This window comes from Ovis aries, chromosome 26, assembly GCF_016772045.2.
Source record: "Ovis aries strain OAR_USU_Benz2616 breed Rambouillet chromosome 26, ARS-UI_Ramb_v3.0, whole genome shotgun sequence".
NCBI classification, from domain to species: Eukaryota; Metazoa; Chordata; class Mammalia; order Artiodactyla; family Bovidae; genus Ovis; species Ovis aries.
In genome coordinates, this window is record NC_056079.1 from 589,357 (window position 1) to 661,445 (window position 72,089).

At 46.4% G+C, this 72,089-nt stretch overlaps 1 protein-coding gene across 5 annotated transcripts; it reads right to left on the bottom strand.

The window, feature by feature from the left end:
* Positions 1 to 1,609: 1,609 nt before the first annotated feature.
* Positions 1,610 to 45,053, bottom strand: ERICH1 (glutamate rich 1). 5 transcript variants are annotated; one of them, XM_060406965.1, is made up of 8 exons: positions 44,984 to 45,053; positions 36,192 to 36,338; positions 24,748 to 24,882; positions 17,534 to 18,028; positions 14,969 to 15,163; positions 11,664 to 11,710; positions 3,756 to 3,840; positions 1,610 to 2,440 (listed from the first exon to the last, which is right to left on the bottom strand). In XM_060406965.1, exons 1-7 carry the CDS (start codon positions 45,003 to 45,005, stop codon positions 3,814 to 3,816), a joined length of 1,068 nt encoding a protein of 355 aa, XP_060262948.1. In that variant the 5' UTR covers positions 45,006 to 45,053; the 3' UTR covers positions 1,610 to 2,440; positions 3,756 to 3,813. The 5 variants fall into 5 exon arrangements, with proteins under 5 accessions (XP_060262948.1, XP_060262946.1, XP_060262950.1 ...); XM_060406963.1 differs by lacking the exon at positions 3,756 to 3,840 and having other exon boundaries at positions 11,581 to 11,710; XM_060406964.1 differs by lacking the exons at positions 1,610 to 2,440; positions 3,756 to 3,840 and adding an exon at positions 3,853 to 5,311 and having other exon boundaries at positions 11,581 to 11,710.
* Positions 45,054 to 72,089: the final 27,036 nt, after the last annotated feature.

Sequence of the window (72,089 nt, forward strand, 5' to 3'; positions counted from 1 at the left end):
GAGAGAATTCTCTCTGGCAAAATGAAAGGAGATGAATGATTCCATCTGAACATCCATGGGGCCTAGAAGGTGAAGGTGACCAAGGGCATCTGGTCTACCCTGGTGACTGAAGACATCTGGTCTATGTAGGACATGGATCTGACGGGCTGGCAGCAGCTAACCACACTAACAGCAGGTCCTTTGGAAGGAAGACCTAAGTGGTCACCTTAAGTGGCCTGTTAAGTGACCAGTGCAAGATCTGTGCCAGGTGCTATGGGCCAAGATGGTACCAGAAGGGTCACTGCCAGTGGCTGCATGCACGGACAAAGGACTTGAAGCCCCGTAACCAGTTGGTTTTAAATGAAGCAGAAGGGAGACAATCTTGGCAGCTTGACTCTACCAGGGGAAGCCTTCCAGACCCTGGTCTTTCCCAGGTCTCCTACTGGCCTCCGAGGAATTGCTGGCAGGTGGGCAGAGGCTCAGGGGGAGCTGGAGCTTGTGGGGGCCTCAGGGAGGTGAGAGTAGCCTCCACAGGCAGTCAACAAGAAAACTAGGACCTTGGTCCCATAGCCACAGGAACAGAATCCTGTGCACAGCCTCTAGGTCCCAAACCCAGGACACAGCTGGCCAAGCCTGGGCCTGCCCCATGGGCACTGGGATGCAATGAAAGATGCTGTTTTAGCCACTAAAATTGTGGTAGTCTGTCATGTGGAGTGGGTTTTGGGGACCCTGCAACTCCTCGAGTTGTGCAGTGTCTCCATGTGTGGTGGGGAAGCTCTGTGCACCCTTCATACTTTGGAGGGGACGCAAGTTTTCACCAGACTCTCTGAATGAGAAGACAAGCGCCACAGAAAAACTTGGCACTGACAGGAAAACCCAGAGCCGGCCAAGTGGGGATGAGTGAACCCAGGACAATTTCTTCTGAAAACACTGAGCCTCCGGGTCTGGGGGACAGTGGCGAGACTCGGCCACCTCTTCCACTCACTGAGGCTTTGGGGTTTAGGAAAGCCTGGGGGCTTGCCTGGCACACCCACCTTACTGTCAGCAAGCTGATGAACACTCCTCATATTCTTGAGAGCTTCCTCTGTCTGCATTAATTGGTATGGTTTACAGAAAACAAGTGGCACGGACTGAATAAGCATCCTGCATGATTGTAAAAGGTAAGTTGATCTAATTATCATCCAACTGCAATCACAGTGGGAGAATTAGATTATTGTATTTATGCTGACACAGAGACATGATTTATTTGTTTTCTAGACGAGGCATTTTTCTTCTTGAAATTAGGATGATCCACAAAACTGATTAACCCCAACTACCCTACCTGTTCAGTTACACCCTTGTTCCTCTGTACCTCTGGGGTGTGGTCAGAGAGACTTGTACTGGTTGATGGCCCGTCCTGGTTGGTGGCCTGGCCTGGTTGGTGACCTGTCCTGGTCTACCAGTGAGCTGATAGAAGGGTTTACAGGAATTCTGTGCTGATACCAGAAAGAATCAAGTAAAGGTCAAGTCCTATCTGCAAATAAGTTTTCCCTGGAATCCATCAACAGTGTGTCCACCTGCTGGACATGGAAAAGATGTAAATTGTGTATAACTAAAAGACGCAGATTGGAGGTGGAGAAATAACAGGAAATTATGAATCAGCCAATACTTTATTTTCATACCGGCAAATGTGTCATTAATTGGGAGGCATCTTAATAGAAGAATTACAACCTGGTGAATCAGAAAGCCAGGTGTCCTGCCCAAGGCAGTGGGATGTTCTGGAGAGGAGGCAGCAGGCTGACATCACCTGTCTGCCAGTGACCTCTCAACCCTGCGGTGAAGGGGACATGATTCCCCGGCCTCTGACCTCACCAATGTGACGTCTCAGGGAAAGAGGAAGAGGCAGTGGCAGCAGCTGAGTATGTCTCCATTGAGGGGTAAGTGAAGGCTGTTGTGGGTACAGACAGGAAGCTGCCACAGCTCCTACTTCGGGGTGTGGCTGTGTTCTTTTTCCATCTCCATGGGGAAAATGGATCATCATCCAGTCTCAAGGAGGCAGCCCCTGGGTACAGTAGGCCCATCCTGCTTGGTGGCCCATCCTGAATGATGGACCTCTCCTGGTTGGTGGCCTGTCCTGGTTGGTGGATTTGTCCTGGTCGGTGGACTTGTCCAGGCTAGTGACCCATCCTGGTCAGTGGACCTGACCTGGTCGGTCACCTCTCCTGGTTTATGGCCCTGTCCTGGTTGATGGCACATCCTGGTTGGGCCTGTCCTTGTCCAGGCCTGGTTTGCGGCTCCACTTGCCAACTTTTATTAAGCCTGGGGAGCTTCACAGAAACCAGTCTTAAGTTGACAGATCTCCAGAACCAGTAGGGCATCCTTGCTGATTCATCTGACTCTAGGAGGTTCCACTTAGTGGGACAGACACCTCTTAAGAACACAGTGAGGTGAGGGAGAAACGGAGCCCTGGAGAATGGTGCATCTATGGTGGAAGGAAAGAAATAAAATTATCTTTTCCACAGATGATTTGATCTTATATGTAGAAAACTCTAATGATTACATACACACACACACACACACACAACTGTTAAGAGCTAATACATGAATTCAACAAACTAGTGGGATACAAAATCAATATGAAAAGTCAGCTGCATTTCAAAAAATCAGTTGCATTTCTGTATACCAGCAATGAACAATCTGAAGAGAAAATAAAAACAATTCCATTTATGGGACCATATCTCAATATAATAATAGATATTTATAACAAACTCACAGCCAACATAACATTCAATGGTGAAAAGTTGAAAGCCCTGTCACTAAAATCTGGAACAAGACAAGGATGCCCACTCTTACTACCACTTCTATTCAACAGTGTTGAAGGTCCTCACCATAGCAATCAGACAAGAAAAAGGAAAAGTATATAAACTGGAACAGAAGAGGTAAAATTATCATTATATGCAGATGGCATGACACCACATAAGAAAACCCTAAAGACTCCACACAGAAACTACTAGAACTGATAATTTCAGCAAAACAGCAGGATGCAAGATCAACATATACAAATTGGTTGCATTTCTTTAGACTCACAATGAAATGTCAGAAAGGGCAAGTAAAACAAACAATTCCTTTTAAAATTGCATTTAAAAAATACTTGACAGAAAACAACAAAATTCTGTAAAGCAATTATCCTTCAATTTAAAAAATTAATTATTAAAAAACAACTTAGGAATAAACCTGACCAAGAAGGTGAAAGACTTATATGCTGAGAACTATACAACATTAATAAAGGAAATTGAAGATGATTCAAAGAAATGGAAAGATAACCCATATTCTTGGATTAGAAGAATTAATATTGCTAAAATGGCCATACTACCCAAAGCAATCTACAGATTGAATGTGATCGCTATCAAATTACCCATGACATATTTCACAGAACTAGAACAGATAATCCCAAAACTTATATGGAACCATAAAAGACTCAGAACTGCCAAAGCAATTCTGAGGAAAAAGAACAGAAAAGGAGGTATAACCCTCCTGGACTTCAGACAGTACTACAAAGCTGCTGCTGCTGCTGCTGCTAAGTCACTTCAGTCATGTCCGACTCTGTGCGACCCCATAGACGGCAGCCCACCAGGCTCCTCTGTCCATGGGATTTTCCAGGCAAGAGTACTGGAGTGGGGTGCCACTGCCTTCTCCAACTACAAAGCTACAGTAATCAAAACAGCATGGTACCAGAACAAAACAGATATATGGGTCAATGGAACAGAACAGACAGCCCAGAAATAAAATCCACATACCTATAGTCAATCTTCAGCAAAGGAGGCAAGAACATGTAATGGAGAAAAGACAGTCTCTTCAGTGTTGGGAAAGCTGGACATCCACATGTAAATAAATGAAGTTAAGGACACATCCTCATACAAAAATACACTCAAAATGTAAGACATGACACCACAAAATTCCATGGACAAAACATTCTGTGACATAACTTATACCATTCAGTCTCCCAAGACAATAGAAATAAAAGCAAAAATAAACAAATGGGACTCAATCAAACTTATAAGCTTTTGTACTGCAAAGAAACCATCAATAAAACAAAAAGATAGCCTATGGACTGGGAGAAGATATCTGCAAATGACGTGACTGACAAGGGCTTAATTTCCAAAATATATTATACAAACAGCTCATACAGCTCAATATTAAACAACCCAATCAAAAGATGGACAGAAAACCTAAATAGACATTTCTCCAAAGAAGACATACAAATGGCCAACAGGCATATGAAAAGATGTTCAACATCACTAATTATTAGAGCAAAGCAAATCAAAACTACAATAAGGTACCACCTTACACTGCTCAGAATGGACCTGATTAAAAAGTCGACAAATAATAACTACTGGAGAGGGAATGGAAAAAAGGGAACCCTCCTACATTGCTGGTTGGAATGTAAGCTGGTACAGCCACTATGGAGAACAGTATGGAGGTTCCTCAAAAAACTGGAGTTGCCATATGACCCAGTATAAAGAGCTCATAATTCAATGACAAAAAGCTAACAATCTAATTCACAAATGGGTAATAACTTCAAGCATGTCTCCAAGGAGGAGAACAGCTAATGAGTACATGGAATGTAAACTGAAACTACCACGAGATGCCTTTACACAACCACGAGGATGACTGTTACGAGAAAAGTGGAAAATAACAAGTATTGGTGGGGACGCAGAGAACTCAGCACTTCTGTTTGGCTGGTGGGGATGAAGATAGCACACCTCCTGTGGACCACAGCCTGGAAGTTCCTCAAAAGGTTAATGTAGAATTATCATCTGACCCAGCTAGTCCACTCCCAAGAGAACTGAAGAAAATGTCCACACACAATTTTGTACATAATGTTCACAGCAGCATTATTCATAAGAGGAAACAGGGGCAACAACCCAGCGTCCATGGACAGATGGTAGATAAACAGTGAGGAACATCGTTCAGCCTAAAACAAGGGAAGATAGTCATGATGACCTCATGATGCTATGAATGTACTTAATGCTACTAAATCACCTACTTCAAAATGGCATATTTATGTTACATATATTTTACCACAATAAAAAGTGTATATTTTTATAGACAGAGACAATGTTGTCCTATAGTACTGCATTGACTGGTGTTTTGAAAACTCAGCCTCACTGAAAACTGGTGATGGCTTCCACAACAAGAGGAAACAGGGGAACAGTCCTAAGATGGTGGAGGAATAGGACGGGGATTTGTCTCTCTCCTTTTCATTTCCTCTTTTATCCTCCTGGCCACCTCTATCTCCTTCCTCCCTCTCCTCTTCTCTGTATAACTCCATGACATCTCTGAGCGGTCCAGACTGTGGAGCACACATAAGGAAGTGATTACTGGCTAGCTTGCTCTCTCCTCTTTTGATCCCACCTCATCTCATTCCAGTCACCTCTAACTACCCCCTCCCTCTTCTCTTCTCCATGTAACTCAGTGAACCTCTCTGGTGTCCCTCAATGTGGAGAAACTTTTCATCTTTAACCTAGATGTTTTATCATTGGTGCTGTATAGATGGAGAAGTCTTGAGGCTACTGTAAAAATAAAACTGAAAACCAGAAGCAGGAGGCTTAAGTCCAAATCCTGAGAACATCAGAGAACTCCTGAATCCAGGGAACATTAATCGATAGGAACTCATCAAACACCTCCATACCTACACTGAAACCAAGCTCCACCCAAGGGCCAACAAGTTCCAGAGCAAGACACACCATGCAAATTCTCCAGCCACACAGGAACACACCCCTGAGCTTCAATATACAGGCAGCTCAAAGTTACTCCAAAACCACAGACATCTCATAACTCATTACTGCATACTTCATTGCACTCCAGAGAGAAGAAATCCAGCTCCACCCACCAGAACTCCTACACAAGCCTCCCTAACCAAGAAACCTTGACAAGCCACTGATACAACCCCACCCACAGCGAGGAAACTCCATAATAAAGAGAACTCCACAAACTACCAGAATACAGAAAGGCCACCCCAAAAGAAGCAATATAACGAAGATGAAGAGACAGAGGAATACCCAGCAGGTAAAGGAACAGGAGAAATGCCCACCAAACCAAACCAAAAGGAAGAGATAGGGAATTGACCTGATAAAGAATTCCAAATAATGATCGTGAAAATGATCCAAAATCTTGAAATCAAAATGGAATCACAGATAAATAGCCTGGAGAAGATGCAAGAGAGATTTAACAAGGACCTAGAAGAAATAAAAAAGAGTCAATATATAATGAATAATGCAATAAATGAGATCAGAAACACTCTGGAGGCAACAAATAGTAGAATATTGGAGGCAGAAGATAGGATTAGTGAAATACAAGATAGAATGGTAGAAATAAATGAGTCAGAGACGAAAAAAGAAAAACAAATTAAAAGAAATGAGGACAATCTCAGAGATCTCCAGGACAATATGAAATGCTCCAACATTCGAACTATAGGAGTCCCAGAAGACAACAAAAAAGACCATGAGAAAATCCTTGAGGAGATAATAGTTGAAAACTTCACTAAAATGGGGAAGGAAATAATCACCCACGTCCAAGAAACCCAGAGAGTTCCAAACAGGATAAACCCAAGGCGAAACACCCCAAGACACATATTAATCAAATTAACAGAGATCAAACACAAAGAACAAATATTAAAAGCAGCAAGGGAAAAACAACAAATAACACACAAGGGGATTCCCATAAGGGTAACTGCAGAATTTCAATAGAAACGCTTCAGGTCAGGAGGGAATAGCAAGACATACTTAAAGAGATGAAAGAAAATAACCTACAGCCAAGATTACTGTGCCCAGCAAGGATCTCATTCAAATATGAAGGAGAAATCAAAACTTTTACAGACAAGCAAAAGCTGAGAGAATTCAGCACCACCAAACCAGCTCTCCAACAAATGCTAAAGGATATTCTCTAGACAGAAAACACAAAAAGGGCGTATAAACCCAAACCCAAAACAATAAAATAAATGGCAACGGGATCATACTTATCAATAATTACCTTAAACGTAAATGGGTTGAATGCCCCAACCAAAAGGCAAAGACTGGCTGAATGGATACAAAAACAAGACCCCTATATATGCTGCCTACACGAGACCCACCTCAAAACAAGGGACACATACAGACTGAAAGTGAAGGGCTGGAAAAAGATATTCCACGCAAATAGAGACCAAAAGAAAGCAGGAGTAGCAATACTCATATCCAATAAAATAGACTTTAAAACAAAGGCTGTGAAAAGAGACAAAGAAGGCCACTACATAATGATCAAAGGATCAGTCCAAGAAGAAGACATAACAATTATAAATATATATGCACCCAACATAGGAGCACCACAATATGTAAGACAAATGCTAACAAGTATGAAAGGGGAAATTAACAATTAACACAACAATAGTGGGAGACTTTAATACCCCACTTACATCTATGGACAGATCAACTAAACAGAAAATTAACAAAGAAACGCAAACTTTAAATGATACAATAGACCAGTTAGACCTAATTGATATCTATAGGACATTTCACCCCAAAACAATGAATTTCACCTTTTTCTCAAGTGTTCACGGAACCTTCTCCAGGATAGATCACATCCTGGGCCATAAATCTAGCCTTGATAAATTCAAAAAAACTGAAATCATTCCAAGCATCTTTTCTGACCATAAGGCATTAAGATTAGATCTCAATTACAGGAGAAAAACTATTAAAAATTCCAACGTATGAAGGCTGAACAACACGCTTCTGAATAACCAACAAATCACAGAAGAAATCAAAAAGAAATAAAAATATGCATAGAAACGAATGAAAATGAAAACACAACAACCCAAAACCTGTGGGACACTATAAAAGCAGTGCTAAGAGAAAAGTTCATAACAATACAGGCATACCTCAAGAAATAAGAAAAAAGTCAAATAAATAACCTAACTCTACACCTAAAGCAACTAGAAAAGGAAGAAATGGTGAACCCCAGAGTTAGTAGAAGGAAAGAAATCTTAAAAATTAGGGCAGAAATAAATGCAAAAGAAACAAAAGAGACCATAGCAAAAAATCAACAAAGCCAAAAGCTGGTTCTTTGAAAGGATAAATAAAATTGACAAACCATTAGCCAGACTCATCAAGAAACAAAGGGAGAAAAATCAAATCAATAAAATTAGAAATGAAAATGGAGAGATCGCAACAGACAACACAGAAATACAAAGGATCATAAGAGACTACTATCAGCAATTATATGCCAATAAAATGGAAAACATGGAAGAAATGGACAAATTCTTAGAAAAGTACAACTTTCCAAAACTGAACCAGGAAGAAATAGAAAATCTTAACAGACCCATCACAAGCATGGAAATTGAAATTGTAATCAGAAATCTTCCAGGAAACAAAAGCCCAGGTCCAGACGCCTTCACAGCTGAATTCTACCAAAAATGTAGAGAAGAGCTAACACCTATCCTACTCAAACTCTTCCAGAAAATTGCAGAGGAAGGTAAACTCCCAAACTCATTCTATGAGGCCACCATCACCCTAATACCAAAACCTGACAAAGACGCCACAAAAAAAGAAAACTACAGGCCAATATCACCGATGAACACAGATGTAAAAATCCTCAACAAAATTCTAGCAATCAGAATCCAACAACACATTAAAAAGATCATACACCATGACCAAGTGGGCTTGCATCCCAGGGATGCAAGGATTCTTCAATATCCACAAATCAATCAGTGTAGTTCACCACATTAACAAATTGAAAAATAAAAGCCATATGATTATCTCAATAGATGCAGAGAAGGCCTTTGACAAAATTCAACATCCATTTATGATAAAAACTCTCCAGAAAGCAGGAATAGAAGGAACATAGCTCAACATAATAAAAGCTATATATGACAAACCCACAGCAAACATTATCCTCAATGGTGAAAAATTGAAAGCATTTCCCCTAAAGTCAGGAACAAGACAAAGGCGCCCACTTTCACCGCTACTATTCAACATAGTTCTGGAACTTTTGGCCACAGCAATCAGAGCAGAAAAAGAAATAAAAGGAATCTAGATTGGAAAAGAAGTAAAACTCTCACTGTTTGCAGATGATATGATCCTCTACATAGAAAACCCTAAAGACTCCACCAGAAAGTTACTAGAGCTAATCAATGAATATAGTAAACTTGCAGGATATAAAATCAACACACAGAAATACCTTGCATTCCTATACACCAATAATGAGAAAGTAGAAAAAGAAATTAAGGAAACAATTCCATTCACCATTGCAATGAAAAGAATAAAATACTTAGGAATATATCTTCCTAAAGAAACTAAAGAGCTGTATATAGAAAACTATAAAACACTGGTGAAAGAAATCAAAGAGGACACTAATAGATGGAGAAATATACCATGTTCATGGATCAGAAGACTCAATATAGTGAAAATGAGTATACTACCCAAAGCAATCTACAGATTCAATGCAATCCCTATCAAGCTACCAACGGTATTTTTCACAGGGCTAGAAGAAATAATCTCACAATTTGTATGGAAATACAAAAAACCTCGAATAGCCAAAGCAATCTTGAGAAAGAAGAATGGAACTGGAGGAATCAACCTGTCTGACTTCAGGCTCTACTACAAAGCCACAGTCATCAAGACAGTATGGTACTGGCACAAAGACAGAAATAAATAGATCAATGGAACAAAATAGAAAGCCCAGAGATAAATCCACACACCTATGGACACCTGATCTTCAACAAAGGAGGCAAGAATACACAAAGGAGTAAAGACAATCTCTTTAACAAGTGGTGCTGGGAAAACTGGTCAACCACTTGTAAAAGAATGAAACTAGATCACTTTCTAACACCATACACAAAAATAAACTCAAAATGGATTAAAGATCTAAACGTAAGACCAGAAACTATTAAACTCCTAGAGGAGAACATAGGGAAAACACTCTCTGACATAAATCACAGCAGGATCCTCTATGATCCACGTCCCAGAATACTGGAAATAAAAGCAAAAATAAACAAATGGGATCTAATTAAAATTAAAAGCTTCTGCACAACAAAGGAAACTATAAGCAAGGTGAAAAGACAGCCTTCTGAATGGGAGAAAATAATAGCAGATGAAGCAACTGACAAACAACTAATCTCAAAAATATACAAAGAACTTACGCAGCTCAATTCCAGAAAAATAAATGACCCAATCAAAAAATGGGCCAAAGAACTAAATAGACATTTCTCCAAAGAAGACATACAGATGGCTAACAAACACATGAAAAGATGCTCAACATCACTCATTATCAAAGAAATGCAAATCAAGACCACAGTAAGGTATCATTTCACACCAGTCAGAATGGCAGCGATCCAAAAGTCTACAAGCAATAGATGCTGGAGAGGGTGTGGAGAAAAGGGAACCCTCTTACACTGTTGCTGGGAATGCAAACTAGTACAGCCACTATGGAGAACAGTGTGGAGATTCCTTAAAAAACTGGAAACAGAACTGCCTTATGACCCAGCAATCCCACTGTTGGGCATACACACCAAGGAAACCAGAACTGAAAGAGACATGTGTACCCCAATGTTCATCACAGCACTGTTTATAATAGCCAGGACATGGAAACAACCTAGATGTCCATGAGCAGATGAATGGATAAGAAAGCTGTGGTACATATATACACAATGGAGTATTACTCAGCCATTAAAAAGAATACATTTGAATCAGTTCTAATGAGGTGGATGAAACTGGAGCCTTTTATACAGAGTCAAGTAAGCCAGAAAGAAAAACACCAATACAGTATACTAACACATATATATGGAATTTAGAAAGATGGTAATGATAACCCTGTATGCGAGACAGCAAAAGAGACATAGATGTTTAGAACGGACTTTTGGACTCTGTGGGAGAGGTAGAGGGTGGGATGATTTGGGAGAATGGCATTGAAACATGTATACGATCATGTAAGAAACAAATCACCAGTCTATGTTCGATACAGGATACAGGATGCTTGGGGCTGGTGCACAGGGATGATCCAGAGAGATGATATGGGGTGGGAGGTGGGAGGGGGTTCAGGATTGGGAACTCACGTACACCCGTGGCTGATTCATGTCAATGTATGGCAAAACCAATACAGTATTGTAAAGCAAAATAAAGTAAAAATAAAATTAAAAAAAAGAGGAAATAGGAAAAATAGGTTCTTGATATTATTCCCAAAGTAGAGAAGAGGAAAAAAGAGAAGAAAACAATAAATAAATTCAATTACTGTAGAATCAAGCTACTTAAAATGGACATTTTAATACCCAGACAACATTCTTAAACTGTCAGACACAAGTGATTTAAAACTTTATAAAAATATATATATATAGCTTCAAACTATACAGTTTACTCAGTTTAACAGAATTTCCATTTTAAATTTAAGACGTACAAAATTTCAAAGAAATTTTCAACTTTTTCCCAATTTATCACTTGAAGTCTCAGATTACATTTACCTATTATGTACAAACACATAAATAAATAATATGGCAGAAACGTCCTCAGAGTTCCCAGGGTCTGGGTTATAAAGAAAGCTTAGAAGAGAATTTCATCTCCTCTGTGTACAGGAAGTAAGTCTCAGATCATTTCATACCTGTCTTTTCTAGTTTCTTGTCAAATATTAGCTCTTTTGAAACAGATACACTGATTTCATTCATCGTTTTTCTCAGGAAGGATATGTGTGATCCAGTAATTAAAGAAAGCTGAGATTACTCGGGCATATTCTGAAAAGCAGAAAGACAACAGAATGAAAAATAAAACAAAAAGAAAAATTATAAATCATTATTTTGCAACTATTAGTTCTTAGGCCAAAAGTAAATCCTGAATTAATCAAATGAAACAGAACTTAGGAGTTGAAATGACACTAATAGCACACTTGTAAATCACACAAAAGTATAGGTCAGTCTGGAATGTTTGTATTTCACTTTACAACATCACACCCAATACTACATGCTTAAAACCTGAGCTTGAAAAAACTGCATACGAAGTGAAAGAGAAACATAAGTTTACACCAAAGGTGGACAAAGCAGCAGGAAGTTGGAAGCATACTTCTAAGTGAAATGAGCTGCGATGGATGGCACTCAGGTTTCAGGAACTGTCCCAGGAATGGCTGAGCAAAGTGCTGAGGGCACAGCCCCTCGTTTCAGGCCTTGCTCTTTGTAAAGACGCTCACGGCAGGGAATGCCAGGTCCAAGGCTCCAACCCCAAGGCTTAGACCTTGGTGCCCTCGGGACAGCTGATTGCTGCTGAGGCTGAGATGCATTTCTGAGAAGAGGCTGGGACTGTGGGCTGGGGTCCATCTCGTGCTCCACACAGAAGTGTGCCAAGATGCCTCCAAATGCATGGTCTGTCCTACCCCAGGCAAGCCCCCTGGCCCTCCAGCCTCACGCATGATGATGCCTAATATGGACACAGAGGACTCAGGAGGGTTCAGGGCGGGGATGCCTGCAGGGTCTTCATGATGTGCAGAGAACAATACAAACCCCACAGATGGTAACTGTATGTACATGCAGATGACAGAATGCAGTATGTCAGACCAATTGTAGAAACACGTGCACTGGCTATGGATATGCTGCCACACCCAGTTAATGAAACACCCACAAACTAGGAAAACTAACTGCTGAGGCAGCAGAGAGAAAGGGCCCGGTGTCTGCTATTGAAATGCTACTATTTCCAGGCTGATCCCATCGACAGGAGAGATGCAGCTACTGATTAAGCTTCATAAGCTAGTTGTATGAAAAAGAAAACAATTTCAGAATTCTAAAGCTGACTGAATTAGACAGAACCAATATTTGAAAATAAAGCTTCACTATTTGTAAGATTTTATTATATAAAGTAGCATGACATGGAAACACTTCTAATGCATATCCTACACAGACATACAAAAAAGGAATTTATTTTCACAGAGAAGTGCTTCAAACCTAAATTTTAGTTCCATCAATTGATTAAATAAGCACTTCCAGGCAAAACTTGTCCACTGATTTTCACTAAAGCCCCCAGCTCTCCCCCTGCTCCCCTGACGCATCTCAGCCATGCGCGGGGAGCACCTTCAGTGTGAGGAACTCAGCTGGACTATAAATCATTTGTTTTCATATCTTATACAAACACTCTATTAGTTTAACTTAATAAAATTGGCCTTTTGCAAAAACTTCCTTATGGAAGTAAAAATGCTAAAACACTGAATACAATGGGCCCAACAACCAGCAGGAAGGAAGAATGCAGACTTGGGGTCATGGGTTTGGGGTCCTGAGCGGCCAGGGCCCCCCCCCCCCGACTGGTGGGACCCCAGCTCTCAAGCACTCGGCCCATACCTCAGGACCTCCTTTTGGAGCTGCTCCCATAAGAAGTGCGCCTACTCCCTTCCTTGGCACATACACCCTTGAAGGCACCATCTTCACCCCCCAGCTCTCCACTTCACACTCCAGATCCCACCAGGACAAAGCCCCTGTCCCCCAGGCCCCACACTGCCCCGTGAAGGGGACTGGCAGCGGCTCGCCAGCGCATGAGCCCCACCCTGGACAAGGACAGGCACCTCCGGCCAGTCCCAGACCCTCTGACTGCCTCTCCTGCTCATGATGGGCTCAGGCCAAAGAGAGCTCTCACCCAGGGAGCAGGGAAACCCGAGTCCACCTTCACATCTGGCCCAAATCTGACCACGCTTGGGGATGGCCCTCTTGCTGGGAGCATGACCAAAGCCCCCGCTGCCCCCAACCCCTTCTCCAGTCTGAGCACAATGGCCCAAGAGGCCCTGCTCAGCGCAGCCACATGCCACGGGCCTCCCAGTGGCCCCATCTCCCAGGACGAGGGCCAACACACTCAGCACGCCCACCAGGGCCCGACATAACCAGGCCCCGGCTCCTCCCCGACCCTCTCCTGCTCATCCTGTGTCTCCTCCAGGGGCGTAGCTGTACAAAGCACACCTCGCTGACTTCCCCATCCCCACAAGAACACGACCCTGAAGGGCAGGGAGCTCCTCTGCTCTCTCCACTGAGGGCCTGCGGTGGGACCAGTGTCACAGGTGGGGCAGTTAAGGCCCCTTATGGATCAGCTCTGGATCAAAGTGGAGGCAGGTCCTCCTGAGGACCCAGACTCACAGGGTGTTGTCAACCGCCCACCCACCTGCTAATGGTATCAGTGACACACTGCCTTACCATTGGCTTTACTCTCAGCTCTACTGCCATTTCATGTGATGAGACGTGGCATGTAGCTTTCTCAACATGTCGGTCTGACTCCTCAGCTGTACTCAGGTTTCCGAGGAGGAAAGCCGTGCACTACACTCACTCGGAGACCACTGCCCTAAGGTGACCTGCAGGAGCTTCTGCCCACTCAGCTGGCTGTCTGTCCTATGCCTATCTGGGTCTGACAGGGGCTCTGCTCCACGCTGCTCCCAAACACAGTCCCGATCCTTTGATCCTCAGTGTCTGCAGACTCTGGCCCATTTCAAGCTGCGAACGTGAAGGCCCCACCCCATGGCGCTGTGAACACACAAGCACAGTCAGCCCCAGAGCCTGACACTTTGCATGGAACAGGTATCCAACAAAGGTTGAGGAAGAAACCAAAAGAGAAATCATCCAATGGTTCAACTCCCCCTTTTAACTTCAGGGGTTCAGGAAGGCAGACCAAGATACCTGGGGGACAGAAAATGGACCATCTTCACATCTAGCAGAGGAAAAAGAAAAGGGAAAAGAAATGAACTCTTCCACTTCCATTTACACCAGTAAAAATTCAGTCCTAAGAGTGGAGCTCACAAGTCTGGAAAAGTAGATTGCACATGCATGTCTGCATATATCAGGAGATATTTTTATAGCAAGAGAGATGCAAGGTGCATAACCCTCTGTGGGAACCGACTCCTGAAGCATATGTGCAGCCTTACATTTTCTGATACAGGACTGTTTCGGTGAAGAAAGTTTTTCAGAGCTGAGCCCGAGACAAGTTTCTAAAGCAGCACAATGAACCAAGGGCATAATGAACAGAGCACGTACCGAGTGGCATCCTGCAGTGTTCCAGGAACAAGTCCAGGGCACTCTTCAGTCTTTTGGTGTCGTGCAAAAGTAGCAGCGTTTTCATGTGATCCAGAATGAACACGTCTGAGGGGGACACACTGTGAGTTTCCAGTTGTTTAAATAGCTTGTTGGTGCTTTCCATAAAGACACCAGAATCGGAATCCTTGGAGACACCTAAACAAAGACAGGGTCACTGAGAATTGCATTTTTACTCTTGTAAACTGAAGATAAACTTTTACCTCTTAAAGAAAGCCTCAAACGTATATTTCTACCTAAGAGTGATGTGTTTGGGATACAAAAAGTCGCCATGAGGGACATTCAGAGCAGAACTCTGAAAAGAAAGCAACAAAATACAATTATTGAAGTGCAGTGGAAATGTGGTGTCTGTTAAGGCACTGACTCATAAAGCATCTGGATGTCCCGTGTCCTAGAAGTCACACACAGAGCACAGGGGACAGACACCACACCAAGCTCTCTGACGGCATCAGGAACTGCAGACAACAAAGCTGCTGGGCATCTGCGATGCTCTGGGGAAGCCCAGGAGGTGACCGTGGCTCTTCTGTTGCTCACAAGCCACAGCACCCTCCCCATCACATCGTGCTGAGGCTGTTTCTGCATTAGCCCCAGCTGGCACTCATAGAATGTCCAGAGCCTATGACTCTGTGGCCTTTGCCAACTCTGAAAAGCTCCTGGCTGCCACCTCTTCCCATCCCACTGCCCAGTCCCATGGCGAGCCTCCTTCTGACCTATGTGGTTGCTATGCCTAGAAGCTCCATTTGGTTATCCTAATAGGTTCAAATTTTCTCGTGAAAGTCTCTGATTTGTACCCTTGTCCACCTTCTCCCCACTTCTTGGACATCTCAGTCACAGCTGTTTTAGATCTGCCATCTGGTAACAGCAGCGTCTCTACTCCATGGACCCTTTCTACTACGCTGTTCCTCATGGTTTAGGTCATGCCATCCTGTCTCTTGCAGCACCTCGCACACTCCATCGAATGCAGAGAAAATCTCAGGAGCTCAGCTCATGGCATTCTCCTTGCCTCTGCTTGGCAGACAGGGAAGGAGCCATGGACAGAGCTGACAGCAGGGGGTTGCATGTATGGCCAGCAGAAGTCCAGCTGCACCTGAGCGTGTGGCCAGCATGCTGTGCAGGAGGGTCAGTTTAGCCCTGCCTGCTTGGTCCCCAAGACACCAAAGGCTGCCCTCCTCCCATCCCACAGTTCAGGGCTGAGCCACGACTTTAAAGGGGACCAGTGTGGCTCTGCTTCTGATCTTTGACCTTCCTTTGTCACAGAGCTGCCAACTCTGGGCCCTCCACCTTCCTTCCCAGACCTGAGCAGCCCCAGGGCTCTGCTAGACACCCTGCTCCCCAGGGTTGCACTGGCCCTTCCCCTGGACCCTCACTCGAGCCTGTCTGGATGGGCAAACACCTGAGGGGCAGAGGACAAACACCCGAGGGGTGGAAGGCAAGCACCTGGAGGGAGGAGGGCAGCAGGTGTCTGGCTCCCCTGGCCTGTGCTGCGCCTTCTCTGGGACCTGCCCTTGGCCTCCTCAGCAGCTCCCGAAACCCCAAGTTCACCTTACACATTAGACTCCTTGGCAGGAGGGTCGTCTGCCAGAAGCTACTCTCTCAGGCAGAGATCATCTACTGAAATCTCTCTGAATCCTATTTCTGTTCTGCAGTGTATCTGCCTCCTCCTCCTATTAGTGTCATGTGGATATCTGCTAAGGATGTTTTCAACTTATTGTCAATACAAAGTGTGGGTAAACAAGCAAAGAGAGAAAGGGTTAATCTTCTTGGTTAAAATGGATCCACTAAGCACAGTTTTTTTGCATCATTGTTTAAGTCCATTCTTTACCCCTCCAGTTATTATATAGTCAGCATTTCTCATCTCGTTTGTGCTACAGTCTGGACGCACTAAACCACTGGATTGCCAGAATCTACGAGGAACAGATCAGAACCAGGGGAGGTGAAAGGTAACTCAGCACTCTGCTCTTGTCTCCTGATCCTTAGGGCTGTCAGACTCTATCTAAAGGTAAGGAATCATCACCCATCAGAACCAACTCCAGAATAAATTTCATCTCCTAAATCAGTACAAATAGTGCTCAAGTATCCTGAACACAGGAAAATCTCAAATCACTGAGTCATACATTGGGGAGCAAATCAATGTGTACACTTCCTTCACGACTCTACCAGCTGATGAAAAAGAGCAAGAGTTCATCAGTCCAACCTGGATTTATATTCTCTGCAGACATACAGCTGAGAATACCAACATATTCAGAGAAATGAGGATGAGGAGACCACCTTCATCTGGACCCACACTGCTAATGGGCTGGCTATTAACCCTGGTAAGCCTCAAGCAGGGGGTGAGCTGAGATCTTTGCTGGGATGAATTTAAATATTTGCATTTTTGCCTCAAAACTAACAACTTATTTTGAATACTGAATATTTTAATGTATTTTGTATTTTAAACATTTTAAATTTGCTCATTTTTTCCAAGTGAGTGGATGCCATTATTCAACAGAACAACAGGAAAAAACATACCATCATAAAAATAAATTTCTTGTGTTGACTTCAAAAAGTTCAGGATACCATCTGCCTTTTCATTGGTACTTTTCACCTCTTCCTCCTCAGCGTCCGGGACTCCTCCCTCCTCAAGGGGCAGGACCTGCTCCTCCACAGCGCCCGCAGCCCCGCCCGCCGTGGCACCCCCAGCATTCTCTCCATCAGTCGCTCGCACATCCTCCTGCTCACTGCTGGTCTCTTCAGGCTGGTACATGAAGTGCACGCTAGAGGCTCCTGTTTGTGAGCCAGCTGCTTTCTTCCTTTGCATTTGCTGTTTCTTTTTGAGTTTCCTTTTTTTATTTTTGCTTATTGTGGGGCCATCTGTGTGCCATGGTTGCAATTTTTCTTGCAGAAGACTCTGCTGTTTTTCTGATTCTGCTGGTTTTACATGGGTGTTATTGGGATTTTTAAATTTTTTCTTTGATTTATGCTTTCTAATTCTTCTTCTCTTTGGCAGATCGTGAAGATCCTGATCTATAAAAACAAAAATTCAAATACAACAATTTTCTGTAAAGTGGAATCATAACAAACTCACTAGGCTAAATAAATTTTCCATTAGGATTTTGTAAATTTAGTAGAAAAGGAACTTAAGACATTTACTTCAGTGATTATTAATTTTATTCAAACCAAGTACACTATCAAAGATCCTGGGATTTATCATTAAGTAAATTAACAACCTACTTGTTCTTCCAAAACAGGTGTGTGTGTGTCTGTATTTATTCATTATTGCAGTCATGACATATGGTGATTTTAAGGATGTTTAAGAGCTGTTGCAATTTTATCCAGAGTAAAATTTCACTCCTAGTTTTGGGGAAAAAACCATGAATTCTTATGCTTTTTTAAGTGTGCTTTAGTACCTTCTAAAGAGTTACTTTTATGTGGGGATGAGAAGCAAAGTGATGACTGAACCGTCCCAGTCAGCGATGGGTCACACCTGAATGAAGGGGAGATCTAGGCTCTCAGAGAAGTTGAAGGTCTGGAGTAGATGTGTGGCAGCAAGGCCTGTGGGAGGACATGGGGCCTGAGAGGAATCACCCCCTGCCAGTGCTGCCCTGGCCATCCTATCTTGGCACCCTGGTGGCAGTGCATGCCCAGTGCACACTCAGCACACACCCACTCTGCTCCAGCAGACCAAGGACAGCCGTGCTGCCACCCATACTCAGAGGCTCTTACGGGTGATCCCTGGGCCCATCACAGGTCATGGTGAAACTTCTGAAACACTGTGTCACCCCATGGAATGAAAAGCCCTCTCCCACAAAGTCCCACTCTGGAGGCTTGATCTGCCACTGATGCCAGACGGAAGGTGCCGTGGGGTCGATGAGGGGCTCGAGAGTCAAGAGCCCACGGGTCACCCCTGTGGTCCCCGAGGCTATGGCCACCCTTGTTCTGGGCTCCACATCCATCTAGGCGCCCACACACCTCCCTGCCGCTCCCGGTGACATGGAGGCCCTGCCCTGCAGCCAGGAGTGGTCGCCACATCAGGCACTGCTGCTAGAGACAGGCAAAGAGTCCTCCCTGGCCCTGGTCCTTGATTTTCTCTTGATGTACGTGACAACTGAAGACCTGCTGCCGCCTGGAACTTTGCATGAAGCCCAAATCACTGCTCAGAAAGTCATGACATGAGAGTCATGTAGTCCCACACAAGCTGTATTTTCTCACTCTCCTCAATCACAGTGGATGACTAAGCACAGCACTTTCCTATTTCATTTGAAAGGTGATGTAACTGACATTAGGGACCTGCTTAGTGTAACAGGGCACAGCTGATTCATGAGAACTTCCGAATAGCTGGCCCTTGAGTTGGTCTTGTAAAATATTAATATTTGAAAAATGACAGTAGCTTATGAAAATTTTTTAATTCTCCAGGTTCAGTTAAAAAAGGGAAACATCAGATTTCTCTTCATTAGGGTCTATTCTTGCCTTTATTTATTTGGAAAATAATCACCTAAAGGATGCTCCATCATGTCACTGTAAAGCCATCTGGGGACCAGTGTGCAGTCACTTGGGGGCATCCTCTCTGTCTACTAAGAGTGGTATCCAGGGACTTGCTCTTATTTCTCCCCAGTATCTGCATTCTTCAGGCCCATCCAGCCGAGCCATTTGCCGACATTATCCTCCAGTCATTTCTCTCTCCAAGCAGTGAGAGCGCAACATGAATGCAACCCTGTGAAGACGGTGAGCCGTCAGCCTGCTACTCTGACTATAAAACAGGGATCCAAGGAGGAGGATGTGGCAAAAAAGGCTGTAAACTGTAAGCGTATCATACTTTTTTATATAACTGTGGGTGTGCACTTCTTAAGAGGAAAACTTAATACAATACTAAGACAGTGAAGATTCAGATGCTGGGGGTTAACTGTGGTTTCTGGGTGCTGTGATTGTAGGTTATTTCCTTCACTGTACTTTTCGGATTCCCAACTGTAAGACATTGAGCAGATACAGCTTTCATAATAAGGAAAATTGAATATTTTAAACTTAGTGAAATTATAACAACTGAAAACATATGGGATGCCACTAAATTCTGCTTAAAGGCAAATTTATGATCTTAAATATGTCAGGAAAGAAAAAAGGCTAAAAATCAATGATATAAGCAAGAAGCTGGAAAAACACAACTTACACCTGATGAAAGTAGAAGAAACAACAATAAGAGGCGCAGAAAAGAGAGGAAGAGGAAAGGAAAATCCAACAGAGAGGCAGCAGCCAGCACTGACACGGTGAAGAAAGACAAACAGCGCAAGACAGGACGGACTGGTAAACACAGTCTCGGTGAAGGCATGTGTTAACACCCTGCCTGTGGACTCTAAAGGACCGGGAAGATAACCCTGTGAACAGCTCTGTGCAGATACATCAGCGAGCAAGCCCACAGCCAGCTACAGGCCTAGGTGGAATCACCTAACGTCTGGGAAACATTTAACAAAGAAACAAATGCCACACACACACAAAACATTTCCAGAGAATAGCAACAGTGACAGTGACAGCGCTTTGTGAGGACAACACAGTGTTCATTTCAAAACCGGAGGAGGACTCCGCAGGAAGGGGAGCCTGCAGGCCAGCCCTCCCATAAACGTCAACACTAGAGAAACACGACTTCTAGACAAAGTATCAACTGATTGACTGCAGCCGCATGAAGGACTCAATCAGTGTTAACATCACTACATCAGGGAAACTGGTTGCAAACTAGAAACAGAGGGGAAATGCGAAATGTGACAGAGGGTGAGAAAAGCCCTCCCCCTGCCAGCTCTGAAGAATGCCCGGGCAGGGCAAGAGGGGAGCAGGAGGAATGTCAGAGGTGGAAGGAGGTGCTTCTGGGACGCCAGCCTGACGGCACCTCTGTGAGCCCAGAAAGCCCCAGGCCCTACAGACCCGCTGCGGGGGAGCATGCAAACACAGAGGCGGGACGCAAGCTCACACACCCAGCAACCAGGGTGGCAAGACGACACCCAGAACACCAAGTGCGGGGCCCCCACCTGGACAAGAACTGCAGCCCCAGAGCAGCAGGGTGCTTTGCTGCCCTGGGCCTCTCCGTGAGGGCTCCAGACAAGAATGAAACCTGCTAATAGCTCTTGAGTGTGACTGCTGGGCCCATGAGTGACTATGGTGTGTGCTGACTGCAGCCCTAGATCAGAGTCTACACTGAGAGCCCACCTAGGACTCTGTCTCACCTTTGCGTGCATGTGGTAAAAGTCAAACTTTCTCAGTCAAACAGAGTGCCTGCTCTGCTCCACACCTGGGAAGCTCTGGAAAGCATGCATCAAGATTTCTTCAGCCCAGACAGAGTCAATAAGATCTGAAAACTGATCTGCCTCAGAACTGCGGCCTAAATCTGTCAAAACACATTTAAAGGATGGTTGTTTAACTCACAGTGAATCCACATTAGAATTGTGCAGTGAGTTCATGCTTCCAAAAGCCACGAAGTTAATAACTATTTCAATTGGAGCTTGCTATTAGAATAATAATCATAATAGCCTCCCATAAAAATGACTTGATTTTAATGACTCTGCAGCTTGATCTGAACACAAAAACCATGTCAATACAGTCAAACCACTTGTAATTATGAACGAGGAAAGAGGACTGGTGCTTCCTTACTGGCTGTTTTTATAAATATTCAACTTGGTCATCAAATATTGACTGAAGACTCAACTCCAGCAGGCGCCAGTGCCTTAGGGAACTAAGAGCTGGCAGTTCTCACATTTGCACAAGCTTTGCAACAAACCCAGTCTGATTGGCACGGCGAGTGTGGGGTTTGCCAGTGCAGGATTATTGCCATCAGGTAGTCAAGGAAACAGGTTGGAGAAGCAAGGAAGGCCACACATACATTCAGCAGTGGGGCTGCAGACGCCAGGCCCTTCCCACATCCCCAGCCACCTGGCAAGTTGGGGTTCCAGCCCCCAAGAGTTGGAAGTGAGGCTGCGAGAGCAAAAAGTTGTAGAAATAATCACGTACTGGATGGAAGGCAAGAGCGGGGCACCTGCATTTCTGAGGTGGGTGTGTGTCGGGGGGCACCTGCATTTCTGAGGTGGGTGTGGGGTCAAGAAGGCTAAGAGAGGAAGCAGGGAAGGACCTTGTGAAGGAGAGGCCCCCATGCTGGGGTGACCAGGCGGAGGGCAGAGGGCCGTGGCACCTGATGCTGCCTGCTGGCTGCACAGGGGGCAGGTCAGAACAGGGTGACAGCAGTCGTGGCACGTCTCAGATGGACACAGGATGTGTTGTGAGGTCAGCAAATGAGACACCAACCACTGCAGAGCTGGGCCCCAGCAGGACTGACCAGCAAGAATAGGACTGGCAGGAGCAGACGGGAGCCCAGGGCGCAGGAACCCAGGGGCTGTTTCTGCAGGCAGGGTGAAGGTCATGGGAGGAGCCCACAGGAGCCCGGCGAGGAGCTCCGTGTCCACCAGAGCCCGCTGGCCCTCTACTGAGAGCCGCATGGCCCAGGAGCCACTCCTGTCACAAACAGCATAGCGGAGGCTGCTGAAAGTAAGAGAGGGGGGCGTTGAGAACCCTGAGCGGGAGAAACCACGCCACAGATGTCCGCAGAGGAATTAAAACCAAAGCAAGGGAGATTTCGTAGGAAATCTGGAAAAGGAAGACATCTCCAGAGGAAGATGCAAACAAGAGCCTAGGAAGGAGGAACCGGGAAACGGCCCAGACAGCAGGCGGTGGGAGAGTGTAGAAAAGACACCTGGAGGCACCTCACAGTCACTGAAACCACAGACCTGAAAACAGATACCAGGGTGCCAGCACCCAGCAGAGAGCAAAACTGTCGCACTGATGACAGTGTTCATATGCCAAGGGCTTATCAAGCACCAGGGAAAGTTCTAGATGTCTTTCAGTGTGGGAAAGGGGAGCCTAGTTATAAACAAGTTGCTTACATAAGACAGATTTCAGCTACTTAAAAAAAAATGATATATCTATATGCAATGAAATGGAAAAAAAAATCTCCATAACACACCAAGTGTGGAAAATGGTTTATAACGTAGGACGTATAATATGTACTTTTATAAAAGCTGCATGTGCACATACAACATGTACAGGGAGAATTTTGAAAAAATGTTTATTGAGATCTTGCCCAGGTGGTCTTAGGTAATGTTTTACTTCCTGTGTGTTTTCTATAATGCTCGACTTTTCTATAGTAAGCGTTTCTGTAGTCCAGAAAAACACTTTTCTTTAAAAAAAGGATTGGCGTAACAGAGAAGAAAAGGCCCTCTTTCCTAGAGGCTGGCCTGTTTTTCAGTTCATAAGAAAGCTGAGGTTCCTATTTCTGTGTAGAACATGTGCATGTAATGTCTCTCTGTAGAGGTCCCAGAACTTCACCTGCTGGCAGCGGCAGGCAGGGACTCCTCTTCTGCAGGATGAACAAAGGATCTTTGCAAAGCTGCTGAGGCACTGTTAGGACGGCAGGACATGAATGCCTACAGCGAAGGGATGTGCCTCTGGCTGCACAGGGTCTGACAAACCAGGGGTCTGGACAAGGCCTGAGGCGAGGAGGTGGCTGGCCTTGGGGGTCACCAGCAGGCCTGCCGCCTGTACCCGGGCTGAGCCAGGGGAGGCAGGACACCGCGGGCACATATGGGGCAACGACCTGCACTGACGCTTCCTCCTCAACTTCTTTGGAAGTAACTACTGAACTGACTTAACGGTGCTGTGCATTCAAATGGACACAAATGGTGGACACTGTCCCACTGGACTTTTCTTCTCTTCTGACTCCAGTCCTCACACTCTCTGCTTAAATTGCCAGCAACAAGACTGTGGAGCTTTTCATCTCCCAGAAGGACACCCCTCTAGCTTAGCAGTGCACCCGGAAGGCTCTCAGCTGGGGTGCCATGCACAGGCCCGCCTGGGGAGGCTCGGGGGTGGAGCTCGCTGTGGTAGCAGCTCCAGGGTAAGTCCGCACTTTGTTATTAAACACCCAAGGTACACAGCGAGTATGTCACCAAAGCGATTTATCTTTATAAGGACATAGCTTAATTTTCTAATGAAACAATCTATTTTTCCAATAATTATATTCCAAAAATTTTCAACAGGGCTTAAAAAGATAAATATATCACTCCTTAACTATCTCATTTTTGATTTTATGGTTTCTGATTCTTAGGAAGTCAGAAAGATCAATCTAGTAGAAAATCATATTTGCTTAATATGCAAATTAATTAAGGCGTATGGTATAGAGTTTGATAGTTTATTACTTGTTAAAAACCTTCTGGGGAAAATTTTATCTGAAAATTCCAAATTCCTCTTAAGTTTTAAAGCAATAAATTAAACAGAGAATTTTTAAGGCATGAATGTGACATGCAGCCTCCGTACCACCCCCAGTGCACCTCCTTCACTCATAAAACATCTGACAGCATTGTTCAGTTTTCTACCAGACATGCAACCTAAGTTATTTCCATGATTACAAAACTGATAACAATCTTGGAAATTTTGAAAAAAATTGGAAAGTAAAGAAAAAAAGTTCACTTAACAAGAGAAGCACTTTCAAGTTTAGACATATTAACGCCAGACTTCTCCTGATGTGTAATGTGCTAACAATGGGGCTGAGATCACACCCCAACCTGAGTCCCCTCCCAACCTGAGTTGGTGCTGTCACACATCTTCACAAGTGTCTGTAATGACTGCAGGCCACATGGCCATGTGACACTCACCCCCATTAAAGTTCACATGAGGTTGCGACCCTGGAAGTCCCTTAGGGCTGTCTGCTACCTTACCTCCTGTGTCCTCACTGTTGGAAGAGCTCTCTGAACTTGAGCAGCTCGGTGGCTCCAGCAGAGGGGGGACCCACCCCTTAGGAGGCAGGCCCACGGTATAGAGCCGCTGCATGGGCTGGACCCGAGTGTCACCACCTGCAGGAAGAGGCACAGACGGATGCTGTCAGATGTCCACGTGCCGAGCGGCTTCTCCAGCCAAACTCACTGAAGATGGGAAGCCACGGCCATAACTGCCGACTTTAGTAAGCCGAGCATTTGCCAGAACAGCCATTCAGCTATATAACCAGCCAGGAAAAAGGAACAAGCTATGATTATTTAAATTTACATTGTTACTTATTATATAAATTTCTGAGTTTTATGACATGATATAAAAACATAATTAATTCATGAACAAGAAGCAGAAAACAAAAAGACTCCACATAACACACCCTCGTTATCATAATATCAATCTCAACAGTGGTGCCTAACCTTTTGGAACTTTTTCTCTGTAAATGCTAACATGTATGTACTATGTGTCTGCACATACACCCACACAGACACACACTTAATAGGATCACACGATATGAGTTTGGGTGAACTCCAGGAGCTGGTGATGGGCAGGGAGGCCTGGCGTGCTGTGATTCATGGGGTCGCAAAGAGTCAGACATGACTGAGCGGCTGAACTGAACTGAACACATATTTAATCATTATACGTGTATATATTATAACATCTTTCAAAAGTGAATATGATAAAATATTAAGATGCATTTAACTCTACATGCTCTTAATGGCTACATGATGTTCTATGGTATTGGCAAATTTAACTGTAATTTAACCACTGTCTTAAATTTTGCATACAGAAATTGACTCTAAATTTTCACTATCAGAAGTGGCTGCCATGACCATCCAGGGTATATAAAACTTTGCACAGCTGACCTTATGGTTCCACTAAATAAACTCCTGGAAGTGGGCTGCTGGTCTGCATGGTCCAGAGCAGCATCAGTGCTGCTCCCCACACCTTCTCAGGGTAGGATCAGCACTTCCATCTCCATATTTTCACTCAAAATATGGCAAAGTAACCTTTACCTAACACAAGGGGATATCCCAATTACTCTTTCAAAGAAAAATGAATACTTTATTTTATAAATGACAATGACAAGGACTGAGAGAAATCACTAGTGCACATATAAAAGAATGTGTGGTTTCAAGACATTTAAATTGTAAACGCCTTGTAACACTGTGAAATGCTTCTGCCATCAGTGTATTTCACTTTTATGAAGCTACGGTGCAAGAATGTAGTTCTTACGTTAGGCTTATCTGCCCGGTTGATTAACGACTGAGTCGTTCCCGCTGGGATCGAGGGGAGAGAAGAGACATGCTTCCAGGCAGACTGTCCCCTGTTGGGCAACATCAACGCTTGATCATTTTTCTTAGAGTATTTTTGGAAGCTTTTAATTGGCTAAATTTTTCTCAATAAGAAAATCAAACAGAACTTGGAAACGTTATTGCTCACCAAATTATCAGGATAAATATGGGCAGTGCCAAGGAAGGGAGGCAGGAGGTGACTCCTGTCATGAAGGATACAGATGCTGGACACGGAGGGCAGAACTCTTTGTGAGGCTCCTGCTCTGACCATGCGCTGCCCTGAGGCCAGGCCTGTGGGCGGTGGCTGGGAATCTGCTCGTGTGTAAGTTACGGTGGCTCAGAGCAGAGCACAACATCCAGGCCTGGCTTCTCTCGCCTCTTCTGGTAGCAGATGCTTACTGTCAGGATGGTGGTCAGGGTCATGTTCACCACTGAGTGCTCAGGGGACAGCAGGGCCAAGGTATCCCCTCGCCCCTACACTAGGCTACAGGATGAGGCTCAGGAATCTGGTAGGGGCAAGTTAGCACCCCGTTGCTGCTCACAGAGGCCAGTGCCTTCCCAGAAACACTGGTGTGGCCGAAAGGTTTCAGAAGAGGCGACTTCAAAGGCACTCTTCTCCGTGGCTGACTGGCTTTGATCGAGGTTCACCATTCTTACCAGATCAGGCTCTGGGTCTGATATGCAGGATACCCACTCGAGTGTGCTTTCATTCCTAACCTCTGACTCCCCTCTGCACTGTGCTTGTCCACACGGGCCCCCTCTACCACCAGCACACATGTGCCCTCTGCCAGGACACCACCATCAGACTGCCCCTGGCTTGGCTGATGCCTTCAAAGCTGGTGTGCTTGTGTTGCCGGGCTCAGGGCACAATGACAATGTTTTTTATAACTCTTGTGGGATTATTTGGCTCTTTAAAATATATGCAGATATAATTGGCAAGTTAAAAACAATAATAAAAGCAATAACAAAAAAAATAGAGTCCAATATGCACTCTTGAGTGACAGAAATTCACCAAAACCCACACACAGGTAGTTGTGGCCATTTACAGATCATGTCCTTTTCTTTAAGCAACAGTTAGAACTGGACATGGAACAACAGACTAGTTCCAAGTAGGAAAAAGAGTACGTCAAGGCTGTATATTGTCACCCTGCTTATTTAACTTATATGCAGAGTACATCATGAGAAACGCTGGGCTGGATGAAGCACAAGCTGGAATCAAGATTGCCAGGAGAAATATCAATAATACCAGATATGCAGATGACACCACCCTTATGGCAGAAAGTGAAGAATAAGTAAACAGCCTCTTGATAAAAGTGAAAGAGGAGAGTGAAAAAGCTGGCATAAAGCTCAACATTCAGAAAACTAAGATCATGGCATCCAGTCCCATCCTTTCATGGGAAATAGATGGAGAAACAGTGGAAACAGTGGCAGACTATTTCTTTGGGCTCCTGCAGATGGTGATTGCAGCCATGAAATTAAAAGACGCTTACTCTTGGAGGAAAAGTTATGACCAACCTAGATAGCATATTAAAAAGCAGAGACATTACTTTGCCAACAAAGGTCCATCTAGTCAAGGCTATGGTTTTTCCAGTAGTCATGTATGGATGGGAGAGTTGGACTATAAAGCAAGCTGAGCACCGAAGAATTGATGCTTTTGAACTGTGGTATTGGAGAAGATTCCTGAGAGTCCCTTGGACTGCAAGGAGATCAAACCAGTCCATCCTAAAAGAGATCAATCCTGAGTGTTCACTGGAAGGACAGATGTTGAAGCTGAAACTCCAATACTTTGGCTACCTGATGTGAAGTGCTGACTCATTTAAAAAGACCCTGATGCTGGGTAAGACTGAAGGCGGGAGGAGAAGGGGACGACAGAGGATGAGATGGTTGGATGGCATCACTGACTCAATGGGCATGAGTTTGGGTAAACCCCGGGAGTTGGTGATGGACAGGGAGGCTTGGCGTGCTGCACTCCATGGGGTCACAAAGAGTAGGTCACGCCTGAGCGACTGAACTGAACTGAACCAAAAGTGAACAAATAATTATCAGAATCACCATGCTGTGTCTTTTAACAGTACAGGGAACATTTTCTCAATCTCACCCAAGGGCTGACTGACAAAGGCCCTTTCCTCATTAGGCTGATTCTTCCAACACTAAAGAGACCTTGGCACATCTACACCTCTGATTATCAGCAAGCTGCCGCCTCCACAGGCATCAAGCCTTCAAGGGAATTCTCAAATGTCCTTTTATTTGACCTGCACACAATTTTTGTCTATTTGATTGTGATTTTGTTGTTTTGTCTTCAGTCAAGTTTTCTCTTTTTCTAGCTGCAAATACAGTGTTTTTCCTTCAGAATTCCCAAGACATAGTGCTTCAAAAAAATATACCGTTCTTTCATAATTAAAAAATACTCAAGAAATTAGTATAGAGAGAACTTCAACATGACAAAAAGAAAGCATGAAAAGCACATGGTTGATGTCACACTCCACTGAGAAGGCCTGAATGCTCCCCCTAAGACCAGGAAAGATGAGAATTCACACTCATGCCACTTTGCTTCAACATTACACTCAAAGTTCCAAACAAGGCAATAGTTAAGAAAGAAAAGGCATCCAACCTGAATAGGGAAAAGTGAAATATCCCTGCTCACAGAGGATAAGATCTTATATACAGAAAATCCTGAAAACTCCACACACACACAAACTGTTAGTGTTAATAAGGTCAATATAAAAAAATCTGTGTTTCTATATTTAAGAAACCATTACCTAATCCAAGGTCAAAGGGTTTATTAGTATTTACATACACTAGATAATCCAAAAAGAAAACAATTCCATTTATAAGAGTATCAAAAAGAATAAAATACTTTGGGACAAACTTTTTTTAAGGTCACAAAGACTTGGACACAACTGAGAATGCATGGACATACCAAGCATGGATGTACCTGTCTTATAATGAAAACTACAAAGCATTGTCTAAAGAAGTTAAAAATGACAGAAATGGGAAGCTAGACTAAATTCATGATTTGAACAACTTAATATTGGTAAGAGAGCATTAATCTCCAGAATCATCTGCAAATTCAACACAAAATTGTATCAAAATTCCAACTGCTTTTTTCCCCCAGAAATGGACAAGCTGATCCTAAAATTCATACATAACTGTGAGGGACACTGGATAGCTAAAACAATCTTGAAAATTAATGAAGTCAGAAGACTCTTACTCCAATTTCAAAACTTATGATAAATCTACAGTGATTAAAACAGTGTCATACTGGCACAAGGACAGACACAGAGACCAGTGGAATAGAATTGAAAGCCTAGAAATAAACCCAAACAACTATGGCTAACTGATTTTTTTTCTTCTTTTAATTTGGCCTCATGAGGTCTTAGTTGAAGTCCACGGGATCTTTGTTGGGGCATTCAAACTCTTAGATGTGACATGTGGGGTCTAGTTCCCTGACCAGGAATTGAACCCAGGCCTACTGCATTGAGCATAGAGTCTTTGGCTAACTAATTTTTGACAAGAGTGCCAAGTGGGGAAAAAAGAGTCTCTCCAACAAGTGGTGCTGGTATGACTGAACATCCACAGACAAGGGAATGAATCTGGACCCTTACCTTACAACATATATAAACATCAACTCAAAATAGATAAAGGACTTGACTGTAAAAGCTAAAACCATAAAACTCATAGAAGAAAACTTAGATGTAAAGCTTGTGACCTTGGATTTGGTTTCTTAAATATGACACCAAAACCACAGGCAACAGAAGAAATAGGTACGATGGACTTAATCAAGACTAAAATATTCTATACTTCAAAAGACACCATCGAGGAAGTACAAAGCTAATCCATGGAGCAGGAGAAAATATATGTAAGCCATGTAACTGATAAAGCTCCAGTGTCCACATTATAACTAACTTGTACAACTCAACAACAAAAAGAAAAACAATCCAACTGAAAAGTGGGCCTAGGATTTATACTCACATTTCTCTACAAAAGATACACAAATGTCCAACACGCATCATCAGGGAAATGGGAATCAATGAGGTGCAACCTCACCTACTAAGATGGTTATCAAGAAAACAGAAAACAGCAAGTGTTGGCAAGGTTGTGGAGAAACTGGAACCCTCCTACATGGCAGGTGGGGTGAAGAATGACACACTGCTGTGGAAAACAGCTTGCCAGTTCCTCAGACTAGTAAACACAGGATTACCATGTGACCCAGCAATTTCACTCCTAGTTTTACACCCAAGAGAACTGAAAACACATGTCCACACAAATACTTGTGCAGAGATGTTCATTGTTTATTGATAAAAGCCTAAAAGTAGAAAAAATGCAAATATCTATCAACTGATGAACAGATAAACAAAATGTTACATATCCACAGAATGGAACATTACTCAGCAAGAAAAAGAAATGAAGCAGTCATACTCCTTACATCATAGATGAGCATGTAAAACTGCTCACCTATGTTGGATGTGACTGGTGATGGAAGCAAGGTCCGATGCTGTAAAGAGCAATATTGCATAGGAACCTGGAATGTTAGGTCCATGAATCAAGGCAAATTGGAAGTGGTCAAACAGGAGATGGCAAGAGTGAACGTCGACATTTTAGGAATCAGCAAACTAAAATGGACTGGAATGGATGAATTTAACTCAGACGACCATTATATTTGCTACTGTGGGCAAGAATCCCGTAGAAGAAACGGAGTAGCCACCATAGTCAACAAAAAGAGTCCGAAATGCAGTTCTTGGATGGAATCTCAAAAATGACAGAATGATCTCTGTTCGTTTCCAAGGCAAACCATTCAGTATCACAATAATTCAAGTCTATGCTCCAACCAGTAATGCTGAAGAAACTGAAGTTGAATGGTTCTATGAAGACCTACAGGACCTGTAAGAACGAACACCCAAAAAAGATGTCCTTATCATCATAGGGCACTGGAATGCAAACGTAGGAAGTCAAGAAACCCTGGAGTAACAGGCAAATTTGGTCTTGGAGTACAGAGTGAAGCAGGGCAAAGGCTAATAGAGTTTTGACAAGAGAACACACTGGTCATAACAAACACCCTCTTCCAACAACACAAGAGAAGATTCTACACATGGACATCACCAGATGGTCAACATCGAAATCAGACTGATTATATTCTTTGCAGCCAAAGATGGAGAAGTTCTACGCAGTCAGCAAAAACAAGACCAGGAGCTGACTGTGGCTCAGATCATGAACTCCTTATTGCCAAATTCAGACTTAAATTGAAGAAAGTAGGGAAAACCACCAGACCATTCAGGTATGACCTAAATTAAATCCCTAACGATTACAGAGTGGAAGTGAGAAATAGATTTAAGGGACTAGATCTGATAGAGTACCTGATGAACTATGGACGGAGGTTTCTGACACTGTACAGGAGACAGGGAGCAAGACCATCTTCAAGGAAAAGAAATGCAGAAAAGCAAAACAGCCTTACAAATAACTGTGAAAAGAAGAGAAGCAAAAAGCAAAGGAGAAAAGGAAAGATATACCCACTTGAATGCAGAGTTCCAAAGAATCTCAAGGAGAGATAAGAAAGCCTTCCTCAGTGATCAATGCAAAGAAATACAAGAAAATAATAGAATGGGAAAGACTAGAGATCTCTTCAAGACAATTGGAGATACCAAGGGAACTTTTCATGCAAAGATGGGCTCGATAAAGGACAGAAATGGTATGTATGGACCTAACAGAAGCAGAAGATATTAAGAGGTGGCAAGAATACACAGAAGAACTGTACAAAAAAGATCATCATGACCCAGATAATCATGATGGAGTGATCACTCATCTAGAGCCAGACATCCTGGAATGTGAAGTCAAGTGGGCCTTAGAAAGCATCACTATGAACAAAGCTAGTGGAGGTGATGGAATTCCAGTGGAGCTATTTCAAATCCTAAAAGATGATGCTGTGAAAGTGCTGCACTCAATATGCCAGCAAATTTGGAAAACTCAGCAGTGGTCACAGGACTGGAAAAAAGTCAGTTTTCATTCCAATCCCAAAGAAAGGCAATGCCAAAGAATGCTCAAACTACCGCACAATTGCACTCATCTCACATGCTAGTAAAATAATGCTCAAAATTCTCCAAGCCAGGCTTCAACAATACCTGAACCGTGAACTTCCAGATGTTCAAGCTGGTTGTAGAAAAGGCAGAGGAACCAGAGATCAAATTGCCAACTTCTGCTGGATCGTCGAAAAAGCAAGAGAGTTCCAGAAAAACATCTATTTCTGCTTTATTGACTATGCCAAAGCCTTTGACTGTGTGGATCACAATAAACTGTGGAAAATTCTGAAAGAGATGGGAATACCAGACCACCTGACCTGCCTCTTGAGAAACCTGTAAGCAAGTCAGGAAGCAACAGTTAGAACTGGACATCGAACAACAGACTGGTTCCAAATAGGAAAAGGAGAACGTCAAGGCTGTATATTGTCACCCTGCTTATTTAACTTATACGCAGAGTACATCATGAGAAATGCTGGTCTGGATGAGGCAGAAGCTGGAATCAAGATTGTCAGGAGAAATATCAATAACCTCAGATATGCAGATGATACCTCCCTTATGGCAGAAAGTGAAGAGGAACTAAACAGCCTCTTGATGAAAGTGAAAGAGGAGAGTAAAAAAGTTGGCTTAAAGCTCAACATTCAGAAAACTAATATCATGGCATCCAGTCCCATCACTTCATGGCAAATAGGTGCGGTAACAGGTAACAGTGTCAGACTTTATTTTTTCCAGCTCCAAAATCACTGCAGATGGTGACTGCAGCCATGAAACTAAAAGACGCTTACTCCTTGGAAGGAAAGTTATGACCAACGTAGACAGAGTATTAAAAAGCAGAGACGTTACTTTGCCAATACAGGTCCATCTAGTCAAGGCTACAGTTTTCCCAGTAGTCATGTATGGATATGAGAGTTGGACTATAAAGAAAGCTGAGCACCGAAGAATTGATGCTTTTGAACTGTGGTATTGGAGAAGACTCTTGAGAGTCCCTTGGACTGCAAGGAGATCCAACCAGTCCATCCTAAAGGAAATCAGTCCTGAATATTCACTGGATGGACTGATGTTGAAGCTGAAACTCCAATACTTTGGCCACCTGATGTGAAGTGCTGACTCATTTGAAAAGACCCTGATGCTGGGAAAGACTGAAGGTGGGAGGAGAAGGGGATGACAAAGGAATAGATTTTTGGATGATATCACCGACTCAATGGACATGAGTTTGAGTAAACTCCAGGAATTGGTGATTAACAGGGAGGCCTGGTGTGCTGCAGTCCATGGGGTCACAAAGAGTCAGAGATGACTGAGAGACTGAACTGAACTGACAGAAGTCAGACACAAAAGGTCACCTATTATGCAATTCCAGTCATAAAATGTCCAGAATACACAAATCTGAAGAGACAGAATGTAGGGAGGTCTCTTCTATACATCTGATACTCAATTCCTGCTCTACAAATAGGTTCATCAACACCATTTTTCTAAATTCCATATATGTGTGTTAATACATGATACTTGTTTTTCTTTTCCTGACTTTCTTCACTCTGTATAACAGGCTGTGTTTATTCACCACAATAGAACTGACTAAAATTCATTCTTTTTTATGGCTAAGTAATATCCTATTGTACATATGTACCACAACTTTCTCTCTTCATCTGTAGATGGATATCTAGGTTGCTTCCACATCCTGGCTATTGTAAATCATGCTGCAATGAACAGTAGGGTACATGTGTCCTTTACAACTGTGGCTTTTGGGGGAAGGAGAGAGTGGGACAAATGGAGAATGTAGCATCAGCACTATATACACTATTATGTATAAAAAAGATAGCTGATGAGAAGTTACTATACAACATAGGGAGCCCAGCCTGGGATGGGTGGAGGGGAGAGAGGCTCATGAGGGAGGCAAAAGTGAAAAGTGAAAGTCAATGTCACAATCCTGTCCAACTCTTTGCAACTCCATGGACTATACAGCCCATGGAATTCTCCAGGCAAGAATAACTGAGGTGGGAGGGTAATGTATGTATAATTATGGCTGATTCTAACTGTTGTACAGCAGAAATCAACTCAACATTGTAAAGCAATTGTCCTCCAATTATGAAATAAATTAAAGACACAAAAAAGTAGGGAGGCGTGAGTGGGGATAACTGTAATGGATATGGGTTTCTTTTGGGGTGATAAGAATGTTCTGGAGTTACTGGTATGCTTACATAACATAGTAAGTATACTAACAATCACTGAATTGTACATTTTGAAATGGTTATGGTAAACTTTAGATTAAATGAATTTTATCTTTTAAAAAATATGTTGCTGCTGTACACTGCATGGAGTTTGAGGAAGGCAAATAAGTTAGGCTCCTTTGCATCTGTAACAAAAATGAAAACTCCCAGAAATGCCTCCTCTACTCATTGCCTGAAGCCGTGAGGAAGGGTGGGGGATCCTACCCACCAGACTCTGCCCTCATCCCCCAATCCAAGGATCGTTGCGGCCAGAGGGCACTATGTAAGGGGAAGAAAGGCAGGGTATACAGAAACAGAGGGACCAGATGCCCCTCCAGGACCTGATGAGACCATCCTAGCCACACTGCATTCTTCTCACTGCTCCCCCGCCCTCTCCCACCCAAGTTTAGGCCATGGTAGGTGACCAGTGTACCCTGTGCGGGGTACACAGAGGCTATGACTCAGATACAGGGTCTGCGGTCTGAGAAGCACACAGACGGGCAGACACCAAGACCACGGCTGAATCCCACCTGCAGCGCCCTCGCATCTCTCCCGGCCTCGGCACCATGCTGGCCATGCAACCTCTCCCCGGACCCTGTCCTAGCCTCCAGCGGCACCACACTGGCTCACATGGGCCTTCATATTGAACAACGACTGCCTGCTGGAATGACGTGATCCAACCTGGAGCTTCTAAGGAAAGACACTGCCCAAATTATTGCACTAATGAATGTGTCTGTCTGTGTCCTCAGTTGTGTCTGACTCTTTGTGACCCTGTGGACTGTAGCCCGCCAGGCTCCTCTGTCCATGGGTTTCTCCAGGCAAGAATACTGGAGTGGGTTGCCATTTCCTCCCCTAGGGAATCTTGCCAACCCAGAGACTGAACCTGCATCTCCTGCATTGGCAGGTGGATTCTTTACCACTGAGCCACCTGGAAAGCTCATTAGTGAATAATCACTGTTAAAACCATCAGGTTAGAAGAGGAAAGAAAACTCAAATAAACCCTAAATACAAATTAAAGAAAAAAAAAAACAAACAAAAAACTAAGAACATCAGCTCAGTCACATTTGGACAGATAACCAGGAATGCAGAGGGACGCCCAAGCCAGCTGCACAGCACATCTCCCCCAGGGCGCCTGCCCTTCTAAGCTACGTTGCATTCCCACAAAACCAAGCGTGTGTCTTGCAGGTGGAACAGGTGTCAGGGTAGTTTTCTGGGCGGCACCACAGGTGGGCCTTGTTCATTCTCTCCCGATTCTGGGGGCTGGCTGTCCAAGATGGAGGTGTCACAAGACTGGTTCCTGAGGCCTCCTGCCTTGGCATGTGGATGGCCATCTTCTCCCATGCCCTCATATGGTCGTCTTGCTGTACGTGTCTGGGTCCTGATCTCTTCCTATCTCACCAGTCGCCCTAGATTAGGACACACCCTAAAGGTCTCATTTCACTCCATCTCCAAACATGGTCAACATCCTGAGGTTCTGTGGTCAGGACATCAACACATAAATTGTAGAGGGTACGGTTCAGCCCAGGACAGGACTGTCTTTGAAAGGGAAAAACACAGTAAACGCAGCCACTATGCTTGACTGTGACTCCAGGGCTGAGAAGCTGAGAGTCCCTCCTATACCTCTGGCTCTCTGGCAGGACAGTGGCAGGAACACTGTGGGCAGTGGTCCTGGGGCAGCAGGGCCCAGTCACTGTACCCAGAAACAGCATGGAGTTGAACCCAACACCAGTGATGAACCTGACCCTGTCTCCAGCTGGGGGCACTTCTTCCCTCACAAGTGAAGTAAGAATCCCCAAAAAGTCTGAGCAGAATGACCCCGTTGCCCCCGTGGTAGTGCCACAGTGGCCTGAGGCCAGCATTCGCTTTCCAGGGAAATAGCACTCACCTGTCTCAGGAGGGACACTCTGGCCCTTCTCTCTCTCAGGAGCCACTTTCTCAGATGGGTTTCTGGAGGCTGGAGTCACAGGCGCCTTCTTTTCTTGGCCGTGTGAAACCTCAGGGTAAAGTTTCTTCAGTACTTTTCCAACAAACACTATAGAGGCAATCAATTTACAAAAGAAAGGAAAGTACTACTGATTGAAGTTTTATTTAAATTGCAAATGAATTTTATATAAAATAAGATGTATCATGACATCACCATCTCAGGGATAAGTAAGTACCCCTCCACAGGACACAATGAGAGTGGTGCCTACAAGACCCCCAGCACTGTCCCCATGAGGGTTACCCCCAGCACTGTCCATCACAGCACCCCCACTACTGACCCAATCACAGGACCCCCAGCGCTGTAGGCATCAGGGGACCCTCAGAAGTGTCCACATCACAGGACCTCCATAGCATTGTCCATCAGAGGCCCCCCAGCACTGTCCTTGTACTAGCTACCCCCACAGGTGTGAGCACAGGTGGGGAGGGTGAGGCTGGGAACTGGTGGGGCACGTGGGTTCACAGTTCTGTTCTTCCTCCACCTCGTCGCTGGTTGATTTTACACACAGAGCAGACTGTGAGCTGTTTTCAGACCCTGGTTTGTGGTCCTGGGCTGCAGAGCAGCCTGGGAGAGGCTGGGTCCATGCCAGTTCATAGCAGACAGGCTGGGCAGCCCCAGGGTCCCCTCTGGGGCCCCCACAGGGACAGCATAGTTGGCATAGCACCCACAAAGATGCAGATTCTTCACTTGGCTTATCTCAGGGCACTCTCTGCCCTGACTGGAGGGGAAGCGCTGCCACAGTGAATAAACATTTCTGTCCTGATTTAAGTGTGAACACGAGCAGGGACAATCTCAAAAGAGCAGCCAAGAAAGATGAGGGGAAAGGTTAATCCAGTGCATCTGTTTTGAAGTGAAAGTTGCTCAGTCGTGGTAGACTCTTTGTGACTCCATGGACTATAGCCCGCCAGGCTCTTCAGTCCAAGGAATTCTCCAGGCAAAAATACTGGAGTGGGTAGCCATTCCCTTTTCCAGGGGATCTGGGTCAAATCCAGGTCTCCTGCATTGCAGGTGGATTCTCTACTGTCTGAGCCATCAGGTAATCTGTTTTAACCTCGTTAAATTTAGAAACAAATCAACAGAGAGAAAGAGAAAACTGCTCTAGTGACCAAGCACCATGGGGCAGAAACCAAGAGCAGGACTCTGGAGACAGGCTTGAGGTATTCAGACGACAAAGTAGGGGACAGACATTAGGGCCATTGAGGAGGTGGTGATGTGAGGAGGGAGAAGTGAGAGGTCAAGTGTGATGGGGTCGCTGAGCCCCCTGTGGGTCATGGAGGGCAGGCTGCTGTCCCCCAGAGGGAGCACAAGCCTAATGGCATAGACCGCTCTTCCTTTCATCCTGTGTGCAGATAGCCCTCACTGCAGAAGTAAGCCCCTCCAATTGATGCTAGTTGGAAAACACACAATTTGGGTCTAAATACACAACAGGCCTCCTGAGAAAGCTACTCAAGCCCAGGTGGTGCTTGGCCAGGTGCCTGGGGGAGCATGGGGTCCTGGTGTCACCTACCTGCCCACCCCCCGGGAACCCCTGCAGGAAGAAGCCAGTCCTTGTGGGGATGCCCTCATTTCCCCAGCCACGCGGAGGCCCTGCCTCCCAGTTCTGCCAGGTTGGGCAGCACAGGCCTGTGAGCACGTTCCCCAGGCCACTGAGGACGGCCAGGGCAGCACCTGGGTCACAGGAAGGTGGTCTGTTCCATTAGACCAGCACTCCAAGACCTGTCCAAAGGGCAGGTTCCAAGTTTCCAATAGAAACTGAATGGTCACGTGCATTTCCTTAAATAGCAGAGGGGAAAAACTTCTACTCCAGAAGACCGGATGCAATTTCTGGGGGAACCAAAAGCAGTTGACAAAACCCTAACCAGTTATCCTGCTCTAAAGTGAACTTGGGGACACTTGGAGCCCAAGAGCCACCTGGGCTGGCAGCAGCTGATGCAGGCAATCCGCTGAGGTCACGGCTGAGCTCCGCACACACGTGTGTGTGAACACATGACTACACCACAGGAAAACCAGACATGGGTCATCACCAAGCAGCGCATGCATCCACTGCAGAGTACCACACAGCCTAAAGGAACCAAAATACACAGCAATCCCAGGGAGAAACCGGCACGGTCACCAGGAAACACTGAGATGAACCAGTCACCTGACAATTTTGCTTCCACTGGTGCCCTGACACAGTGGCAAGGGCATGGCACATAGCAGGCCAGCCATGGGCGGACAGGCTGTGTGGCTGTGGCACTGTCCCTGAATTCAGCGTGTCACCTACACACACTGTATCTATGGCCTAACTGGCGGCCTGTCTGCAAAGCGGGTCTTGAGGCCCTCTGGTCTCCACTCACTGCCTTTCGGTGTCCCTGCATGGCCCTGGGGTGTTGGGGTGGACCCAGGCCTGCAGGAGGTTCAGGATATGTGGTCCTTCCTCAGGGAAAAGACTCAGCCCAGAGTTGAGGCTGGGAGCTCCAGGGCTAAGGTCCTGGGACCAGGCTCTGGGTCTCTGACTTGGGTGGGGTCTGGGTGCTTCAGGCTTGCCTCACACCTGGCTCTGGAAGCTGATAAATATACATGTCTCATACGGGCTTCACAGGCAGCTCAAAGGCAAAGAACCTACCTGCCAATGCAGGAGACAAGGGTTCAATCCTTTGGTTAGGAAGATCCCCTGGAGGAGGAAATAGCACCCTGCTCCAGTATTCCTGCCTGAGAAATCCCATAGACAGAGGAGCCTGGTGGGCTACAGTCCATGGGGTTGCAAACAGTCAGACATGACTTAGCGACAAAACAACAACAACACATGTCTAAATACTTTCAGCTGTCACAATTTAAAGCATAGTCTTTTAAAAAATAATATGATTTTAATTTTCCAAAATCAACTTTAAAACAGCCATGCATAACAAACAAAACTAAAGTAATACTTTCTACCAGCTAATACTGCTGGAGGATTCCAGTGAATTTCGCTTCTTATTCACAACACAGAGAATAAGACCACTCAATGCACGAACGTTGTCCTCTAAAGAAAACAAGCTGTCAGCAAGGACCTGCCCCCACCCCCAGCCCCCATCAGCTCATCTGCTTTTCAAACAGAGGATGGGGTCACTCCAGTGCAGTCACAGAAGGAGCTCATAGTTTAAACAGAAATCACTAGCTATTAATATTTTATACCAAAAGAAATATAGAGCCACTGGACTCTAACTTCTTGGAGCCTCTAGGGCTATGAGGAGATGGGTGCATGTGAACTGCCTACCAGTTTACTACAGATAGGGACTTGTGGCCACAGCTATGTAGGGATTCAAGTCAAAAGCAGAACAGAAATGAAAGGTTTCTTTTTTCAGGGTACTGGCATGCAGTAAAGCATCATTTTTAAAAAGCATCTGTCACCTTTGGTTTGTTGAAATGCACCTTGTGACTGTGCGTATCAGTGCTTGTGTGTGTTGCCTACTGCAAATGTAGCCCTAAAAATCAATTTAGAGGTTAAAAGTCTCTTTTCTGCTTAATTTACACTGTGCTCAAAAACAAACAAAAAAGAGCTGGGTGGTCAGGTTATGGAAGGCAGCTCTGTGTCACCACAGGGACCCAGTGACCTGCCTGCTCCTCCCCTCCTCACACCTCATCCTCTTGCTGTGCCCCTACCCCTCTCCCAGCAGCAGGAGCAGGTTCTAACTTGAAACTCTGGTGTCTGTCAAAAAATAATCAGTAGAACATAAGAAAGAAGAACGGACATAGATGCCCACAAGAGATGACTATAATCACTATGCAGATGGGCGCCTGGAGTTGGGACACAAGAGACACAGCAAAAGGTCACCATGGAGAAAACCATCTCGTCTGAAGTTAATATGGTGGAATACCAAACAGAGAGATCAAGTCTCTGTGTCACAGGGGAATCAAGCCATTTTGATATGATTTTCAGAGAGGACCATCATCCACACTTGCTGTTTCAGGCTAAAGACATAAGACAAAGAAAAATAAATCTTCAGTCAAGTCTTCCTTGGAAATTAGATACCTGGGAAGAACTGTGAATACATGTACCTCAAAAGGAAATAGATGGCTTGATTGCTGGTGGTAAACTATTCAATTCTGACCTCTTCTTTCACACAGCTATATGTTTAGAATCTAATAGCTGGGGGTAAAAAAAGGCAGGGGTTTGCTGCATGTTTAACAGAAGTGTTAGTGGCAGTATTTCAAGTTATTAGGCCTCCTTTGTGGTGGTCTTAGGAAGGAGGGTTTAACAGGTCCCTGCCTAAGGGACTTGGTTCCCAGCGCTCCTCCCAGAGGGGAAAGCCTCCTCATCAGGGGATCTGGGTGAACATATTTTCTATTAGAAAAGGCTCTCATAAAAACAAAAACAACAGAAATAGAACTTTTTCTTCCATAATGTTCCACTCTGAAAAAGAGACAAAGGAAAATGAAAACTGCATTTAAAGACAAAAACCCTCTTGAACTTTGAGGCCAGTAAGTTACCCCATCAACATCAAAAATATTTTCCTTTTCCTTAAAAAAGTTCACTTTGATGGTAAAGTAACACACATTTCCCTCAACATCTATGTTCACATCTACGTTCATACTTCATTTAACATGGATGTAAAACTACACATTTCTTTTTATTGTATTTATACTAGAGAGCTTTCTGGTAATAGAAATGATATTGATTCATTTGTGATTCTCTTGCCATATCATCCCTATGAACCACTGTCTCTCAGAAAAGCACAATTCTCAGAGGACAAAAAAACATGTGTAGAGCTAATCTGGAGACATGAGGAAAAAAATTAGCCAAAAAACTGTATTTTCAAGGGTGGATGTTAAATGGAAAGCAATAAAACTGATGAGGCCACATATTTATGGAAATTACACAAAAATAAAGAAGACCCTAAGTATTAACAAATAACTTTAAAAATGTGATTTCTAGATATTTCATTATGAAAGAAAGCTACCAGAACAGGTTTATGACATACCTTTAAAAAGTGATTATCTAAATGGAGAAGTGATTATCTAGAACTTAAAATGAGAGTTGTCAGGCTTTCTGAAATCATATATAAACGAATAACTACTTCTGAAAATAAGATCAGAAATGGAATTTCATTGAAAGTTTCCCAGTGGCCAGTTTGATGACAGCCTCCCAACTATAGCCTGGCTTGATAGAGAACATCTCCCAAAACAAACACACACCAAGAAAATCATAAAGAGAAAGGAAGAGTTCCCCAACCTCAGTAAACAGTGACGCAGATGATTCCCTTTTCCACCTGATATCTGTATAGCTTAAGAGACACTTTAAATTTTCTTAAGTTTAAGGTATTTCTTGGAATCTTAAACAGTATTTTCAATTTCCTATTTTCAGTAAAGAGTATATTTATCTGCCAACCTCTCTATAGCTTTTTCCACCACAATATTCAATACAGGTTTTTTGTCCTGTAATATGAAAAGGCTGCCTAGGAATAAAAGAGTACATAGATAATAGTACTGTATTAATTCACAAGAAAGAGAAGCTCAATATATATGCAAATTCAATGAATGATAGTTTCTTAATGAGTTTCATCATAGAATTATAAATGGAAAACCAATTAGCTAAGATTAAGCAAGAGTTGGCAAGCTTTCTGAAATATTAATTAAGAGGAAACTAGTTCTCAAAATAAGACTATAAATAGTATTCAAATGGAACATAACTGGAATCCTATGCCATGACCAATCTGAGGTGGCCTCCCCATCTAAGCAGTAGACTCTAAACACTCAGTTTCTTACAAAACTTTAACACTTAAAAATATTTCAAACTCTGTCCAAAATTGTTCCTCACAGTTTTTTAGCAGCAATTACTATTCCATTAGCCATTCTGAAACATTTTAAGTGCATGTAAGGCTGTGATCATTTTGTGCGGAGAGCAAACACTGCTCTTGTTTTGTCACCAAGACAAAACAAGAATTCGAGGATGGGGCAAGGGATACCCGGATGCAAGGATGCAAGGGATCCGGCAGGGCAGGCTGAGGGGACACTTGAAGGCAACTCACAAAGTTGCCTCATCCCAGTTGAAGATAGAGAACCCGTTCCTTCTACTCCAGTACTGTTACTGAGGTGCAGTGTTCTCCTACAGAGGAAGCAGACTGGGAATGCTATCTACTTTTCTCCATATTCTGCCTTACAGAGAAATTAGTTACCTTATTTTATGCAAATATTAACTATAGTTGCCACTGGGCTTTTCCTTTCAAAGGGCAAAAACACATCTGTTTTAATGGAGAGAAGGAAAGAAAATAATCATGGCCTGAACTAATCCAAGTAAAATGAGAAGCATATCCAAAACCTTCACCTTTACTTGAAGCCACACAACTCCTAGAAGAAAACATAGGGAGAAAGTTCTTTGACAACAGGAGTCTTAGTGAATTTTTTTTTTTTTGATTTGACACCAAAAGCAAAGACAACAACAGTAAAAACAAAAGAAACTATAAAGCTTCTGCAAAACAAAACCACCAACAAATGAAAAGGTAACCTACTGAAGGGGAGAAAATATTTTCACACTATAAATCTGATAGGGGCTAATATCTAAAATATATAAAGAACCATACAATTCAGTAGCAAAAAGGCCCCAAATAATCTGAGTAAAAAATGGGCAAAGAAACTGAGCAGACATTTCTCCAAAGAATACATACAGGTGGTCAACAGGTACACAGAAAAGATGCTCAAGATCACTAATCATCAGGGAAATTGAAATCAAAACACAATTAGATATCACCTCATACCTGTCAGAATGGCCATCATCAAAGAAGACAGGAAATAACAAATGTTGGTGAGGATGTGAAGGAAAGGAAACCCTTGTGCACTGCTTGTGGGAATGAAAATTGGTGCATCCACAATGGAAAAGAGTCTGGAGGATCCTCACAAAATTAAAAATTAAACTATGATATGATAGGCAATTCCACTTTTGGATCTGGGTATTTATCCAAAGAAAATGAAAACATTAACTTGAAAATTCAGACACGTGTACCTCAATGTTCACTGAAGCTATTCACAATAGCCAAGATATGGAAACAACATAAGTGTCCATGGATGGATGAATGAATAAGATGTGGAATACTATTCAGCCCTAAAGAAGGAAAGTGCCATTGCCAATAACACAGATAATCCTGAGGGCATTACGCTAAGTGGAATAAGCCAAAGAAAGACAAATACTGCAAGATCTCACTATTTGCTGAATCTTTAAAAAAAAAAAAAAAAAAAGAAAGGAGCTCACAGATACAGAGAACAGACTGATGGTTACCAGAGGTGATTGAGGGATGGAACAAATTGGTAAAGATGGTCAAAAGGTACAAGCTTCCAATCATAAGTAAATAAGTCCTGGGATGTAGCAGTACAGCATGGTGATTACTGCTAACACTACTGTGCTGCATATTTCCTAAGACAGAAAGTAGGTCCTAAAAGTACTTATCACAAGGGATTTTGTAACTATATGAGGTGATGGATGTTATCTTACTGGGTGATGGCTTTGTAATATATAGCCCATCATGTCACTATGGTGTACCCCTAAAACCCATACAGTGCTGTGTATTGATCATATCTGAATAAAACTGAGGAAAACATAATCTTCCCTTTTTTCTCATTTTAATGTTGATGATTAGGTAATGAGAAGTTCGCTGGGCTTTCCACAAGGTGTCTGAAGTTCGCTGGGCTTTCCATGAGGTGTCTGAAGTTCCCTGTATCTCTGACATTCATTCTAAAGCATGTGCCAGGTTAGCCAATTGAACGCATCCATTCTGCCTTTGAGTGTTGGCTGCTCTGTCCTGTCTGACTCTTTGGGACTCCATCGAGGACTGTAGCCCATCAAGGTCCTCTGTTCATGGAACTCTCTAGGCAAGAATACTGGAGTGGGTTGCCATTCCCTTCTCCAGAGAATCTTCCTGACACAGCGGTCAAACCCCCCTCTCCTGCATCGCAGGTGAGTTCTTCACAGTCTGAGCCACTAGCAAAGTCCCATTCTGCCTTTGGTGCTGGTTAGAAATATGCCATCACTTAATAAACACTAGTTATGTCCCCAGAAATTCAGGGTCCCTGCACTTAAATGGTTTGAGAGTCTGAATGTGGGGTTTTGGGCAGGTCTTCACACCCGTCCCGCATAGTCCCAGGTCCCAGACTCCTACAGCCGCCGTCCCTCACAGTCCCGTATCCTCACAGTTCGCGTCCCCGCAGTCCCGAGGCCTCGGACTCCGAGTTCCTCACAGTCCCGGGTGCCCCGAGCCCCCGTTCCCAAAGCCCCGGATCCTCAGAGCCTCGGTCCTCACACTCCCGAGGCCTCACAGCCCCCGTCCCTCACAGACCCCCTCCCCGCCTCTCAAAGCTTTGTGTTCCTCACAGCCCCCATCCCCACAGACCTTGTCCTCAGAGCCCCCATCCTCACAGTCTCGGGTCCCGGCCCCCAGACCAACCCCCACACCCCGCGCCATAACCCCCATCTCTCACAGTCCCGGGTACCTCAGAGCCCCAGTCCTCACGGCCATTGTCCCTCACAGCTCCCATCCCCACAGTCCCGGGTCCCGACCCCCACAGCAACCCCCACGCCCCACGCCATAGCCCCCATCTGTGAGGACAGACTCCCTCGTCCCTCACAGTCCCCGTCCCCACAGCCTCGGGTCCCCACAGTCCCGAGGCCTCAGACTCCCCATTCCCCACAGCCCCGAGTCCCCTTTCCCCAAAGCCACCGGTCCCCCGACACACCCGGTCCCGCCTACCGTGCCTTCGCAGCGCGGCCATGCCAGCCTCACGCCCCCGGGGACCCCAGCCCAGGCAGGAGCCAACTCTGCTGCACTTCCGGCCTCCGCCTCTGTAGACCCGCCCACAACAGCAGGCTTGCCCAATCAGGATCCGGAGCCTCTGCCCTCTGGACGCCAATCAGTCGCGCACCGGCTGCGGATTGGCTCTGACGCGCTCCGGCACGGCCCAGTACTCCGAGCATGCTCGGAGGGAAGGGCGTGAACCCGGCAAAGCTGACAGGGACCGTGGGGGAATCTGCTGGAGGGGATGAGGTGTTATGGGCTCATCAGAAGAGCGTCACTGGAAGGGGGTGGGTACGTCAGCGGGAGGTGGATGGGGTGTCAGCAAGAGGGGAGTCAGGGACTGGGTCATTGGGAGGAGGTCAGCGAGGGGCGGGATTGTGCTCCTGGGTGACCGACCGCCTGCAGTGTCACTCTGGGTCCCAGCGCTGCACAGGGATGCGGGCAGTAGGAAGGGTCCGCTGAGCGCCCACTGGGCCAGGGCCCTGAGGTGCGAAAGAAACTGGGACTAAAGGCAGAAAGGAAACCGGGAAGAAGGGAACCCGAGGGCCGCCCACTGACCCCGGATCCCTGTGGCGCTGATCTCTTCTGTCCACTGTTAAGATTTGTGCTTTGCGCTCCCGTCCAACCATCTCACCTACTCCGGGACCTTGGTTTATAGTTTACTCCTCTTCCTTGAGTCCGTTTCTTGGAGAACATTATTTCCTGAGAGCTTGTCTGTGTGGAGCTCTGCTGTGGAAGCTGGGGTTCCTCCTTAGAAGCAGGGAAGGGGTTTCAGACTGGGTAGAAGAGGGTCAGGAAGGCCTCCTCGAATGTAATTTGGGAGAGCAAAACTCGCGATGTCCAGGCAAAGGACACTCAGCAGAAGCCCAGCCCTGGAGCAGCAGGCACCGGTGCGACAGGAGCCCAGGGAGGAGGGACGGTGACAGTGCCCTCAGACAGGAAAGCAGGCAGTGCTGGGCAAGGTCGTGTAGGTGCAGGGGATTAGGGGGAGGATATGCTGGTTTGCAGCAGAGGAGTGAAACTATCTGACACCCACTTTGAAGAAGCTGGCCGAGCCACTGAGCTGAGAGCAGACTGAAGAAAGCAGGGGCACCTCGAGTCCACAGCAGTGAGAAGGCCATCGGTAGCTAACGCCAGGGTGGTGGCTGCGGGAAGAGGTGGTTGGATCTGGATTCGTGTGAAGACAGGGCAAGAGAGGTTTTCTGACTGACTGAGAGTGGCTGTGGCAGGAGAGGTATGGCCTGGCTCCAGGTTTTGGTCTAGAAACTGGGAGGCTGGAGTGGTTCCCAGGAGTTGAGAAACCTCCTGGGGGTGGGGGGCAGTCACTGTTGGGTGGCATGCAGTTTGGGGTGCTCCTTGGATGTGTGAATGTGGGCATGGATCAGGCAGTTGAGTGATTTTCGAGGAAACAGAAAGGACCTGGATGGGATAGGCAGCTGGGCCAGTCGGCTGCAGGTGCATTTAAAGCCTTAAGGGGGAGTGTAGACAGAGAAGTAGTTCAAGTACAGCTTTGAGGGGTTCTAACTCCTGCAAGGTAGGGAGATGAGGAGGGAGTGGGCAGGGGGTAGGGAAGGACAGTGAACTGTCCTGAAGCCAAGCCATGTCATCACTGGTCGGAAGTGATAATGAGGACCCATCACAGACAACTGTACTCATCTAGTGAAAGTTCTCAGTGACCTTGATTACAGTCATTTTGTTGAAGTGGCAGAGGCAGAAGCTTGCTGGGAATTCAGTAGAGAGAATTAACTGCAGGAGAGAAACGCAAGATACTGGATGCAGACCTCTCTATTGGACCCAGGATGGGGCAGCAGCTGGAGGGTCCGTAAAGACAGAACACACGTACAGGCATATAATTGACAGAGAGTTGTTTAGAAAATACACTCGCCGTACACACCAAATTTATGTGCTGAAAGGTCTGATTAAGTTGAGACTGAAGATGAATAATGGAATACAAATGACACAATTTAAAAATGGGCCAAAGACCTTAACAGACCTCTCACCAAAGACAGACAGATGATAAGTAAGCATATTGAAGGTTGTTGTTCAGTCCCTAAGTTGTGTCCGACTCTTTGCGACCCCACGGACTGCAGCACGCCAGGCTTCCCTGTCCTTCACTATCTTCTGAAGTTTACTCAAACTCATGTCCAATAAGTCAGTGATGCTATCTAACCATCTCATCCTCTGTTGCCCCCTTCTTTTGCCTTCAATCTTTCCCAGCATCAAGGTCTTTCCCAATGAGTTGGCTCTTTGCATCAGGTGGCCAAAGTATTGCTCCACATTATATATGTCATCACAGGTTGCAATTTAAAACAATGAGACACCACTACTCATCCAAGAGAATGCCCAGATCCAGACACTGACAACATAAAGGGGGTGGAGCAGCAGGAACTCTCATCATTGTTGGTGGTGCAGCCACTTTGGAAGACAGCTTGGGGGTTTCTTACAAAATGAAACATACTCTTATGATCCATCAATCTCATTCCCTGGTATTTTCCCAGATGAGATGGCAACTTATGTGCACAGAAAACCCTGCACACAGATATTTATAGCAGCTTTATCTATAATTGCCATACTTAGAAGCAACCAAGGTGTCCTTCAGCAGGTGAATGGATAAATAAACTGAGGTGCATCCAGACAATGGTATATTATTCAGCTAGAAAGAAATGAGCTATCAAAAGACATGAAAAGACATGGAGGAAACTTAAATGCATATCACTAAGTGAAAGAAGCCAATCTGAGAAGGCTACAGATTGTATATGATTCTAACTCTATGATGTTTTGGAAGACACTAAACTATGGAGAGAGTAAAAGGATCAGTGGTTGCAAGGGATTGGGTTGGGAGGGAAGACACAGAGAGGACTTTTAGGGCAGTGAAACTACTCTCTGATATTATAATGGTGGAAACATTATTATTCATTTGTCTAAACCCACAGAATATACAACCCCAAGAATGAAGCCCAGTGTAAACTAGGACTCTGGGTGATAGTGACATGTCAACATAGGTTCATTAGTTGTAATAAATGGACCATGTAGTGGGGATGTTGATAGCAGGGGAGGATGTGCACATGTAGCAGAAGAGGGCATATAGGAAATCTCTGTACCTTTCCCTCAATCTTTCTGTGAACCTAAAACTACTCTAAAAAAATTAAGTCTATTTAACAATAGATGGTGTACGAGAGAGGGAATGTCCAGAATACTGTCCTTGATTAGGTCTCATCATGACCTTGTTCTCTACCTCAGCTTCCCAGCAGTGTCAAGCAGCTCTGGTCTTTCTAACCATACACCAAGATCTTCCCAGAAACCATCTCTCTTCCTCCAGCCCTGTTCCTTTCATCTCTTTTACACCCAAACTTCTCAAAAGAGTTGACCACAAAGTCAGTCCCCACCTCCATCAAAGGTCAGTCTCAACCTTCAGTTGACTCTGCTGCCCAGCTGTGTCTCCATCCCCCGCCACTGTAACTGCTCTTGCTGAAGTCATAGAACCTCACATTCCATAGCTAGCCCACACTTGGCAGTGTCCACGTACCATTCAGTGGTCTCCCAGAAGCACCACCCACCGACCCAGCTGCAGAGACCTGGGATTCATTGGCATCCTCTCCTCTTTGTCTCTCCCCCATGACCCACTGAAAAAATCACAGCAAGTGTGTCCTTCCTACATCATTTCTTACTTACATTGCCTGGTTCATGTCTTCATCATCTCTCACTATGGTTTATCCAGGCATTTTTAAACTGATCTCCACAATCCCACTTTTGTTTCCTCACTCCCACCCCACTTCCATCTCTTCTCCTCATAGCAGTTAAAATACCCGTTTAAAAATCTCATTGTGCTTCAAACGTCAGTGGATGTAACCCATCACATTGACAAACTAAAAGAAAAATCATATGGTCATATTAATAGCTACAGAAAAAGCATTTGACAAAATCCAGTAAAAATCGCAAATTCATGATAAAACTGTCACCAAACTAGGAAGAGAAGGGAACTTCTTCAACATGATAAAGAACACCTGCAGAAAACCTATAGCTAACATCATACTGGAATGGTTCTGGAGAAGACTCTTGGGAGTCCATTGGACTGCAAGGAAATCAGACCAGACAATCCTAAAGAGAATCAACACTGAATATTCATCGGAAGGACTGATGTTGGAGTTGAAACTCTAAGACTTTGGTCACCTGATGTGAATAGTCCAATCACTGGAAAAGACACTGATGCTGGGAAAGATTGACAGCAAAAGGAGAAGGGGGCAGCAGAGGATGAGATGGCTAGAGAGCACCACCAACTCAGCGGGCATGAATTTGAACAAACTCTGGGAGACAGGGGATGACAGAGGAGCCTGGCATGATGCAGTCCATGGGTTCACAAAGAGTCAGAGATGACTCAGCAACTGAAAAACAACAACAACATCATACTTAATGGTGAAAAACTAGATGCCACCCTGCCACCAACAGGGACAAGGCAAGGATACCCTTCTCACCTCTTTTCAACATTGTACTGGAGGTCCTAGGTAATGCAATAAGACATGAAAAGGAAAGAAAAGGTATATAAATTGATAAGGGAGAAATACAACTTTGTCCACAGATGACATGATTCCCCATGCAGAACATCTTATTTCCCTGCTAAAAATCCTACATCAAATTTCACCTTATATAAGATACAACTCAGAGTCCTTTAAGTGTCCTTTGAACACCCCTGACTTGTTCTCCAGATGCACTCATATTTTCTCTCTTGCTCCCTCTGACTGTTCTTCCCCTAGGTCGTCACACCTGCTCTTCCTCCTATCTGAAAGAATTTCCCTGCCCTGCTCTCTTCTTACCTGAATTCTATTCCTTCTTCAGGGCTCTGGTAGAAGTGGCTTTCTGACTGCATGCTGGTTCTTCTGCAGAGACCCTTGCACTCACCTGTAGGCACTTTAAACCCTACAGGTCTTTCTCTGAAGCTGTGAGACTTACTCAGTCAAGGAACCTGGGGTGGGGGGAGCAACAGGCAATTATTGGCAGATGGAAATCAGATGGAAAAATATCCAGCCTCAACTGAAGGCAGGCACTTCTGAGGGGCATTCCATGTGGTGCCTTTGGGGATCCCCAGCCAGATTGAGATCCCACTCGCCACAGGGATGGCCAGCTTGATAACACATCCTATTAACATTCCTTTGCTCCTTGTCTCACTCTTCCTGCTTCCTTTCTCATTTCCTGCATCACCCTCCCAAATGACCTACCTGCACCCAAAGCCACATCCCACAACCTGCTTGTGAGAGAACCCAGAGGAAGATAAAGCCTTAATGAAGATTTCCACAAAAGGTTCTCCTCTCATCTTAGAGCTGCGTGATTGCCATTTATACATTGAATAGCACCCTCTACTTTCCTTTAGAAAAGTAATTATAATTTGTGATTGTATGTTACTGTGTTATTTTAAAAAAGTGATTGGAAGCTCCAGGGGCCAGAGAAGGCTTCTCTGTTGTGCTCACATATGGATGGACATGTTGAGCACTCAGCACACTCTAATTTTTGTTTTTGCTCTTGCATGAATGAATAAATGAATTTTTTAAAGATGAAAGGATGAAGGACCTACTTATAGAGAGGGAGTTCAATATTCTGTGATAACCTATATGAAAAAGAATAAATACATGTATATGTATAACTAAATCACTTTGCTGTACACTTGAAACAAGATTGTGAATCAACTATACTCCAATATAAAATTAATTCACTTAAAAAAGATGAAAGGATGAGGACAAATATGGATAGGAGGGAACTAAAGGGAAAGTACATTTTAAAGTAAAAAATTGATCTAGGATTTAGATTTGTGGTTGAGGTTTGAGACATACAATTCATTGGTTTTGACAGAGAAAAGAAGTTGGAAGATAAAAACTAACGAGAAACATGACTGTGGGCAGGTTTTCTTAGTTCATCTTGTATCCACTCCCTCAGCATTTGGAACTCTGCTGTGAAGATAAGCTTCAGTTGATTAAGAGGAGTGGTCAATTATATGAAGAAATATTATGGAGACAGTGCTCTTATTTAAAGACCTTGAAATTTTCATAAAAGATTGGTTAGTCTTATCCCAAATAATTTTGGTAGCCTGATTCTCTATTCCTATTCTGTTTGTGTTTGTCGCTCAGTCGTGTCTGACTCTTTGCAACCCCATGGACTGTAGCTCTCCAGGTTCCTCTGTTCATGGAATTCTCCAAGCAAGAATAATGGAGTGGGTTGCCATTCCCTTCTCCAGGGGGAAGGGATTCCTGATTCATATTCTAATTCCTGTCCATTTTCCTATAAACTTTCTTCTTGGTGTTTTCTCTTATTCTAGCAGCTTTCACGTGTTTGTCTGTTTGTTTGTTTAATCTCATTTAAACTTCACAACAGCCCAGTTAGAGACGTGGTAAGCTTCGTTTTGCAGGCTTATGGAAACCCGGGCTCTGGGACTTGCCAAGGTCAGGTAACACGCTGCCATAAGCGGAAAGGAAGCCAGGTGGTCTCCGGTTACCCGTACCGCGGCTTCACGCTAGGCCGTGGTAACTTTCCTTCCCCCTGGCTATCCAAATAGACGACATGGCTAAATTTTCCAGTTCGTTGCAGGTTGTGAGAGCCCGTTTTCCACCGAACCATTCTCCTTCCTCATCCCTGGGCTGGTGCGGTCTGCGCTGGGAGCGGACGCGAGAAGGCGGCCAGACCCCCGTCGCCCCAGGTTTACCAACAGTGAGACGCTGCTCCTGGGCCTGGGGACGCCATGGGGGCCCTTCCTCCCTGCGAAGACAGGCGGCACGTTCCTCTCCGGGGAAGGGCGCGAGTGGAAAGGTGGGGGCCGGTTCAGGCGCCTGCGATAGCAGGAGGGGCAGCCCAGCGACACTCGTGCCAGCATGTAGGATACACATGTCTCCGCGTCCTCTGCGCCGCACGAGCATCCTGGGTGTGGAGACTTCACCCCGTCCACGAAACCCTCGCACCATGCGCCCGCGTGCCATTCCTCCCTCTCCCGAACCCGCCGCGCTGTGCTGGGTGTCTTGGTGCGCGTCGGACCCGCTCGCTGAATTTCCAGCGCCCAGAGCACCTGCTCCGCGCGCAGCCGGGAGGCCGCTGCCCCCGGAGACCGCTCGGGAGCCTCAGGTCCCCCGCCGTCCCCGCGTGACCCGCGGCTCCCCGCGCAACAGTTGGCGGGCCGGGCGGTGCGCGCGCTCCCCGGGCCGTGCGCGCCAGGCGCGCCGGGCAGCAGGGCGGCAGGCGCGGGCAGGGGTCGCGGCGCCGAAGCCTGGCACTCCCCCAGGCGCGGGCCCAGCCCCTCTCCAGATGCTGCCGCGCGCCGGCCGCCCCCCCGTGCGCCAGTGCCTCCCCGGGCGCCCAGTGCGCAGGCGCCGGCCGTGAGAAGCGACCGTGCGCCGGGCTCCAGCGGGTCGGAGCGGCGGTAGCGGCGGGGACTCGGGGACCGGCGGACTGACGGGCGGACGGGCCATGTCGCCCCGCATCTGCTGAACTGGAGTGCCCGAGGATGTCTGCGCTGAGGAAGGTGCGAGCCGCCGGGGCCGGAACCGCTGGGACGGGGCTCGGGGCGCGAGAGCCGTCGGGGGTTGGGTGGGGGAGGTGGCGAGGGCGGCCCGGCGGGACGGACAGCTGGGACCCCGAGAGGGCGGCCGGGTGGGGGACGAAGAGCCCGAGGCAGCCTGTGCGCTGGGTCCCCTCATCCTGGGCTGCCGGGTGTGCGGGAACGGGCGCAGAGCGGGGCTTCGCTGAGGGGTGACATTCTCAGCTCCGCCAGGCAACCTGGGGGACCCGCGGAGACTCGGGAGAAAGGTGCACGCCGAGCTCCGGCTGGGCACCGCGAGGAGATGGGGGCGGCAGGCAGCAAACGGCGCCCCCTCCCCCGCCGGGCGCAGGCGGGGGACGCCGACCGCCCCTGGGAAGGCGAGGAAGGCGCCGGGAAACCGGGCTGCGCGCAAGGGGCGCGGGGGTCGCGCAGCAGGGAGGCCGGAAGGGTCGTTCGAGCCGGGGTGCAGCGCCCGTGGCGCCCGGGGGGCTGGTGGAGCGCGCTGGGAGGGTGGCCGCCGGCTCTCCAAGTGGGAGCGGAGCGCGGGGGCTTTTTCGGGGCGGTTGCTAAGCGAGGCGCTACCCGGAGCTGGATTCTGTAACCAAGCCTCCCCCGGCAGCGGCTGTTGCCGTTCTGGGCTCGCTCGCTAACGGTAGCAGGAGAAATAAGGAAGATGTCATTATTACAGCCTGGGCGGCGAGGGGTGGGGGCGGCGGGCACCGGGGCCACCTGGAGGGCCAGCTGGGTGCCAGGCGCCCGGCCCCCTCTCCAGCGTGCGGCGCCGAGAGTCGCGGAGCAGAGTGGACGGGACCCGGCGGGGGCTGGGCGGAGAGTCGGGGGTAGCGAGGGGGCGGCGGGGCGCAGAGCCCCCGGCCCCGCGGGTGTGCAGGGGGAGGGCGGTGAGAATGAGCTCGGGGAGCGACCTGCGTCGGAAACTCAGGAGTCGCTTCTCCGGCGCTCGCGCTTCTCGGGAACGTGGTCTGGTCTCCTGCGTGTCGTTTCCACCCGGTGGATAGCGACTCGGCCGGGTTCGGGATTCGGAACTCGGGACTTGTCCGTGTGGCTGGTTCGTATCGATCAAAAATAAAGCGATCGGCAGCGAGTCCTTCCTGTGATTAATTCTGCCAGCATGGGCTGTGGGTGGTTTTGGAGCCGGAAATGTAAAGCGCACCTGCTGTTTCTGGCATCCGAAGAGAATTTCTGACTAGGACTCTCCTGAGGGGCCTCAGCCCCGGGGGTCTGGGGCCTGTGCCCACGGCTACCAACTCATGCGTCCTGTTGGCCACTGTGTCTGATTGGAACTCGCGGACCTGGTGATTATGACTTAAGGAAGACTCTTATTTGAAGATGTAAATCGATTTTTATTAGTTATTAGAAAATTCCCCGGCGTCTCAGCATGGCTTGAGGGACCCCAGCCTCGTCCAAAAGGACCCTTTCTCTGCCTGGAAACCAGCACCACAGAGCCCTCTCCCCTCCCCCCACACCTTGGAAGGAGCGTTTGGGTTTGAGTTAAGGTGCAACATCGTTTTCATTTTAACTTCCTTTATACTCTCCGCAAAAGATAATAGGTAACCAAGGCAAAAAATTGTGAAATGATGAAAAAATGGTAATTTTTGGCAGGTCAAGTTGTTACTCTGGTGTTTAAAAAAAATGTCATTAATCAGGATTTTCCAGTAGCCAAATTGTCTTGTGCAGGCGGCTCGGTGACTCACGGATTTGGCTCTGATAGTAATTGTAGAGTGTGTGTACCATTTCCTTTTAGATGGTGTGACTTTCTCATTGCTTGGAACGGAACAAATTAGAATATTTTATGCCCCGCATCTGGCAGCAGGACCAGCGGGCTGTGGGGGACACTTTCTGCTCCGGCACATCTGGGCTGGGAGAGTCCCGGCCCCAGTGGATGAAGACAGTGAGAAGCAACAGTGCTGTCCTGGAGCCCGAGGCCCCTTCCCCCCACCACTCCCATGTCCCACTGGGCTGCGGTCAGTGTTCCACCAGTGGGGGCCTGCTCTGTGTGCAATCGCTGCTCCTGTCCTCTCGTGCTTTCCATCCCCAGTCTCCTCTGCCCTTGGACCAATCCTGCTGTATCTGCATAGTACATTTCAAGTTAAAGAGCAAAGTGAATTCTATGTAAATAACCCGCGGTGATGAAGTAACTAGCAGCACAAAGATGTTTTCTGAAATATGTATTCTACTCGACTTTATACAAAGTGATGCTGCTAGAGACAGACATAAACATGTATTTATTCACCAGCATGTTAGTGCCTTAGGTTTCTTGTGTTGTAGATGAATTAATAGCAATGTATCTTATTTTTAGAGAATTCACATGCTTTTGCATTATTTCTCCCCAGTGACAGAATGTGTCCCCCTATGGCAGGCTAATGCGTCTCTCGTTTTTGCCTATTTCATTTTTTAAATTGGTGGAAATTTCACATTAAACACTAAAAGTGAAAAATCACTGCAAATCTTGAGTCACATTGGATTCCAGACACCCAGAATCCAACCAGTTCTGAAACTAAATTCTAATGTTGTGAAGACTGTGACAGGACTTGCTATCCGTGCGTTTAATGGAGTGTCTTCCATCATGTCCCTACATGATGAAGTTGAAGAAATGCTGGCATTCTTTTATATTTGAGGAAAAACTTCATGATTTCTCAGTTCCTTAAGGAGCTGAGTGATACACACTTTGATCATAGATTTTAAGGGGAAATTAATTAAATGTATTATTTATTGACACTTGGAACGGATACGCCATGGTCATTCACTGATACAATAAAAGTAACAGTGATTCATCATTTTGTCCAGATGGGAGGCATATTTAAAGCACTGGCAGCATGTTTGTTATAAGAGAATTACAGGGGCAAAGCGTTCTCTGCAGTTAAAAACCATTCTGATCAACCACAGTTTTACATACAAGTTACTTTTATCTTATAACCATATTCCCAGCAGATCACCAGCTTTTAACAGTAGGTGTTGTGGTCTTCTGGGCACACATGTCATGAAAACTGAGCCCGATAGCATCCTGTTTATTCATGGCAGACACTCTCATTTTCTGGGAGCTAATAATCACATGGGCTTTGGTGTTGCTGGGAAGGGCTGGGGGTGCAGAGCCCCCTAAATCCTGCGTCTGCGGCTGGGAGTGCCTTCCCCTTCACAGCACCCAGGACTTAACTACGAACTACAGTTTGGCGTCAGTGCTAATCTCCTGAGCAAAGACAGTGGGCACCCGCGGCCGAGGCCAGCCCTTCATTTCTGTAGGGGCCTGTGCGCTGGCCGCACCTGCCATGAAGACCCGGTCGGGCGGCAGCCCTGGGGCCTTGGAGGGTACCCTGCCGCCAGCACCTCCCGCTTCCAGCAGTTCCCATATGTCCACAGGAGCGGCAGCTGGGGTTACTCTTCAGCATACACACCCCTCTGGAATCATCCCCAGGAGCTTTTCCCAATCATCCCCAAATGTTGGTTCCTGAACATGTGTCTTTCTTGCTGAGTCTCTGAGGAGTGTGACTGGCTGGGCCGTGTCCAGTCTCTGTCTGTGGACCATGTCTCCTGTTCTCTGGGATGACTGCGCACTGACTTCCTCAGAGCCAGCCGCACAGCTTTTACCGTTAGGCTGTGGGGCCCACCCTCTGCTTGGAGCAGGCTCCTAGTTGATAAGGAAGTCAGGCCTCCACCCTTCTCTGAGGCAGACGTCTCTGGGAAGAGGATGGCATTTCTTCTCAGCTGAGAACAGTTTGAGGAGAGGAAAGCTTTGGGAGGTAAATCTGAAAGGATGTAGGTCCAACACCATGCAGCCTGGAGTGAGGGGGTGGGCGCGGGGGCAGCCTGCTGGAAGGGAAGTCAGTGTCCAGTGCCCAGGACGGCTGGGCCACGGTGGATGGATGCACTTAGTCCTAGGACGTCACTGGTGTCCAGAGTCAGGGAGGGCCTGAAACCATCGTTACTGCTTCATTTTCAGTTTCGTCAACCAAGAAATCCCCTTTTGAAGTGGGTTTCTGTCCCGACCACCCAATGGGATGTAGAGGTTTTAGTTTCCCTTCCAGTTCTCTCTTCAATGCTCTCATCTGTCCTTTACCCACTGATACCGTTCTCTGATATCCCTTTTTGTGTGTATATCCAGGAAAAAAAAAAACAATAGAAGTAATTTTTGCTAAAAAGGAATAAATGTTTGCAACCAGCCCTGCATAAAATCTTATACCCATGCATAAAATCATATCAACATTGGTTAAAAAGTAAATCTATGTAAATAAGAAAGAAAGTGAAGTCGCTCATTCATGTCTGACTCCTTGCGACCCCGTGGACTGTAGCCTACCAGGCTCTTCCATCCATGGGATTTCCCAGACAAGAATACTGGAGTGCGTTACCATTTCCTTCTCCAGGGGATCTTCCTGACGCAGGGATCAAACCCAGGTCTCCCACATTGTAGGCAGACACTTTAACCTCTGAGCCACCAGGGATGAAATCTATGCTATGCCAAGTCACTTCAGTCGTGTGCAACTCTGTAAGACCCCATAGACAGCAGCCCACCAGGCTCCCCCATCCCTGGGATTCTCCAGGCAAGAACACTGGAGTGGGTTGCCATTTCCTTCTCCAATGCATGAAAGTGAAAAGTGAAAGTGAAGTCACTCAGTCATGTCTGACTCTTAGCGACCCCATGGACTGCAGCCCACCAGGCTCCTCCATCCATGGGATTTTCCAGGCAAGAGTATGGAGTTGGGTGCCACTGAAGCCTTTGTAAATCTGTGTACATATGTATGTGTTAGTTGCTCAGTTCTGTCCGACTCTTTGCGACCCCATGGACTGTAGCTCACCAGGCTCCTCTGTCCATGGAATTCTCCAGGTAAGAGTACTGGGGTGGGTTGCCGTTCCCTTCTCAGGGGGATCTTTCCAACCCAGGGATCGAATCCTGGTCTCCCTCACTGCAGGCAGATTCTTTACTGTCTGAGTCACCAGGGAAGCCCAATGGTACTTGTAAATCTAAGTGCCATTATCTTTTTAAAACATGGGCCATACTCTGCACGAATGAAAAAAGTACTGAAACGATCTCCTGGGGCCCATAGACTACACATTTTAAGCCAGGAAACATACAATTATCCTCTTGAGCAAAACGGAAACTTGTCCTACCAGTTTTGCACAATGCCGACCAACAGCTTTTTATATTGGCTGTAGGTAGCAGTAGGCTTCTGGAGTCAGAACCCTGAGTGGCTGAATGGCACTGGCAGCTCTTTTGCCCTCATTATATTTTCATCCCTTATCACTACATGAGGGATACAGTATTAATGTGGTAGTGTTGTCAGGAGGATTAAATGAATTGATGAGCATGAGGCAGTTGAAACTGTTCATAGTAAATGCCCAATACATGTCCACTATTTTGATCATGAAAAGGTAAGATTGGGGCCTATGTTGAGCCATCCTGCATTGGATGTAATCAAGCCACTCTCCAGTTTCCCATAAAACTTAGATATTACTGTTTCTAGTCTTCTTTTACTTTCTTATATATCTGTTTTGCCACCTCTTTCCAAAAAGTTTTTTGACTCACCAATGAAAGGATGAGGTTGAAGAAATGAAATAAAATAGAAATAGACAGTCAGAGCCAACAGTATGGTAACCCCAGGGGTTAACACAGTCCTTTGAGTCTGAGTTTCTGGGATGTTGTTCAGTTGCTAAGTTGTGTTCAGTTCTTTGCAACCCATGGACTGCAGCATGCCAGGCTCCCCTGTCCTTCACTGTCTCCTGGAGTTTGCCCATTGAGTCAGTGATGCCATCTAACCATCTCATCCTGTGTTGGCCCCTTCTTCTCCTGTCCTCAATCTTTCCCAGCCTCAGGGTCTTTTCTAGTGAGTCAACTCTTCCCATCAGGTGATCAAAGTATTGGAGCTTCAGCTTTGGCATTCTGGAAGGCAACTAGACAAAAGCAGAAGACACAGCCCTCGCTCCATTCCCTTATTGAGTGGGCACTGCAGACTCGGTTTCAGTGAAGAAGAGATTTTCTTGAGTGCTGAATCTTAAAAGATGCTCTCTTGCAAGACTTTGTGTACAGGAGCAAGGATATAGCATATACACCAGTTATACCAACACAGAAATGTTTATCACGATTACAACAGACTTTGAAGGAAACCAAAAGAAAACACACACCGACAACCCACAAGAGGGGCAGTGACCTTTTCCTTGTATTTCCTCATTCCCTCCATGACCAGATGGGAAACTGCAGGCTCAGGAGCCATACTCTGGGCTCCAGACCTTTCCCTGGTCTGCTTTGTGAACCGTTGATATTGTGTTCACACTGTGTCTTAGGGACGATGCGGATTTCTTGGGTGGCCTTGTCTTATGTGCACGGTGCTTTCAGGTAGCAGCCCGGGTTTTGGGTGTGACTCCTGCAGGCAGAGGCATCCTTGCCGCTTCTCCCTCTGTGCTGCCTGCTCCCGGTGTGCCCAGCCCACCACCCACTCGCCCGCCCCGGGGAGGGGAGCTCCAGCCCCCAGGGGCGTGGGAGCTGCTTCAGCAGCCCTCCTGCTGCCTTCCATGTGCGTCTGCGATGGGGGGGGCCCACACCCCTTGAGGGGACCCCTGTCCTTGTAGAAGGATGGCCTGCCGGCCCAGCCCTGCGCCTGCCTGTGAGAGGACAAAGGGCATTCTCCTCGCCGTGCCTTTCCCATACCAACCTGGCGTGCCCTCCTCACCTGTCACCACGGCCCCGGCTGGGTGGAAACACTCTCCCTCACCAGCTCCGGTTTTCCTTGTGTTTATCATCTCAGACCTCGAGCTGCTTGTCCCCAGACCCTCGACGTCAGGACACGTCCGCCAGGAGAAGCGGGGAGTGCACAGGTCCCCCCGTGGATCACATCGTTCAGTGAACTTTCAGGGGACACGAGAATCCACAGCTGGCTGACCCCTTCACACCCCTGAGACACGGTCCTCAGTTACCTAGGGCTTCTCCGAGTTTTGTGAATCTCACCGAGACAGGAAACCTTACAAGCACGGCAGTGGATTTGCCTGTTTGATGAAATCTTTGGCTCTTTAAAAATAATTTCCGGGAGAGAATTCCCTTGTAGTACAGTGGTTAGGACTCTGCACTGCCAAGGGCCCGCATTTAATCCCCGGCGGGGGAACTAAGATCTCTTAAGCCACGACGCATGCCCTCCCACCAAACCCAAATAATTTCCATTTTCTGACACTCTTTGTAATACTTTAACAGTTTCTAAAGAGATTTCTGAATATCTGTTTTCCAGTTCTGTGAGAAACTTAGTACATTGCCTTCTCTGTAGATACTTTAGGAGTTTGCATAAACAGGTGAGTGTTGTCCTTCAGGCTTCTGCTGTGGCCATTGTACAAGACTCCTGTGTTTACTGCATAACTGTCTAGACTATTACTATGGTTATAAGTGAAAATGGAAGTGAACGTCACTCAGTCGTCTCTGACGCTGGGACCCCACGGACTATAGTCCACCAAGCTCCCCTCTATGGGACTCTCCAGGCAAGAATACTGGAGTGGGTAGCCTTTCCCGTCTCCAGGGGGCTCTTCCCAACCCAGGAATCGAACTGGGTTCTCCTGCATTGCACTTGGATTTTTTACCAGCTGAACTACCAGGGAACCTATGGTTATAAGCAATACACAATGAAATATGGCTCCAAGCTGTGAAAGGTTGGTTCTGCAGCTCTTTAAAGCAACTGAATAGTATTTCTTAGTCTTCAATTCATCCATTTGCTTGTTTCTCTAGTGTTATTGTATTAAAAGTCATGGCAGGCATTCAATTAAAAAAAAAAATCTTCTTTTGCATATAACTAGCCTCTACAGTTTCACGTCTGGAAGTGAAATTCTTTTAGGATTATAACCTAAGAAAATAATCATGAATTTACAGGAAATTAGCTAAACAGAGGTTCACGTCAGGTTTGTTTTATAGTAAAATATTGGAAACTAGCAATAACCTGAGATTAGATAAATTCATTATGGTGTAGCACATTGTAACAAAATACACATCCATTAAAAAGGTGAAACTTAAATATCTGAGCAATCTGTGGGACATGGTGAAGGACAGGGAAGCCTGCTGTGGTGCAGTCCATGGGGTTGCAAAAAGTCGGACACAACTGAATGACTGAATGACCACAGCAGGGTGTCTGGCTCCCGTTAAGGGAAGCACGCAGGTGGACAGACAGCACGTGGGCCGTCCTTGTCCCTCTGCTTCCCTGAGGCTGCCGTGCAGGTGACACAGCAGGGCGTCTGGAAGGACCCAGCAGCTGGTGGAGGTGGGGCAGGGGGGTCACCCAGTTGTATCGGCACCTTGCTTGGGGTGCAGGCCTCTGCTGGGGTCTGCTGTCTGGATCCCTGTGCTGCATCAGAGGCCCGTGGAAGCACTTGTGGAGTATTGTGGCTTGAGCTGGCTTCTGGGTCATGTTGAATCGGGACAGATTTTCTTGGTCCCCAGCTAGTCCTTCCAGAGACAGGCTCTGTCTGGTGGCTCTGCCTCTGTCATCCTCACCAGCCAGAATGGGGAGAGGGTGGGGGACCCCGCAGCACGGTCCTGATCCCGTGGCCTCTGTCACGTGCCACGCGCATCTCAAGGGAGGTGGGAAAGAAGAGGAAAAGCTTTGCGGACAGCTGACCGTTTCTGTGAAACGTTCCTCGTTTTTTTTTCTGGAACTTCTCCAGATCCTTTGCCTCCTATCCCATCAGCCCTGATGAGTTGCAGCAAGAAGGACGGACCTTGTTTGGGTTCAGGTTCATCTTCAGCCGCTCCTCAGACCATGTCTGGTGTCCCCGAGGCCATGCAGACAAGGGGGTGCCACGGGAAAAGCTGGGGAACAGCTGACTATCCTCAGAAATCACAGAGGATGGCTGTCTGGGCATCACCAGGGGTGTCTGTCACACGGCTTCTCTGAATTTTAAACTGCCTGGGACACATAATACTGTAATTTAATAATGTCTTAAAGGAATTTTGGTGCATCCATGCAGTAAAAGGTTGCAGTTAGTCAGTTCAGTTGCTCAGTCGTGTCCGACTCTTTGCGACCCCATGAATCGCAGCACGTCAGACCTCCCTGTCTACCACCAACTCTTGGAGTTCACTCAGACTCACGTCCATCGAGTCCGTGATGCCATCCAGCCATCTCATCCTCTGTCGTCCCCTTCTCCTGCTACCCCCAATCCCTCCCAGCATCAGAGTCTTTTCCAATGAGTCAGCTCTTCTCATGAAGTGGCCAAAGTACTGGAGTTTCAGGTTTAGCATCACTCCTTCCAAAGAAATCCCAGGGCTGATCTCCTTCAGAATGGACTGGTTGGATCTCCTTGCAGTCCAAGGGACTCTCAAGAGTCTTCTCCAACACCACAGTTCAAAAGCATCAATTCTTCGGTGCTCAGCTTTCTTCACAGTCCAACTCTCACATCCATACATGACCACTGGAAAACCATAGCCTTGACTAGACGGACCTTTGTTGGCAAAGTAATGTCTCTGCTTTTGAATATGCTATCTAGGTTGGTCATAACTTTTCTTCCAAGGAGTAAGCGTCTTTTAATTTCATGGCTGCAATCACCATCTGCAGTGATTTTGGAGCCCCCCAAAATAAATTCTGACACTGTTTCCACTGTTTCCCCATCTATTTCCCATGAAGTGATGGGACCAGGTGCCATGATCTTCATTTTCTGAATGTCGAAAGGTTGCAGAACTGTTATAAAGTGAACGGGACCCACTGGACTCTGGACCTAGTGCGCCTTTGATCAGCCATCCGCCTCGGCATCATCTGGTGGAATTCAAGTGTCAGTTTCTCAAGCACTGGAAACAAGTGTGGCTCACTTCAGCACGGCGGAGCCCGCTGGCAGGACCTGGACTTGCTCTCTGCCCAGATGATGCTAAAGACGCTGGGGAGAGAGGAGCCCTGTGGCAGGCTGAGGGAGCCTCTCCAGCACCCACGGGCTCTGTCCCTGCCTTACCTTGCAAAGCCTGGCGTCCCGGGACTGCTCCTGCTCAGCTGTGTGGGTGGGGGTGTTGGTGGACCAGGGGACATATCCATGCTACCGTGTGACCCAAGGTGGGGCCAACTTGGCCTTTCCCAGGAAAGCAGTGGAGTCTAGCAGGGTGAGTGGGGGCGGGTACAGACGAGAGATGGAGTGTCTCGTGTTATCCTCCAACACGCTTCTATTTTTACTCACGTAGGGGTATTGGGAGAAACCGAGGTCTGCACTGTTGGATGTCCAGCAGGGTCCCCAGAGATGACTCCGGTTACGAAGCGTGAGAAGTGCACACAACCCCTTCTCTGGCCCTGCCTCTGGGCCCCTGGTGCATCCTTCACAGCTTTCTCTGTTCTAGGTTTAGGATGTGCTTTGGGACATATTCAGGGTTCTCCCAGTAAGCAAGAATAGGCAAAACCTGAGGTCAGCACATTGTTGTCAGACTCATAACGCATTTCCTTGGCTACCAGATCCTCTTTTGTTATATTTATTCCACTTTTGGAGACTCATCTCTCCTGTGATAGTTTTTGTTTTCTCATAGCTGGTGGTGGATTGCAGGCTGCTTGGGCAAGTTTTCTTCTTTTTTTAATGGTCATCTACTCTGCTAAATGTTTAGAAATTACAGATCTGTACAAATGAATGACTTGGAGGTCACAACTCCATGACTTAGAAATAATTACAGTTTGTGTCTTGCTTCTTCCCCATCTCATTTTTTAAACCAAAATTGGGAACTAGCCTTTTTTTTTTCATTTTATATTCTTTTCTGAGAATTTATCCAAATTTTCAAAATATTCTTTGACAGCCTGATTTTTCTTAAATTTTTATTTATTTATTTTATTTTTGGGTGCACTGAGTCTTTGTTGCTGTGCCAGGGCTTTCTCTCCTTGCAGAGAGCAGGGGCTACTTTCCGGTTGCAGTGCTCTTGTTGCAGAGCGCAGGATCTAAGATACGCAGGCTTCGGTAGCTGTGGCGCACCGGCTTTGTAGCTCCGAGGCATGTGGGACCTTCCCAGACTAGAGATAGAACTCGTGTCTCCTTGACAGGGATGAATTGCAAGGGGGATTCTTAACCGTTGAACCACCAGGGTAAATTCTTAACTATTGGATCAGCAGGGAAGCCCTTAGACAATTTGATTTCAGTTGAAATATTAATATAATATTCTGGTGTGCAGTATTATTCAGCCACTCCCCTATTGCTCAATGTTTAAGTTGCTTACAGAGATTTCTGGTCATCTATGATTAGTATCTTTTTTAGTGTTTTCTGAAGGGTCTATATAATTTTTCTCTAGTAAATTCCTAGAAACAGAATTATTGAGCTAATGGCTATATCAATAGGGCTGCTGTAACAAGTTACCATAAACTCAGGGCTTAAAACAATGCGAAACAAGAGAAGCTCCAAATCAAGGTTCCCAGAGCTGCGCTCCCTCTCGAGGGAGCAGGAAAGGCTCCTGCCTGCCTCTGCCAGCCTCTGGTGCCTGACGAACCTCCCGAGGCTACGGCATCACTCCCACCTCTGCCCATCTCCACAGCCCATCTCCTCTCTGTCCACTGAGTCTGTGAGGCCATCTAAACATCTCATCCTCTGTCTTCCTCTTCTCCTCCTGCAGTCAATCTTTCCCTGCATCAGGGTCTTTTCTAGTGAGTCAGCTCTTCACATCAGGTGGCTACAGTATTGGAGTTTCAGCTTCAGCATGAGTCCTTCTAATGAATATTCAGGACTGACTTCTTTTAGGATGGACTGGTCAGATCTCCTTGCAGTCCAAGGGACTCTCAAGAGTCTTCTCCAACACCACAGTTCAAAAGCATCAATTCTTTGATGCTCAGCTTGCTTTATAGTCCAACTCTCACATCCATACATGACTACTGGAAAAACCATAGCCTTGACTAGATGGACCTTTGTTGGCAAAGTAATGTCTCTGCTTTTTAATATACTGTCTAGGTTGGTCTAACTTTCCTTCCAAGGAGTTTCATGGCTGCAGTCACCATCTGCAGTGATTTTGGAGTCAAAAAAAAATAAAGTCAGCCATTGTTTCCACTCTTTCTCCATCTATTTCCCATGAAGTGATGGGACCAGATGCCACGATCTTAGTTTTCTGAATGTTGAGCTTTAAGCCAACTTTTTCGCTCTCCTCTTTCACTTTCATCAAGAGGCTCTTTAGTTCTTCTCCACTTTCTACCATAAGGATGGTGTCATCTGCATATCTGAGGTTATTGATATTTCTCCCGGCAATCTTGATTCCAGCTTGTGCTTCCTCCAGCCCAGCGTTTCTCATGATGTACTCTGCATATAAGTTAAATGAGCAGGGTGACAATATACAGCCTTGACGTTCTCCTTTTCCTATTTGGAACCAGTCTGTTGTTCCATGTCCAGTTCTAACTGTTGCTTCCTGACCTGCTTACAGATTTCTCAAGAGGCAGATCAGGTGGTCTGGTATTCCCATCTCTTTCAGAATTTTCCACAGTTTATCGTGATCCACACAGTCAAAGGGCTTTGGCATAGTCAATAAAACAGAAGTAGATGTTTTTCTGGAACTCTCGCTTTTTTGACTATCCAGTGGATGTTGGCAATTTGATCTCTGTTTCCTCTGCCTTTTCTAAAACCAGCTTAAACATCTAGAAGTTCACCATTCACGTATTGCTGACACCTAGCTTGGAGAATTTTGAGCATTACTTTACTAGCATGTGAGATGAGTGCAGTTGTGCCATAGTTTGAATATTCTTTGGCATTGTCTTTCTTTGGGATTGGAATGAAAACTGACCTTTTCCAGTCCTGTGGCCACTGGTGAGTTTTCCAAATTTGATGACATATTGAGTGTAGCACTTTCACAGCATCATCTTTCAGGATTTGAAATAGCTCAGCTGGAATTCCATCACCTCCACTAGCTTTGTTCGTAGTGATGCTTCCTAAGGCCCACTTGACTTCACATTCCAGGATGTCTGGCTCTAGGTGAGTGATCACACCATTGTGATTATCTGGGTTATCTCGATATTTTTTGTACAGTTCTTCTGTGTATTCTTGCCACCTCTTCTTAACATCTTCTGCTTCTGTTAGGTCCATGCCATTTCTGTCATTTATTGAGCCCATCTTTGCATGAAAAATTCCCTTGGTATCTCCAATTTTCTTGAAGAGATCTCTAGTCTTTCCCATTCTATTGTTTTCCTCTATTTCTTTGCATTGATCGCTGAGGAAGGCTTTCTTATCTCTCCTTGTTATTCTTTGGAACTCTGCATTCCAATGGGTATATCTTTCCTTTTCTCCTTTGCTTTTCACTTCTCTTCTTTTCACAGCTATTTGTAAGTCCTCCTCAGACAGCCATTTTGCCTTTTTGCATTTCTTTTTCTTCTGCATTGAACAGTGGGGATACCCACCTTCAGAGGGAGCCAACATTCCACGAACCTTGAAATTGCTGGTGGGCGGCTTTTTTGACCAGAGCCTCCCACTGGCACTGACCTCGATGCTCACCTTGCTGCTCCCTCACCGAGTACCGGAGAAGGGCTGTGAGCGTGGCTGTGAGCGTGGCACTGGAAAGGCTTTGTGCAAGCAGCCGAGGAAGGGTCAGCAGGTTTGACCAGAGCTCGCAGGAGTCTGTGCCCACCTGATAGAGCTCCAAGCTGAGCCGGGAGTGCCGTCCTTTGCAGCCTGGAAAAATGAACTAATATACTCTGTGTGCAAAGGTTTTCATGCCCGCGTAGAAATGGATGGGGAAATAAACTGGAAATTGGTGAAGGGGTCCATAAGTATTTGAGAATGAGAACCAGTAATGAATGGTAACAAAAGGGTGAGTTGAAACATCACTTGTAAAAAACTGATCAAATGGGTTTTTATTTTAAAAATGCTAACGACCACACATTTTCACCCTTGGATTTTCAAGGCATCCTCTGATTTGTGTCAGTCTGTCTTCCCATTTTGTTCCAGGTGCCCAGTTCCTCCTGGGCTTGCTGACCACAGAACCCTGTGCTCCAACTTTATAATGAAGGTAGATTTCTTATTTCAAAGGTTGAACGGGATAGCATTTTTAAAAAGAATTGAAGCTGGCTAAATTTAGTGTCTGAAAAATGTCCAGACTGAAAATAGCTCTATTCCAAAACATCTGTCCCCAGGCCCAGACTGCTGGGCTCGGGAAAGGTGGACATTTCTGCCTGTGTCCCACTAGCAGACTGGTGTCCCCAGCCATGAATCGTCACTGAGCGGGTGTGTGTTCCTCGTGTGCCGGCCTGTTGTGTGATCGTCCCAGGTGCTAGGCTGCTTCTGACCCAGCCCTGATGAGCCATGAGGAGGATCACTCTTCCCCTTCTTCTCTTGCACCTCCTGCTCCTTACTGCTCCTCACTCTTTGCCCTTCTGAAGACATTAAAAAAAGATGAATCATAAGGTTCAAAAACATAAGGCTTTTGCTGGGATTCCTTTCCCTTTCTTCATTCTTATACTAAGTGTTAAATTCCTGCTTCATCTGATATTTTTTCAAGTTTAATATCTTTTTTCCTTTTTTTAAGAAGTAGCCTGCTGGTAGCCCAGGAGAAGGTTGTTCCTTCATACATGTGGCATGGGGCTCTCGGGAACCTGGTGTTTGCATAGAGGCTTTCATGTCTCCTCCGGAGGATGGGGAGGGGGAGAAGTAGGAGGAAGTGGAGGGGGAGGGCAGGAGTAGGCAGGGGAGGAAGAGTTAGAGGAGGTGAAGAAGGAGGTGGATGAAGACGTGAGCGTGGGCACCGTCCCCTTGGACGTCACTGGCACGGCTCCCTTCTCAGTCTCCTCCTGTGACACTCGTGTACTCAGCATGGACAGACCTGTCCCTCTTGCTGCCCAGCTGTGTAGCCAGAGGCAGAGGTGAGACCCGGTGAGTCTGCCATTGAGCCGGTTGTGGGGTGGGGTGCCCCCTTCACTTGGCTCACCTTTGGAAGGACTTTGTCTGCTGCGGGCCGTGCAGGACGTGCAGAGAGTCAGGGCAGTGTCCCCCATGTCTGGGCTTCAGGTGGGCACGGGGCCAGATGAGGGGCTGGGGGACCCTCAGCTGGCCGCCCTCCACCACGTGTGGTCCAGGGGTGGGGATGAGCAGGGGATATCTGGGAGCCGTGCTTCCTGTCTGCCTTGCTGGCTTCACGCTCTGGTTCCTTGACTTAGTGCCGAGCACAGTGGACCCACGACGATGGAGGGGCCTGGATTCTTGGGAACCGATGAAGGGCTGCAGACGGTGGCTGGGAGGTAGCGGGCTGGTGCGGCCTGTCTGGGCCCCGGCAATGGGTCCTGTGGGGTGCTCACGGCATATGCCCTCACTGCAGCCTGGTATGGCTACCCCTGCACCAGGCCTACCTCTCGGGCTGCAGGACAGCCTTGCTCTCAAGTGTGTTGGTCCTCTGTCCATTTCAGTAGATGCCTGCTTATCCTGTTTGCCAAGGACTGTTGTCAGAGTGTGGGCACACTCTCAGTCACTCTACTGTTTCCCCCTAAAACCCCCATCTGGAAAGAACACACTGATTACAGACAAGAGCATCCTTTGACTTATTTGGGTCAAGTATTATCAGCTCTCTGCCACCAACAAGAGAACAGGGGCCTGGAGAGTTGGGGATCCCTGGCAGCCAGGGGCCCTGGTGTAAGGCTCAGGTCGGAAGTAGCTGGCAGCCCTCAGACCCCATCATCCTGGGGAGCCAGTACAGTGGTCACCTTGATGGAGCCCCCTCATCCTCCAGAAGCTGAACTCCGCGTGAGCACCTTCCAAGGAAGAGAGACATCGGATGAGGTCGGAATCCTGTCCCTTCTCCTAGTGTTCCTCTGGGCTTCGCGGCCACGACTTGTGGATAATTCATCTTCTCCATGTGGAATCGGGGTGTTGGATCTTGGGGAAGACTCCTGCGTCCGCCTGGTCTACTTTTCCTTCTGGGGCAGCAGAGCCTGGGGAGTCTGCGAGATGCCAGGTGTCGCTCAAGGTGCTTGGAAGTCAGGATGGAGTCTTGGGGAGTGAGGCGTTCCTGCCGAGGCCGCAGGGAAGGTGCTGGGAGGGAGAGCCATCCACCAGCCCAGAAGCTTCTCTGAATTCTGATTCTCCTGCTCCAGTACTGTAGGTGTATAGAGGCTACCAATGTCCCAGGTGTGTCCTCTCAGATGATCCAAGATAATAAAATGACATAGATAATCATTATTTTCCTTGAGGCCTTTTAAAAAAGATGTGCAGAGAACACTGTGTTTTAGGGCCTGCCTCAGGTGAGCTGTGAGGGCGTCTGTGTAGCTGTGAGGAAGTGAGTGTTGGGGAACCCTGACTCATGGGCCCAGCCCGAGTGGACACCTCATGGGGGACACTGTGTGCCTGAACTGGAGGAGGGACTGGTGGCGTTACGCCCCTGGGAGGATGTAGTCCTGTAGGGCTGTGGGGTAGTCCTGGGGGTGCAAGAGGCACTCATCAGTATATCTGAGCCAGCACCACGGCTGCTGCAGGGGGCCGCACCCCATGCTTCCAGCCCCTCTGTGCTCCTGGCGACCCTTGGGGTATGGGCATCACTGCATGGCATCCGTTGGCAGCTCATCTTCTGGATTCTGCTGAGTGGCGCTCCTGAGACTTTGTGCCAACAGGCTTCACTGGACCTTACAGGAAGGGACAGGGCCCTGGTTGAAAAGTCAGGTCGGTGCAGTCAGGAGGGTGGTGACCCGAGATCTACATCGACTCCTGCGTGGCTTCCCCACGCCCTGTGTGTCCTGAGTGCCTGCACCTCCAGATGGAGCTGAGCCTGGCTAGAGAGGGAGCAGTTAGGTCCTTTGTCCCCAGGGAGGAATCATCAGTGCTCAGAGCAGGAGGCTGGAGGGGTGCCCACCTCCCCACCAGGATAGGATGCATGTCTTTAATTGTCTGGTAAATAAAGTAATTTGTAATAATCTGGGTAACTTTGGGTGAATTTCTGGAAACTTGCTGATCATACAGTCCTTTGAAAAATAACTTTTGGGTGCATAAAAAAGAGGACATTAATGTTTATTACTGATGAATAATTCATTTGATGTGTTTTCTTGTAAATTCTCTATGTGCCAAAATTGTGCTCCACATTATGTATATTTTAGTAAATAAACCAGAAAGAGTTCTGGTTGAGAATCTGTGGAGGGAGGTAAATATTAAATAAATATAGAGCAATCGTATTGCTAAAAGTGTTTCCATGCTCAAGATTATAATTCAGCTCAAGGGACTGCTGTGCCCAAGTATTGGTTCTCTGACCCATGTGGGCGGCCTGGAGGCTGGGGGCAGAAGTGACACTTCTGGTTCTGGGAAGAATGAACGGGAGTCAGGGGCAGAATCAGGGAGTCTTCCAGACCTGAGGAATGGGGTGCAGGGGCGTCAGGGATGAGCTGGGCTCTTGGCCTGAGCCAGCAGGGATGCAGGTCCAGCCCCTGAGGTTGGAGACCACCAAGTTCCTGTGTGGGAGAGTCCTCTGCTCTGTTTTCAAGTAGGATGAATGTAGTTTAATGTACTTAAGAGAAATTTAAGACAATAAAAAAATGCATGAATGTTAGCTTGCCAACCCAGCCTTGTTGTTTAGGTGTGAAAGTTGGGATCTACTTTTTCCCTACTCCCTGGATCCATCTTCACATCCAGCCCACCCAGACTGGGAAGAGACGTCTGTTGGACCAAAAATGGGTCCAGTTGACATGTCCTCTGGTGAAGCCTCACATTTCTCAGATGGGGAAACTGAGGACTGGCCCAGAATTCCTTCTTCTCCCCACGGGGCTCTGTGCCTGGCCACACCCTCACCACACTGTGCTCAAATTAGGAGAACGTTCTCACAGCAGCTCCCCCACCCCACCCCGCCTCCAGTCTCTCTCAGCTTGAAGCCATCCTACACACAGCTGCTGGGGTAATCTTTCTAAAGCCATTTTTATCATGTCACTTCTCTGCATGCTGTTTTCTGTTGCCTTTTGTCAAATCCAGATTTCTCCTTCCTGGCTCTCAAAGCTTTCTGCAAAATGCCCCCTTTCTGAGGGTTTCCATTATGGGCCTTTATGGAACATTTGCCCCAAAGTGCTGCTCAGATTCCCTGTGGCTGTCTCACTGTTGCCTGCCACCGGGCCTTTGCACATGCCAGACCACCCTCCTGGAAAATTTATCAGCCTGTTCCTTGTGTCCCTTTTCTTTCTTGATGTGTGCCTGTTCTGCTTTTCTAACTGCGAAACCCCTTTCTCCTTGGAACTGACCCCTGTAAATGCTTCCTTCCCTCAACTCCAACTGTTCGTTCACTGTCTGCTTTCCTTTAGTAATTAGTTATTCATCTCATAACATTCAGAAGATGTCTTATGTAAGATACTTGAATCCAGCAAACCAGTCATCGTCTAATGATTGGCTGGATTTACAAAAATATACTAGGAAACCCCCGCCCTCCCCAGGAGCTTTCTTTAAAAAAAATAGCTTCCTTTATGTACTGGCAGTGATGCAGTTACATGAGATTTATTTCACAGTGGGGTTAGGCTTGTTCTAAGAGTTGTCACACCCGTGTTTGATTGGCTGATGGGATATTTTGGCAGATCCCTGAGAGTCCTAAGCATGATACCCAGCTTGGACTCCCCCCGCCCCCCCACTCCACTTGCATCCCACGCTTTGCTGTGCTGACTTCCCAGGCAGAGCGGCCCCTAGCTGGGGGCAGCTTGCAGCCCTGCACTGCTGCGTCTCAGATCAGATGTCCTTGATTTAAAGACTGTGCATCTTTGACTTCCCCGGTCAGGACTCATGCTTTTCGAAGAATCTAGATGGTGTTGAGGCTGGTGGGAAGCTGTGTGCAGCTCCCTGGGGCTCTACGTCAAGTTTGCGATGTGGTTACAGGCTGTCTGTTCTCTGTGCTTGAGGCCAGTAGGGTGAGCACACCAGGCTTCCTTGAGGGAACGCCCCGCAGCCTCGTTATTGTCACCCTGGTCAGGCAACTGCCTGGCGCGGTGGCTGCCGAGTGAGGACCAGAAGTGGCTGAGTGCACTTGACCGTGACATCTGGGCTCGGCCAACCCTCTCTGGGCCTCAGTGACGAATCTGTGAAATGGGGATGAAGATAATTTCTCACTTGACAGATGGTTGTGAAGATAAAAGTGGGGTTACTGAGGCCTGGGGGGCGGGCAGCGGGCTGGGGGCATGGGGCTGGAACCAACACGTAGGCCTTTCCTTTGGCCGCACTCCCCATGGACAGCTCTGCCCTGCTCCTGAGTTCTGTTTGCACACTCATAGTGAAAGCACTTTTTACCATACAGAGAGCTATATTTATAAGTAACTCTGCATAGCCCGTATTTATGGCAAAGCAATTTTGAATCACTTTCCAAATTTTCTTCGTTTACATCTAACGATCTCTGACTTTTTTATTAGAATGTCTTTTATTTTTACTGTTTAAAGATACTATCTGTGAGCATTTTTGTTAGAGATAATGAAACAGCTTGTCCTCTGAACACATCAGAAGTTCACAGGCTACACTGGAAACTTTCAGAAAACGTGAGTTTCCAGGATTCTCTCAAGGCTCTAGCCTTGATGGCTTCGTCCTTAATGGGTGTTCACCGTGGGGCGTGGGACCAGGCCCACCTCCCTCAGCAGCATCACGGGGACAGTGGGCAGATGGGTGGGGGTGGCTTAAATTTCCTAGTGACCCTACAGCGGGTCTGGC

Coding starts and splice junctions, on each gene's coding strand:
- ERICH1 (XM_060406965.1), bottom strand. CDS start 45,005: ATGGCCGCGCTGCGAAGGCACG. Junction 24,883..36,191: donor GAGTGTCCCTCCTGAGACAG/GTGAGTGCTATT, acceptor CTCTTCCTGCAG/GTGGTGACACTCGGGTCCAG. Junction 18,029..24,747: donor CAACAGTGAGGACACAGGAG/GTAAGGTAGCAG, acceptor TTGTTTTTATAG/ATCAGGATCTTCACGATCTG.